Source organism: Bactrocera neohumeralis, chromosome 6, assembly GCF_024586455.1.
Source record: "Bactrocera neohumeralis isolate Rockhampton chromosome 6, APGP_CSIRO_Bneo_wtdbg2-racon-allhic-juicebox.fasta_v2, whole genome shotgun sequence".
Taxonomy (NCBI): Eukaryota; Metazoa; Arthropoda; class Insecta; order Diptera; family Tephritidae; genus Bactrocera; species Bactrocera neohumeralis.
Genome location: NC_065923.1, coordinates 33,749,431 through 33,821,519, shown reverse-complemented (window position 1 = coordinate 33,821,519; position 72,089 = coordinate 33,749,431). Strand labels below are relative to the sequence as shown.

Here is a 72,089-nt window from a genome sequence, read left to right as displayed (position 1 = left end):
ACCAACACTGTAAAAATAAAAGAAAGGAGTTTGGGTAATAACCCCGCCCACTCGCCATATAACAGTTCCGTTAACTGCTAAAGCTCGATAAGTTAGTAAATAAAAACGCTAGAGGCATTAAATTTTACATTCAGGTAAAAAAGAAGACTTTATAGGAAATAGTCGATGGAAGTTGCACCGTACACTTTATGGTAAAATCACATTTCTCAGGACCTACTCGACCAATATCGACTGGTGCGTTAAAATTTACTATTTTTATCGATTGTTCAGTGAGAATTTCATGACATTTCTTTGATTGGAAGTGAAGTTATTGCGTTTTAAGTGTCAGTATGTTTGTGTTATCGGTGCGAAAATGAGCTTCGAACAAAGATCCAACATTAAATTTTGTTTTAAAATTGGTAAAACTTTTACCGAAACGTTTCAATTGATGAAACAAGTTTATGGCGATGATATGGCAAAGTGCACTAGTAGTTTCAACGTTTTCAAAGTGGTCGTGAGGACATAAATGACGATCAACATGTGGGCCAATCAAAATCCGTGATCACGGGAAATTCCATCGAAACTGTGTGTGAATTCATCAAAAATCAACCAAAATCATCATTGAAATTCATGGAAATGGAATTGAACATCTCTAAAACATCGATTTATCACATTTTGACCGAGTCTTTTTGACCACCTGACGACCAAAAACTGCTCAGAATCCGTCTCATCGATCGAGGCATTATTGACCGATTATTTGACCAAAAATCACATTTTAACCATTAACTATCCCCGTATTCACCTGATATAAACCGTGCTGACTTTTATTCCTTTTCGGAAAAATGCATTTGCCAAGGAAAGCGTTTTGCAGACGAAGAGGCAATTCAAAAGGCTTACACCAGCGTACTGGCGGACATACCCGCCAACGAGCTAAAGCACTCTTCGATCGACATGCTTTTGGACCATGCAAAAAGCTGTATTGAAGCAGAAGGAGACTATTTTGAATAAAATAAATTGAAATCCGATAAAACTATTTGTTCTGTTTTTTTTAAGTCCTGTTTACTTTGTATATTATAGAAATTCGGAAAGAATCGTTCTTTAATAATTTTTGCTTCTATGTTAAAAATGGGTTCATCGGAACTATAGTTTTATAAATTATATTCCAGTTTAGTATACCCAATAGCGATTTTCGAACTTCCAGTCGACTTTATAACGCATATATTGGCAAATGTGTGAGTTATTAAGGGTTTAAAAAGTTGATTTTTTATTGTCTTATCAAACTCTTAACACCTCTAGAATATTTTTCTAAAGTTTCTTGTTGATCTGAGTAATAGTTTCGGAGATACAGCTTTGAGAACTTGTGCGCTCGAGGCTAGCTAGGCTAAGTGTGCCGTCTTTAAACGCGTTTTTCTCGAAACTGTGTTTTTGAAGTCGGTTGGCAAATTTTCTCGAGATCTACTAAGCCGATCTTCATAAAATTTTACACAGATCTTTGAGTTACAATTCTTAAAGACTTGGAAGAAGGATCTTTTTATCGATTACAAGTATTTGAAAAAAATGTTAAATTTTTATTAAAATTTTAAATTTTTTGTAAAAATGTCTGCCCAAAGTTCAATTTTCAGTTTTTTTCCTTCGTCCAAGTTCTAAGTTAAGGTTTTAACTATAATATATATTTTTTCACTTTAAATGATTCAGTAAGAAGTTATCCTGCCTACGAGGGCACATTTTTTTCAGGGGGGTCACCGGAATTGACGTCGCAATTGCCGAGTTAAAAATACTTTTTTCTGAAATTTTCAGAATTTGTAATTTGTAACAATAAGAAAGTCTAATAAAATATTTATTTTTTTTATATCAAAAAAAAAAAAAAAAAAAAAATGGTAGAAAAAAGGCTTTTTTACCTGAGGAAAGCCCATATAACCCCTTAATAAAACTGAGAAAGCGTGTTTTTCTAATAACAGTGCAACTTTTTTGCTTTAAATGGTTAAAATTGGGGAAAATTTGCCCTGCTCCCCATAAAACTTGCAAACCTTATTCAGCTGAAGATGTTTTTCCGGCAAGTTGCAAGAGTGTGAAATGTTTGGTTACATCCAAACTAAGTCCTGCCTTACTTGCTTTTGATACATTCATCGCGCGACCTTCAATTGAATGTTCGTTTTGCAAATAAAGAAAAGAAACTGTTTCATATTTTTTTGGTTTTTTTTTTCAATTTCAAAATTTGCTTAAAATAATTTTTAATCTTCTGAAAAGAACAACAAATTTCCATAGACCTATACGTCATTCCAGTAAATCCCCGATAATGTCACGCACTTAATGCGCAAAGTTGGCGAAGACTGCTTAACAAGTAATTGTTAAAATCCCTTAAATCCAAAGCAAAAAAGCAGCGCAACAACAAAACATACAAACATATACATATTTGTATGTACATATGTATGTTTGTATGTGCGCGCTTAAGGATCACTGCTGAAGAAGGACCACTTTTGCCTGCCATTGAATTGTCGCTGTAAATATGAACTAAGCGACGGCGCCTTGAAAAACGAAAGGAAATAAGGAAAACGTATTGGCCGCATAACGGTTCAGTGGAGAATATGTCAATCAAAAATGCAAATGTCAAACGGAAGTGACATAATCCCACTTGGGAGCTGACAAGTAGCACACAAACAAATTAACGCTCACATACACAAGCACAATTATATATATGTGTATATGTATATGTGTGTGTGTTTGTGTGTGATGCAAGCCAATGTGATTACCGGGCAGCTGTAAATCCCGCTGTGCATTAAAGTGTTCAAGTCAAAAGGGCGCACTGAAGCAGCTGATGGAGATTTGAAACCACGGACTCGGTTGCCACCCATACCAATGAGTACATATGCAGCAATGAGTACACAGCTACATATGCTGGGCATATTAAGATGTATGCATGCCTGTGTGTGTGTGCGTTTGTGTATGGCTTGGCATACCATAAGGCGCGCGCACTTGTGCCTCGGCGAGTTACCCTTCGAGCGTCGCAGGATTTATTTGCGAGTTTGGGAGAGGGTGTAGGAATTAGGGTGATCTTGCATTAGCGCTCATATAGCTGACGTAACTGCATACATATATACACACACATATATAAATAAACACGCGGTGAGGGTGTTCCCTGCGCGACAGGGTCGGGCTAAGCGGGGTTACGCGGTGTAAATGGTAAATTGCATTAAACAGCTTTGTTTTCCTCAATATTTATATCTTATTTAGATACTCTTATCACAGCGACATTATATATTAGTGCGTGTGTGTGTTTGTGTATGTATGTGTGCACTGCTCATTTCGGTAATGCGTTGTTAATGATGTTGTGTGGATTTATTTGTTTGTTTGTTGTTATTGTACTAGCGATAACACCGATACTTGGCAAACATGTGCGTACCAACATGAGTGCTTGGCTTGGGTGTGTGTGTGTGTGTATACGAGGGATTATTGGTCAAGGCTCAAATTGAGTGTGGAAAATGAAACACCTGATGATGTACCGCAAACCAAAGCACGCGGATTTACTTACGTAAGCATTTATTCGTGACAAGTTCAAGGGGATTATGTATAAATAATTTATTGACATTGCAATTGTCGCTTGTCGCAGGTCTTCAAGCATTAAGTTGTAGTTTCGTTGTAGACTTAGTCGTTGTGCTAATATTTGATTTGAAGTAAAAGCGCTGAGCATCAATAAAATTTGCAACAACTGTTGAGAAGTACACGCACTTAGTAATATCCATAATTTTTTGGAGAATAAGGAATAAAGTTTTTTCTGCACAGACTAATCTTTCGATAATTTAACTAACTTATTAGTAGACGCCGGGCCTGGATTCCACCAGCAACGAAAACAATTTTTCTTATTTACAATATCATCGAAAGTCGAACCACTCCAAGTATATTGATGATCCATTTGGAGGTTCCCTACTTTTTTAAAGAAAAAACACAGAAACTTCCAATTTAATGGGGAATTTATTGTCACTTGAAACAATATTTTTTGGAATTTATTTTTTGAAGATTATCTCTTTTAAATGTCAGCCGCGCCTACGTCTTAGATGGTTCATCCGTAGAGTCCAATTTTCGATGACTCGTTTAAGCATTTTGACTGGTAACTGGCGAATGAGACGCGTGATATTTGCTCCAAGGCCTGAATCGAAGTGACAACGTCCGCAAAGACATTAGACTTTGCATATCCCCGAGGAAAAAACCTAACGATGTGATATCACACGATTGGTGGTTAATCGACCGGCCCAAAACGTGAAATTATCTGCTCACCGATGTGTTCTCTCAAAAAATCCATCGATTGATGTGATATGTGGGAAGTGGCGCCGTCTTGTTGAAACCAAATGTCGCTTATATCACGAGCTTCAATTTCAGGCATCAAATAGTCAGTTATCATGGCGCGATAACGATCGCCATTGACGGTTACCGGCATAATTTTTGAAAAAATATGGAACGATGATTGCATCGTCCCACAAACCACACCAAACCGTTGTCTGGATGAAATGACAGCTCTTAAGTCTCATCAGGATGTTCTTCGCGCCAAATGCGGCAATTTTGCATGTTTACATACCCATTGAGCCAGAAATGAGCTTCAGCGCTGAACAAAATTTGGCTCGAAAACGTCGGATCTTCTTGGATTTTTTCAAGAGTACATGGAATGAAGTGATGTCGCTTGGGAAGATCGAGCGGTTTTAGTTCTTGCACAGATTGTGAATTTTCGTAATAAAGTTGAACGATTTGTAAGTTGTTCAGGCGTAAGTCTTTCCATGATGAAATGCCAAACAATATTGAATAACAATAACATGACAGCTTGACAGGACTCACGTGTGATTTGTGATGGCTTTTGGAAAAAGTACCTCTACTTGAATCAACCGTTACTACGAAAGTTAGCAGAGCTTTTATACAGGCCTTGAGTTCGCTGACAGTAAGTTCAAAACTAGTCAAGGAGTGCATGACTCACTAGCTATAGCATTAAACTACTTTTATACTAAACTCGTCTGGGTGCCTGTGCACAACGGAGTTATCAGTCAACTATAAAGCCGATGAGTTCGAAGGAAAGCTTACCCGTATCCAAATTCTATCAGGTTGGGAACGAGCAGGTGTTCCCTTGAATTTGTGAAGTCTCACGTTAGATCTTTAGCTCTCGCGCGAGCTCAGAAAGCGTTGGTCTACAACCAATACTTGTGGGGTTGCTAAAGCTTTCTGGCACAGAGCGAAACGTAAAAGACACTTGGAACTACCAGCTCTTAGCAAGATTTACATGGCCGCAATGATAGGTATACTAACTACAAATTGTCTCATTGGCACTCAGGTGGTGAGACTGGAGATTTTGTCAAAGTTGCAGAAAGGAAGATGAGTTGGAAATATCTAAACACTTTCTTCTTACTCTTACGCCCGACTTGAAGCATCCTCGTTGCAAAACTCGCTACGTCCCCGACAAATTGGCTGGAGTTATACTATCCAGATAAATAAGTGTGTGGCTGGTTTAGGTGCTTTGTAGACGGTCTTTTTAATCTGTATTTTGGAGTTCTTGGCATCACAACGGACAGGCGTCTCTAGCTGTCCAATTAGGGTTATTTGTGTTACACTAAAAATTAGTCTATTATTTTAACTAAGCTAATCTATCCTAGTAAAGTAAGTCAAAAAAATTCGACCGCCGCCTGCTGGTTTCCTTTTATTATAAGAAACGACTAGGCTTTCAATTCACTATCCATATGGCGGTAGTCACAAACTCAAAGCACTTTGTTCTTCTATTTATTTATTGGGCACCCCCAACCGCTTACGCGATTATAGCCGAGTTAACAACAGCGCGCCAGTCGTTTCTTCTCTTCGCTACGTGGCGCCAATTGGATATTCCAAGCGAAGCCAGGTCCTTCTCCACTTGGTCCTTCCAACGGAGTGGAGGTCTTCCTCTTCCTCTGCTTCCCCCGGCGGTTACTGCGGCGAATACTATCAGAGCTGGAGCGTTTTCATTCATTCGGACGACAAGACCTAGCCAGCGTAGCCGCCGTATTTTAATTCACTGAACTATGTCAATGTCGTCGTACACCTCATACAGCTCATCGTTCCCTCGTATGCGATATTCGCCGTGGCCAAAGCGCAAAGGACCATAAATCTTCCGCAGAACTTTTCTCTCGAAAACTCGTAACGTCGACTCATAAGATATTGTCATCGTCCATGTCCCTGCACTATATAGCAGGACGGGGATGATGAGTGACTTTACTTCTCACTTGCCTACTTACATACATAGTTTGAAGTAGCACCTGTTGGTAAGAGTTATTTTGCGTTGGATTTCGAGGCTAGCATTGTTGTTGGTGTTAATGCTGGTTCCAAGATAGACGAAATTATCTACGACTTCGAAGTTATGACTGTCAAAAGTGACGAGGTAGGCACGTTGCGAGCGCGAATTCTTGTCCTCGCTCACAATCAGACCCATACGCTTCGCTTCCTTATCCAGTTTGGAGAAAGCGGGGCGTTTGTTGAGGCCAATGCTATCAATATCATCGGCGTGCGCCAACAGCTGTACACTCTTATAGATCTGCAGTTCGAATTATTTTCTCCAGCAGTATATTGAAAAAATCACACGGTAAGGAGTCTATTTGTCTGAAACCAAATTCAGACATAGCGGCTTGGAGACAGCTTCTTTTCGTGCTGTCAAAAGCAGCTTTAAAATCGACGAAGAGATGGTGTGTGTCGACCCTCTTATCCAAGATTTGGCGCATGGCGAATATCTGGTCATATAGGAACTTGTGGTGAGAAATATTTTTTTAGTAAATTTCTTCATTATTTAATAAATTTGTTTAGCGACTTAAACTAAACTCAGTGCTTATACCATTCGTATATATAATATTTTATACGTTATAAACGTGGTGACCATAAAATTAACGACGCCATTCACCACTCTCTCGAATCATGCGATTTTTACGTGCACTTCAATGGAACTTTATTCGCCGGGTTTTTTCCAAACTTAAAATCTCTACACTTATTTAGTTACACTCACGCTTCGAAAGGTGTGTAATAAATTTTTTCATGTGCGATATAAGTACATATGTTTGTGGGTGGATTTTCTTTGAATTCACCACAATATGCGGTGGTGTGCATGTGATTACATGCTCTCTGCGGCAAGGCCAAACTTTTTACTATACATAGTATGTCTAAGATCACTATGAAGTTTATATGTATATTTTACGGCGACATAATAAAAACGAATTAACCTATAAAACGCCGCCAACGTGTGAGTGATGCGAGAAAAATGGTAAATAACTGAAATACACTAGCTGATGGCACAAAGCTAACACTGTGCTGTGGTGCTATGTGTAGTACAGCAGCAGCAGAGTAAAAAAAAAAAAATTGTGTCGCAAAGTGAAGTGCTATAGCGGAGCTAAAGTGCACAGATTAACGACATAAGTGCCGCCCTTTTCACATTTGCTTAAATTACGAAAAAAAAATCCAAAAAAAGAGCGAAGAAAATAAAAATAAAAAACTTCGCTAAGTCGAGTGGGGCTAATTCTATGCGTAAAAATTACAACAACAAAATTGCACTAAAACAAAAAAAGCAAAAAAACGTGTAAAGTTACACCACTTGGTTAACGCGATGTGGCAATGAAGGCAAGAAAAAGTGAAATGGCATTTTTTGCGCCGCAGCCGTTGTGTGTCCTGCAGCGCGCCTAAGTGTTGACTTCGATTTGTTGCATTAACCAACATGTTTTTTGAGCGCCTTGCCTTGGCTGATCAATCGCTTTGCTGCGGCTCTGTGCCAGCAGCCAGTTCTTAGTACGCAGTTCCACTAAATTACAGCCAAACCGTTGGCTGTAATGTTGCACGCACAAAACACACACACACGCATAGAGGTATATGTCACTGTCGGCAGCGCAAAATCGCCGCTTGATCACAGTCGGTTCAACGCCCGCACAAACAATCAATCAAACGTGCCACATATCGATAAATCGCAACGAACCACATGTGGTTGATGGCGTGGTGTAAATATTTGCGGCGTGACCACCCACTGTGCCACACATGGCGTTCCGCGCAGTGGCAACTCCCTTTTTTGGTATGCTACCAGCGCTGTGTCGGGCCAGAGGAACACACACACTTGTCATTGCGAAAGCCGCGCCGCTTCTGTTTAAATTCTTCGTTCGCTCAAAGCTCTTTAAACTCCTCTAACTGCTTACTACTTCACCGTAAATGTTGCAATGTTGACACGCATTTTCATTTGCCTGGCGTTGCGTTGAAAAGCTATTTTGACAATTGAACTGTCAACTGTCGGAAAGTGACACTGTCATGCGCCCATCCTTTACGCTGTCACACACACTCACACACATATACACATACAAAAGCGTCATCATAAATATTGCCTGCTTTTCGCTCTGCTTGCCTTTTCGCCCTTATTACGCTGCTCATTTTCGTTCATCATTTTCCTACGTCCCTTACCCCACCTTACGGTTGCGTGGAAATTTTTTGCCATTTATACAGCTAACTGTAAAATTGCGCAAAGGCTATGAATGCATTTAATTCAATTTCGTTGTTGTTGCTTTCTATGCTTCACCCATTTCTATTTAATCCCCCCCGTTTGTCGCCTTTTAATGTGTCAGAATTGATTTCCAACCCGCGTTTGCCGCATTCTTCACTTTGTGCGCGGCGCGTCCTTCGTCCTGCGGTTCGTCAGCCAAATGGTGCGGTCCTCTGTGCCATTTTATGCCGTTTTAATTGCAACATCTGTCGCTGCGGTTATCGCACAATGCGTGCCGCATATTTCATTGTGTTTATAGTTTTCCATATCCATTTCCATTTCCATTTCGAAATTGTTTGGAAATGAAGTGACATTAATTTTTTTGCAATGCATAATAAATATTGCATGATTGCTCGCTTTATAAGTGGCTACAATGTCAAAATATATTTCCTTTCTTGTAGGGTGGTGAAGTGATGTGAGGTAGGTAGCGATTTTCGGGTAATTATTTCGCTGATATTTTCGTAGCACTTTAAATACCGAGAAATATTGATAATTTACTCGTAATGTGATTAATGAATCGAGTTGTGCGCCAAAAAATATGCCTTGCCTTGACAGAAACACTTCATTAGTTCTTACATAGCTAGATTTTTTTCTTTTTTAATTGTTGAAGAGAGTTTCTCACAACTACAGCAAATCCTTAAAAAAGAGGCCATAAATTGTTTACCAAAGCACATTCTTATGGCTCATTGGCAGTGAAAGCATAACACCAGTAGATGTTGAACCCGATTCCCCAATCGATGACGATGGAGCGGACGTTCCATTGCCCACTATGAAGAAGTTCGAATAGCAATTACCCGTTTGAAGAACAACAAAGTGGCGGGGGCCGTTGGATTGTCTGCCGAGCCATTAAAATACGGCTGCGAAGAACTGATAAGGAGCATGGCTTCTTTGTAAAATATGGTCGGACGAAAGCATGCCCGACGATTGGAATTTAAGTGCGCTCTGTTCAATCAACATCGCATATAAGGTTATATTCAGCGTCCTGTGTGCAAGGTTAAAGCTTACCGTCAACAAAGTAATTAGGTTGTAGTTGGGCTTCTGGCCTGGAAGATCAACAACTGACCAGATATTCGCCATGTGTCAAATCTTGGAAACGGCCCATGAAAAGAGAATCGACACACACCAACTTTTCGTCGATTTCAAAGCTCTTTTTGACAGCAGGAAAAAGGTACTGTCTTTATGCAGATATGTCTGAATTTGCTATCTTCGCAAAACTAATACGGCTGTGTAAACGTGACGTTGAGCAATACCAAAAGGTCCGTCAGGATCGGGAAGCATCTCTCCGAGCCGTTCGATACCAAACGAGGTTTCAGATAAGGCGACTCCCTATCGTGCGAGTTGTTCAATCTTCTCCTGGCGAAAATAAGTTGAGATAGAGAAGGTACAATCCTCTATAAGAGTGTAAAAATTCTGGCGTACGCAGATGATATTGCGCGCCGTTAGTTCTGTTTTCTCCAGAATGGATAAGGAAGCGAAGCAAATGAATGAGGGGAAATACCTCCTGTCATCAAACAAAAAGTCATCGCACTCGCGACTAGCCCCCCGCATCACTGTTCATAACTTCGAAGCCTTCCTCTCTTTTTTTAATTCCACCGTCCTTTGCTGTGACATTCTGATGCTTTTGATTATTTCCTCTCTTTATATCTACCATACATAATGATCATTAGTCCAGTCCATGAAATTGGCATTTTCTCCATATATTAAATTTAGTTGGATTTGTTCTTTATATTAATATTTTGGACTAATGAAATTAAGTGAGTCAACGACTTAATATATTATATACACTGCTGGTCAATAGGCTAGACGCACGTTTACTTGCATTACAAATTGTTTTAATATTTATTTTTTAAGGATATTGCGTACTTAATGATACTTTAAATATAATATTCAAATGATTATTAAAACCTAACAAAATCGTGTTTTCAAACATTTTCTTAAAACTACTCAAAAAAATTGTCTTTTTTTGATCATTAGACTATACGCACTTGGGCTTTTAAATTGTTTATAATAAAAGTATTTTTTAACTTAAATTTTAAGTTCGTGTTCATATTTGATTTATTAGAAAAAATAATTATTTCAGTAATGAGTGCTGCTTCTTTTGTCAGTAATAATTAGGTCAAGGAAAACTCCAGCTCGTTTACAGCTGCAGTTAATGTTTCCTTATCTTCGTATTGCTTTCCTCCTGCGTATAAATTCCGTGTTAGCTAGCCCTAAACATTTCCAATTACGTGAAGATCTGGAGAATATGGTGGCCAGGTCATGACATTAACGTTTTGACTCGAAATAAACGACTTTACTACTCGAGAGTTATGAATAGGAGCATTGTCTGGTTGAAAAATCCAAGAAATTGGTCCAAAAGGCTCACATAATTTTGGAAATACGGACTTTTTTGAAGTGATCGCCGTTCATCTTTTGATCGATAAAATTGTTCCATAAAACGTAATGGCACCCCACACCATGACTCCACCTTCTCGGCTGTGGTGGCGACTTAAATATAGCTTATCTTTCCGCAAATCATGATAATAGTATTGAATTAATGGCTTTCAATACTATTATCATCTAAATTAAAACATTTTTCATTAGCAACGACAACTGGACGCCAAACATTTAGTCGAGTGTCAGATTGAACAGTACACGTCATGCATTCTTTCGCGAATCGAATCGCGAATTTTCTTTACGTAGTTTATTCAGAGGGTTTTTTTCTTGATTTTTGGATGCTTTAGGTATTCTGCATTTCTGATTGTACGCTGAACAGTTGAAAGGTTTGCTTTTACTCTAGCTAATTCCTTAACCTTAGCTGCAGACTTTGTCGAATTTGAGCAACTCTAACAATTTTGCGTACCGATTGTTCAGATATGTAGTGCTCGTTTCCCTTTAACCCATTTACAACCATTGTACTCGCTTGTGTACAGAAAATCAGTCAAGTTTAGGCATGTGGCGTAACTCAATGCTAAGTATTTGCACACAAATTTTTGATCATATGCGTAGTTATATTCCTAGAAACAACAAAACAAAAAAAAACTTTCGCTTCACGCGAATTCATAACGGCACTTTTTGTGGCGTCAACTTCTGTGCGGTTTTTTCATATTGTGTGATTTTGTGTCTTTAGTCATTATTTTGCTGTTGATGAGCTATTATCTGTGAATTGTTAGTTTTAAAATTGTGTGTTGTGTGAGATAAGACTAAAGAGATCAATTTTACAAAAAAAAACCATTTGAAAAACCTATTCTTATTTGAGGTATGTGCCTTTTAAAAGTTGTGTACCCGCTTAGGTACAATGGCAAAATGTGTAGGTGAAATAAAAAATTGTATCTTTTGGTATTGTATCCACTTCGTGTTTTTATGGAAAGAGATATAAACAACTTTCACAGGCTTTAGCTGACATCGCGGATGATGATGAGGCAGATGACGTCGATATCGTTATGATTCCTCCTGATGTCGATGTCAATACTGACGAAGAGGAAGGTGATGAAGATAACATAAATGAAATAAACTTGCCTGGCGACGTTGCTGGATGCGTTGAAGTATTCAATAACAGCATAAACTTTGACAGCGAAGATGAAATACCGCTTGCCCAGTTACAAAGAATGGGTGCTGAAATACGTTCTGTAAGCCCTATTTGGAACAACGAAGCATGCAACTTGACAATGGATTCGACTACTATATATATAGAAAATAAGATGAAAATGAAAATGGATTTGGATGGTAGAAGTCCCGTTGAGGTATTTGAGACACTGTTTGATAAAGCCGTAGGAGCATCGAGAGAAAATAGAACTAAAAAATGTCCTTTGAATCCAAAAAAATATTTCCAAAAACAAGCAAGAGGATATTTCAAGATCAAATACGACCACAATAATAAAATATTGTCTGCCATAAACGAATCAGGTGGATTTGCGAGCTATGTGGTGCTGCTTTGTGCGTGGAACGCGACTGTTTTAAAATAGCCCACTCATAAATATTTTATACACTTTTGACCATTGTACTCGTGTGGGTACAGCAAAATTTTCGTATATGTAAGAAAAAAAAAAAAAAAATTTTTTTTGTTCATCTCTGCGATGGTATAAATCAATAAAAAACTGAAAATTTTAAATAAACTTATTTTTTGACTCCTTGGTTGTATATGGGTTAAAGTGTTTTCCATATGCCTCTGGATCCTTAAAAATACCTATCAACGGTTCTGGAGCTTCGTTTTATCTGTTTGGCAGTGTTTCAATTTGATAGTCCCTGGAAGTGAAAAAAGTCTACTTTTTCACGTCCAATAAGTTCAGAACAGTAGCTTTTTTATTAGTTTATTTTCAATACTTTCTTAATAGAAAAAAATGTAAAGTGAGTCGATTTCAATGAGAATGTATAGTTTTTTTTCACAAATAAACCAACTACGAGCAAATGTTTTTCGGACAATATTCGAACTTTGATAAGAAAAGCATGATTATAAATATAACAATTTTTAATTTATATGGTGCGGCCTACCTAAGATGAGCAGTGTACATAAGATGTCAAATTTGATTGTAAATCATTCTGTTTCTTCGAATTGTTGTGCAACACCCTTGAACTTTGCAAGATAGACTTCGGTGACACCCGAACTTAGCCCTTAGTTACTTGGTTTAAGTTATATATGTACTACATATTCCGATTTTATAATAATATTGCATTTTGAAAGACTTTATTTATCTTCGATAAGATATTTAAGCAGTTTCATGCTTATAACAAGAATGTAGTCGTTCAAATTATGCTTAGAAACATCCCATTTAGCAAGCTTTATTTAAGAAATTAATACTAAGATCGCAATCTTCTTTGAATAAATTAATCAAAAGCATAATTGCAATATTTAATATTTTCTAAGTCATTAAATAACATTTTCATAAAATTTAACCTCAATTCAACTCAGCTGGAATAAACTAAATAAAGTTTGCTCCTTAAGTCTTTTGTTACGCATTCATAATACGCGACTTGTCTAAATGCTAATTTGTAGTCACAAAAGAATTAAATGCAACATTAAAAGTGGAGAATCAAACACCAGCACCAGAGCTGAATGAACTCTTTAACCTTGCTCGGACACTTAAGCTGTGGAATATGCATTTTTCACCAAAGCTATTTGGCCGGCGAAAATGTCCAGCGCCTGAAAAGGAGTGAAAGGCCATTTTATTGCCTTGCAAAATGGTAAATAAGCTCCGCTACTGCCGGCATACAACGCACAGCAACAAAAATGGAACGAAAAGCGGAACTCCATAGCGAAAGGGGAAAAAGTGTGAACAATGCGCTGGCGTCGTTTTGTTGCAACGCCGAGTTGTTGTGCAGGAAATATTTGCGCTTCACGGTTGGTCGAAATGAATTTACAAAAAACAAAAGGCAAACAAACGCAGCGTCAAGCTGGAAAAAACACAAGAAAAGAAAACTAACGCAACACGCCAACAACAATTGGAGCATAAACAAAGCCAACAACACTTGCGCTCAATAGACACGGCTAGCAGTTGCACCAAGGCCCAGCAATACAAAGCAAAGAGGTGTGGCTATGGCCTAGCAACACAGCGCTAGGCGTGCAACAACAGCAAAAACAGCAACAATAGCGACATGATAAGCACCAACAAAGTGCGCGCACGTTTTGTTGTTGTCATGTGAGAAATGGAAAAAATAATGGTTGTAACGCGCACGTCACGCTGTTGTTGTTGTTTTTGCTATACATTTTTCTATTTCTTTTTTGCGCTGCAACCCTATCTACCCGCTTTCGACAAGACAACTCGCACCTGAGCGTTGTAGCACCAACAACAACGCTGCAATAGCAAAGCTACGTGATTGGCTAGCTTTTTTCAATTTGAAACAACAACAAGTATGTATTTATTTTATTTCCCCAGCAGACCAGATATCAAGCAGCTAGCATGCAACAACAATGCTTGGAATGGAAACTTGTTGCCGTGGAGAATTAAGCAAACGCGCAGAAGCGAGATGCAACTATACGCACACAAATGCGTTGGAGCGAAAAGCATAATAGTTCAGAAATGAGTGGATGAGGCGGCCGCAGCTGACACATTTCCAGTGTGCGCTGTGCAATGCGCTACTCGCTGCTAGCATTGTGCTGCCAAAGCTAACGAGTAGCAAACGCGTTGCACTTACTCGCTACGTCAAAAGGTTGCAGTAGAAGTGTTGGTGCTGCTGTTCAAAATGTGGGCGGTCGCACGCTGCGCTCAACGAACTCGCTAAAAGCGCTGAGCGCTCACCTGCGTTCGTCGTTATGCACAGCGAGAGCGGCAGCGAGAGTGTATAGCAAATTGCCGTGATTATTTATCTCGCTCCAACTCAAGCAATGCTGGGCGCCAACGAAATGTGGAGCATATGCTGGCGCTTTCCCAACTAACGCCGCTCCACACACATTGCGTGCAGCGCGGCAAATGTATATGCAGTAGCAACAACAACAATTACAACAAGTGCGCGTTTCTTGTTGGACTCATTTGGCAGGTTGCGTGGCGGCAACAGCTTTGGCGCTCGACCAGCGCAACATATCCAACCAGTTCGTGTTCGAGCGTGAGTGGTGTTGCACAGTGTAAACGGATGTTGGGTTGTGAGCTCACGTGAGCCAAGCGAAGAATTGAGGAAGCTTTTCGAAAAAGTTTATTGTTTGTTTTTGCGTATGCGTCGATTTTGACGGCTATATTCTTATTTGTGTCCTCTTTTGTGCGCTTCGTGTGCGCTAATGCACAGCCGTACAAACTGTTGTGTCGTAGTCGCCGCTGTCGTCGCCGCCGTCGCCGCGTTGTGCTTGCTGTAGTGCTTCTTGCTTAGTGTTCTATCGGCGGCTTTGACGTCCTACATGTCCGTTTGACGTTAGAGTCGCATCATCAGTTTTATTGACGCTTTGCTGTGAAGGAATTTCGAACGCAGTTGTGCGCGTGTCTATACGCGCAGCTTTGTACTTGTGGCAGCCACATTTTGACAGTGCTTGCTAGCGACGGTGACAGTGCGCTTACCCACATGTGGCAGGCAGCAGGCGGGTGTAGTTTGAGCGCTGTTGGCGGATTTTCAAAAACAACTCACAATCAGTGTTAACAAGACAGAGAATTACGAAAATAATTGAAAGAAAAAATTAATAAAATAAACAGTAAAACTGCAAATGTAAAGAAATGAAAATTGAATTGTTTTAATAGTGAGAAAATTTTAATTCTTTAGAAAAAGGAAAATGCTATAAAATTGCATCGTATTGCAATAATATCATATTGAACAAACTAACTGGCTTATAACTAAAAGATAAGTGTGCATCATACAACAATACTCTCTTTGAAGCACAGCAATAAATAAAACTTACCGTGCAATAGCAGAATTGTGCAATAATAAACTTGAAAAAATAAAACCAAAAAGTTGAAAGTGTTGAAAAGTTCAAAAATAATAAAATAATGGCAGCTTATGCACAATTCGGATATGGTGGCTACCCTTCCGCATCACAGGTTAGTAAAAGCAGTCATTTTATTTATTTTTGTTTTGAATGTTTTCTGCAATTAGTAATGCAGTTAGTTGGATTACAAGTTTAAAAATTTGCAATTACTATCTGGATATTTGGAAATTGTTGCAGTTTATTAGTGTCATCAGTTTATTTTTTTTGCACTAATTTATTATAAATCATTTAATTTCAAATAAATACTGTAATAAATCAATTAAACTATTAAAAAATAAAAAATAAAAAATAAACTTTTTTAATGTACATAGATACATACATACATACATATACTATATAATATGTATGGACAGATGCGTGCAACTAATTAACAACGCTTTTAGGAAAAATCCAAATCGAATATTCTATTCCAAAGCGGAATATATTTTCATTTCCGAAAAAAATTATTAAACTATATGAGCTTTTATAAAAAAAGAGCTTTTATAAAATAAAGGCATTTTAGGACTTCAAAGTCAAAATTAGGTCGTGCAACTAATTAACAACGTTTCCTTTTTTTTTGGAAAAAATTATTTTAGTTCGAGTTTAAAGTTAATATTTGGTTGCATAGCCATTACTGTCAATCTCGGCTTGACATCTAAATGGCATTCACTCCACTAAACTTTGGCAAGATGTCCTTCGAAATATTATTCCATTTTTGTTTAACCTTTTCGTATAATTTCTAGAAATTTCCAACGTTATGGGAACGAACTCTTTTCTTTAAATGTGTCCAAATATTTTCGATTAGGTTTAAGTTCGGGATGCATGAAAGCCAGTCTACCAGAGGCGCTAATTTCTAAGAAATCTTAAGAATTCAACACGCATTGCTAATCATATGCACGACCATTTTACTCACTATTGCATAAAAGACCTCAACTATTTCAGAATAATAGAATTTTTTCAAAAAAATTTGGCAGCTAAATCTGACCATACTTTCTTAGAAGAGAATTCAAAATAAAATTATATTTTTAACCTTAAAAATTTTACAGAAATCGTCATTTCATTGATAGGGACAAGTGGTTGTTAATTAGTTGCACGCATCTGTATATAACCCTTTATTAAGAACATTTCTGAGATTAAAGCTTTTTTGCTTATTTTTTGAATTATAAAAAAACTGATTTCATACATATAATCCGATTTTAAGGACACCAGCCGTCGATATTGACCAAGACGGCTCAAGCTGAGTTGCAGCATAGATTAATTCAATCTATTTTAAAATACTTGTACGACATAGTCCATTATAGTTCAATTTGATACACTAACTTCATTTCCAGTCAGTTGGAAAGTTAGAACTACGCAATGCTGTCCTTAAGTCAATCACTATATCCTAAAAATAAAGTATTTTGCGCTGTTTTCTGTTTTAAATTACATTTTGGTCCATAACTTTTATTTCTACAATGTAGGCAAACAATAGGGGAGCCACTATTCAAGCTGGTTGTTTACCTTCGCGCCCAAATCTCGGCGTATTTTTGCTGATTTATTGCCACAAATATAAAAAATATTTTTTTTTTTCAAAACTTGGGCATTCACACGCCGTTAAAAGTAGCACAGAGACCTAAAATCAAAATTTTTTTGTTCTTAATATTATAACCTCAGTTATGACCACACAGAAGCTTTTTTGAATTAAAAAAAAATCTGATAAAATAGCAGCGAATTAAAAAGTGCATTTTTGAGCATGTTGCGCATAAGGATGAACAAAAAATCGAAAAAATTGTTCACAGAAATATAAAAATTTAAGATTACAAATTTCTTTAATATTTTTTAATAATAGTAAGATTTCATAAAATCGAAAAAATTGTTCACAGAAAAACTCTATCCTAAGCATAGCTTGATTTTTCTGAAACTACAAAAATTTTAAGATTTCAAATTTCTTTAATAATTTTGCAGAATCGTGCAAAAACTTAAGAAAACCATAATTTTGTGAAATCCAGTTTAGTCAGCGTGAGCGACGTAAATAGTTAGCGCAGCGCCGGTTTTACGTCTGGATATCTAAAAAATTAACATGTTTTCATTCAAATCCTTTTCAGTGCATGTTTTTAGTGCTGTCTATATCCGAAATATACAAAAATTTAAATCGATTTTTTTTAAATCGCGTACTTGGAAGACACCTTTAAAATTTAAAAATTATTATTTAATTTTTCTAAAACGTCTGTTTAGTAGTTCAAATGCTAACTCATGCGTCTCTTTTTACTTTTAAACCTCAAAAACAACTTTGCCAAAGCTATATTTTGTAACATTATTTAAATATTTAATATTTATATTTAATAAAAATACAAAAATGGATTTTTTCAACTACAACTTTGTTTCACTCAAGACTGTCTGAGTGACAATCTGAGGCAAATTTTTACAATACAGTACAGTAAATAATATTAGCAACATAGATTACAAACATATAATTTTAAACAGAATAAACTTTGAAGTTATTTTCGAAACGAATCGATGGACGGACTACTATGAGCAAAAATTAATAAGACTTTGTTCATAATTTTAAAAATCTTAATTTATTCTTTAAAATCTTTGTCGTGCCTCTCAAAGTAATCCTCCTTAGTCCTAATGCACTTGTGCCATTATATTCACGTGTTGATCATTAGTTGATGTTGTTGTCCTTCCTGGACGTTGTTTGTCGCCAACCATTACCATAGTCTCCTTCCGACGGAACTTCTTCCACTTTACAGGCGATACACGTATACTATAGCCCATACGTACAAAAAAATAATTTTTTAGCCGCGTTTGGTCAAATGATACACGTTATGTTATATATTATCTGCAGTAAACTCGTTTTCTTTAATATAAGATTTTGTTGAAGAGACTCAATAGTAAATAGCAGCGAACTTTACTGCATTAGAGCAAATCTCAAATGTAGATAATTTCTGAAAAAATAATTTTTGCCGAATTCTGTATAGATATATTTCAATAAAACAGTTCAAATGAAACAGTTTCCCATACAAGAACTTGTTTTTGTTCATACAGTTTGTATGGAAGTCATGGGCGATAGGGGTCTGATATGGGCGTTTTCGCCAAATAAGCTCCTTCTTGGGGAGAAGAAAACTTTCAGACCAAGATTTAAAAATCTGGAATGGAAAGAAAAATCAATGTTAAGACACGATTTTTTTATGATACTACAAAGAGCCTATTTAAGGGGTTACATTGGTTTCCTCGGTTAAAAAACAGCCTTTTTCAACAATTTTTTTCTCATAAAAAATGAAATATTTTATTAGAATTTCATATTTTTACAAACATACGCTATTAAACAAGAAATTCTGAAATTTTTGCAAAAATTTTTTAAACTCGGCCATTGCGACGCCATTTCCGTTGAGCCCTCAGAAAAACCATGCGCCCACGTTGGCAAGATAACTCTCACAGGATCTTCTAAAGTGAAAGAAAAAATACTCTCTTAAGGTTGTATCTCCGAAATATTGCTCGGATCAACTTGAAAATTGAGCACAATATACTAGAGGTGTTGTAGAATTTAATAATATAATAAAAAATCGATTTTTGAAACGCGTAAACCCATGGAACCCCTAACAATACAAAATAAATTTAAATAAATTGCTTACTTTTACGTATAAATAAAATTATTCAACAAATTGTTTGTTCTTATTTAAATTTTATGAATTTCCACTTTTTATTCGTTATTTAGACATAAATTTGTATAAGTATATTAATGTATATTATATTTTAATATAAGATAGTTTGGAAATATTTTTTTTTGCATTGTTGAATTAGTATGATTGACGTGGTAAGCACGTGATTGATTTAAAGATATAAATAGAATTGAGATTAATATAAACATGTAAATTAAATTAAGCTAATTAAATAAAATTAATTTGTTATATGATGTAGTTACATGAGGTTCATAATTAAATATATTGAGTTGGCATATGAATACAATGACTTCATATTAGCTATATTCAATATTATTAATATATAAATTATGCAGGTATAACTAATAATATAAATAATAATAAATAAAAATCAGCGGGAATTATAATTATATTTAAGGCGTAAATAAGTGCATCATCTCAAGCTTGTTGTTACTTAATTAGATATTTACAAATGAAAGAAGTTGTTATTTGGTTAGTGTTGAAGAATTGCACTTCAAAATCTTCGCCCACTTGTGCACTGACCCACTTTTAATATAATTTTGCTTTTATGACTCACTGGTGACATATGCCGCGTTAGCACTTGAATAAAGGCATAAGTACATAGGTATGTAGTATGTATTGAAGTAAATCAGCTAATGTCGAAAATAAGCCAATTTCAAAGCATTGCTCGCATACTTCAAGATCAAAGCGATATTTGCATTAAATTTATGCTTGTTAACATGCTGAGAAGATTTGTTTTAGTGGCAGCCGTGATTAGAGCGCATGATTAGTGAACTAACGTTGCAAGAATTTCTTTTGAGGGATTTGCTGTGAGGAAAGTCAAGTGATTTCGATGAGTAAAGGTAGCTGAATTTATGCCAGGAAACAAGCAGGTGTTCGGTGGTTACTATGCAATAATTTATACTAAATATAATGCTATTTATGAAGTTGAATAGTTGCATGTTGTTTTAGATGAGAGATTTAGTTTTTTAGAACAATTAGTGCGACTGATGTTTTTAAGTTTTTGATTTAATATCTTGATTGAAGTTTGATGGGTATTTTTAGTATTTTTTGTAGACAAATTTTGGTAACATGTAAGGTTTTCTGCCAATAGGTTATGACAGATTGTAAAACTATTTTTTTCGATATGGAAGTCTTAAAATGTATAGTTATATAGTTATATATATCTATATTATTAGTCACCCGAATGATATTTTATATTACTGCATATATGTATGTAGAAATATATCGGGCTATTTGTATAACTGAATTTTATTTTTATAAAATGTCTTTAGAGCGTTAGTAGAAAGTTGAAAAACTTCAAATAATGTAGAAATGCAGTGGGATCCCACACTTTTAAGGAGCTGCTTTGCAAAGATGAGAGAGTAGGGAGAGAACTGTGCCATGCCAAGTTGTTTCTGCGAGGGCATAACATCGCAAGGTTTAAGGAAATGATCAACCTCCTCCGAGACAAAATCCGGCTCTATACAGGGTACAGTAGACTCAGGAAGCACTTGTCCAACATGGGAATAGACTCTTGCGTAAACTGCCGGTTCCGCGACCTGGTACAGGAAACTCCAGAACACCTGATTCTGTATTGCCCAGCAATTTACAGCAGCAAGCTCAAGAACCTAGGTTCCATTTACATAAGCTCCTGGAATTGTTCAGGATGCCGGACCTGGTGACCATAAGTGATATAGGGGAGGGCACTATAGGCTCCAGGTCGCAGTGCAAAACCTCAATTTTACTATCTATCCTAACTAACCAAATAATTATAGATTAATAAACATTGCATTTTAGGGTTTAATAAATTTTTCTGAGGATTTTTTGCATTTTTTGTTTTTTGCATAAGTGACTGACCATTAGAGATAAACATTATGACGGTAAAGTACTTCAGAAAAGAAATTATTTTTCTTCAAGGTATAACTTTTTTAAACACTGTTCCTAAAACAAAAAAAATTTAACTTATTTTTGTCACTCGTTTTTTATTATCTCCATATAAATATAATCGTAGGAAAAATCTACTTTAGATAGTCATTAATTTTCCTTGCCATATTAACAAGCATCACTTAAAAAAATATTTTGAAAATTTTTGGTAGTCGAAAAAGTCTTTTCGTATTTTGTCAATAAGTAGATGTCGTTGCAGTCGTATATCTCCAGTGCTACCAATCACATTGCGTCATAAAAGTGAGATTTAGCCAAAAAAAAAGTAAATTCGGGGAATTTGAAAACAAGTTACAGCTGTTCAAAAATGAGTGGAAATAATGAGGAAATTCGCTATATTTTGAAATTTTTGTATAAAAAAGGGAAGAATGGCATGCAAGCCATCAATGAAATTTGTGAAGTTTACGGAGACGATGCAGTTCGTGTAGCACAACAATGGTTCGCTCGCTTCCGTTCTTGAAATCTAAAAATTTCGATTTACGCTGACCAAAATTTTACACTGATGGAATAATGTCTCTAGCGGAAAAATGGCAAAAATCATACATATTTGTTTATTTATTTATTAATAAAATATAAAAAAATAAGTTGAAGTTTGATTAGAAATACGAAAAGACTTTTTCGACTACCCAATATAATCTTAGGAAAAATAAAATTTAAGTAGTCATTAATTTTCCTTGCCTTGTAGCTGATATGACTTGAAAAATAATTGAGAAAATAAAATATTTCCTTTCAATTATTTTAAAGTATATTTCTTTTTTACCAAAAACCTTTGGAAATTTTTACAACACGCTCTCTTCATGCGAAAAGCTTCCACTTCATACTCTCATCTCCAACTAAATTAATAGGCATAAAATTATTCGAATTATGTAGTATTGAGAAATTGCTTATCATGTTTATTCATGTATAAATTAATATTAATAATATATGTTTTTTTTTTTGCTTTTCACATATGTATGCATATTTACTGTTAATACACACATAAGCTGCTACACATGCGCTTATGAGCATATCAACCAGGTGTTAAAAATAGTGAATACAAATTAAAACATACCGTTTCATTTCAATAATTCACATTAAATATGCCAGAAGGCAATAAAAATGTCAAAATTTAATTTACCCCTGCACGCCCCCTGTACGCGTACATGGCAAGCCATGAACAAGGTAAAAAATTAATCAAACATTTTTTTTTGTTTTTTTTTTTTTTAATAACCAGCGTACGAAAATGACGCTAACTAACTAATTAAAATACAAAAAATGCCAGCGCATATTAAAAATTAAAACATTTTTGTTATTTTTTTCAAGTCATTAAGCGGATTTTATTGTTTTTCGTTAGCTCTCTATTTTGCCATGCGGGCAACAAATATGAAAAATTCCGCCCATAAATGACTCACGCATTTGGATTTTGGTGAAAATAAGAAAACGAATTTTATACAAGTAAGTAAGTAAGCAAGTAGTGTGGCGCATCAAGACGTGAGTGTGTCAGTGTGTGTGTGTGGCACACAATCATTTATCAACTTTTAATTAATGAACTGACGTGCTTTTGACAGCGCGCTTTGCCACATATGAATATACCGTATACATAAGTATGTATGTATGTATAGTATATGCTTAAGGGCATGCCAACATATACACATATACTAATACATGCACATACATATATTTAAGCTTAGCATCTTTTCTCATCTACTAACTATGTTTATAAATAATTAAAGCCAGCTTCAGCAATAAGAATGTTAACAAAATGACAGAGAAAAAAAACTTACGCGGAAAAAAAATTTAATTGCCTTGTCACAATTGTGTGGGAATTCGTCAGCTTTGAGCCGAACAATTTGTTGCTATTAAAGTACCTGCAATCAGCAACTGCAGACCGATACGCATCCACATAGCCAGCGCGCTTAAAGTCTCTTTAAGGATATGCTGCGCCGGCGCGCCAACCCGCAAACAAATACATGCGCCTAGACAAAGTTGTGCGACCATTTTGTCCACTGATCATTTTTTCTCCGTTTCTGGAACGCTCTCACACACATAACGGGCGGCCGTAAAAAAGCTCAACGCTAGACGCGGCCACAACGCGACATTTATGAGCGTTATGACAAGCCATCAAGATAGGCGCAGAGTTGCGATCCTTTTATGGCCATGCCTTGCACTGCAGTCACAAGTCTCCGAGCATAATAACATCCTTAGCAGCCAGCCTGCAGCCGTGCTGTATCCTCATTTCTTGCTCGGTGCATACAAAAATATTAATAATTCATGATGCGAGCGACTTGTTTTATGCGCTCGTAGGGCGCAAGCAACTGTAAAGCCGTCGTCTACTCCCACAGCTACCGCGGCGGCGCTGCTGAGTGACCAGTGACCAGTGACCATTTGCTGGGCTATCGCAAATCGCAGATCGCAAATTAGATGCGTTGCAACGCAGTCGCTCCGGTGTTGTCGTCCGTCTTTACAGCTGTGTGTGCGCTCGGGCAGCAAGTGCCTGCGATTGGCGTGCATTACATCTATGTTCGGTACATGCGACCATATGCGCATACGCCTCGACCGCTACGGTGCGATAAGATCAGTTGTGATATTCTCAACTTCCATCTTGCCGGCAAGATCGGCTTCCGTACGCCCAGTCCATAGTTGGCAATAAGCGTGTACACATTGCAATGCGATCGTCCGCCAGCGAGACGATAACAAAAATAATAAAAACGAAGTAAGAGTTTATAAATTTGTGTAACGTCGGTAATCGTAGCGCCCATCTGCGGCGCTACACGATCGTCGCGCTACGCAATGCGTACGCGCGGACGTTGGAAAAAATCCATTCACATTTCTTGCTTCTGCTACTATTTTTTCGCATATTGCATTAACTACCTCGCTCCCTCTGTACTTGCAAAGCAGTCGGTTTGTTGTAGACTACGTAGTGCCGGTAAGCGCCACGATCACTCAGCTTCTCAGCTTGAAGCGCATCCAGCGAAATCAGTTGGCGCATATTCGGAGTGAATTTCTCTAGTCGATCTGGCTAACTGCTGCATCTAGTAAATATCTAGTAAATCATCGATCGCTGAGAAATTTAGCAGTGCATTTTTGCTATTGCACGCTTTATATGTTTTTAGTTGATTTCCACTGTGCCTCTTCAAATGCTCAACAGTTCTCCATCACGTGTTTGTGCTCTCTGCAGTCAAGGACTCGTAACTGTTTAGCTGTTTGCTTCCACATTTCGTTTTTCAATTCGACAAAGCATTCGTTGAGGTGTTTATTGCGTTCGTGGCGCATTCTGCTTTGTACTCTTGCTACCTCCTTAGCGTTCTGTCAGTTTACGCTTATTCACTTTATGATTTATGATCGTGAGTTTCGAGTTTTATTGGTTTTTGGGCGTTGCTCTGGAGTTCGTATGCGTACCGATCGACTGCAGTAGATTTGTGTTCGCGGTTTTTGTCGTCTACGGTTTGATGAATCGGTTGCTCTTATTGTATAATTGTATTCCTTTTTAATACTTGTTTATTGGGCGTTTTTTTTTGTTTGTTTTGATTCAATTGATTTCTGATTATTGCTCGTCAAGTTTTTTTTTGGGAACAGAATAAATTGATAAAGAAAATTATTAAAATTGGTAATTCGCATATATTATTTTTGAATTATAGGATAAAATTTATATGTGAGAAAGATCTGAAATACTTGAAGTTAAAGGATTTATTTTCAGAAAGGCTTAAAAATAGAATTTACATTAGTCTTCTGGGCAACAAGTTTTTGACATTTGTTATGCTCAAAATAATAGAGTTATAAAAATATTAATATATATACCAAGTCTCCTTGATTTTGAAAATTTCTCTTATTCTGTAGGTTTCTCCGAAAATATTACAAAAAAAATCGAGTTAAATATATAATATTATTCCTACGGAATGACATGGGTTTATAGGTTTTAAAAATCGATTTTTTTATTCTCTTATTAAATTCTACAACAGAATATTGTCCTAAATTTTCAAGTAGATTCGAGTAATAGTTTCGGAGATACAGCCTTGAGAACTTGTGCGTTCGAGGCTAGCTGGGCTAAGTGCGCGGTATTAAAATGCGTTTTTCTCGAAACTGTGTTTTTGGAGTCGGTTGGCAAGATTACTCGAAAACTACTCAACCGATTGTCATGCAATTTTACACTGTCCTTTGAGATACAATTCTTAAAGGCTTGGACGGAGGATTTTTTTCCATTAAAACTACTCGAAAAAAAAAAAATGTCGCGAAATTTTCACTGAAACTTTTATTTTCTTATAACAATGTCTGTTAAAAATCCAATTTTCGGTTTTGTTTTTCCTTCGTCCAAGTACTAAATTAAAGTTTTAACTAAAACACGTATGTTTTCGCTTTAGATGACTCTGTAAGGAGCTATCTTGCCAACGCGGCAAGATCTTTTTTCCGAGGGGTCACCGGAAATGGCGTCGCAATGGCCGAGTTTACAGTATTTTTTTCCAAAAATTTCAGAATTTCTTTATTAATAGTGTACGTTTGTAACAGTAGAAAATTCTAATAAAATGTCTAATTTTTTATATGAAACAAAAAAATGTAAAAAAGGCAGCTTTTTATCCGAGGAAACCAATGTAACCCCTTAAACTTTTGTGTGAACTAGTACTACAATCTTGTCTTGGACCCGTATAGCCTATACTTTTAACTTTCAGTAAAGAGTTTTAATTCGATTTTAGCTATCTTTTAAGGATCATGGTAAAAATAACGAATCAGATTTACAGAAATTGTAATACATGTCTTGAACTCGCACGTTATATTGAAAAGAAACAACATTTTTTTTATATTAATGTCGTAATTTTTAGATGAATTTTAAAAAAGGAGAAACAACATTTTTTTGCATGATACAAAACTTTCGAAAGAAAAGAATAATTGGTCCTGCTCTATTACTCACTAGTACAGTCTTTACACGGTGGGCTTTGAGGAAACAAGTGAAAGAATACGTTCAATCTTTCTCGTCAGATGTGAGATATTTAAATTTAGAGAGACTTAATAAACAGATCGCGTTAAGTTGTGTCGTCCTTGTAATATCGCCAAAGGAAATAAAAGTGTTTAAGGCAAATTAGCTTAAAGAGAAATAATGTAATGCTAAGCTTCTTCTGAAGCCGCTGATCCATTTTGTTAGGCGTTTGCTTAAGCACTGAGATGTCATAGTCTGAAGTCTTTAGCAAGCTTTGACCTTGTTTTCTTCGATAGAGTTCGATAGAGAGTTTCAAAATAGTCTCGAGAAAATTCTAATTCCATCTCATGTAACAACCGAAAGTGCTCCGAGAAATTCACACCCCAAATTAATCTCTGACTCTACCATCTAAGAGAAAATCCTCGAGTTCTAGTTCCAGTCTAGTCATCGGTTAGTTGTTTCACTACTCAGCAAAAAGAACTTTGAGGCACTCTTTCACTCAAATCAGTAAACCTTTGAAATCGATAACTCCACAACAAATTCTTTGTTTTTTAAACTGTTTTGACTTCGCTACAATTATAGTTAAAGGCGACAAAGGGTTACATGAATCACTTTCGTAGACGTCTTTGGTTTTCTTGGTAACCCAAGCATTTCTAGAGGCAGCATTTTTTTGTTTTTGGAATTCATACAGATACGAAGTTTCAGCCTTAACCGACGGACGATCAATCTATTACCAACAAAATCAAATCACTATTACTGGAAACAGACAAACAAAGCAAAGGCCATGGCAAGGGTTTTTTATGCGGCCAAGGACTATTAACTCAACAGCATTCCTCCAAAATACTTCAGGGATGTTTTCTGATCTGATTTCTGTTAATGATCTGTTATATGAAAAATACTTGAAAACACATTCCAAATTTTGTGTGACATATTTTTAATAAATCATACTAACATTTCATGAAAAAAATGACTTTTTCAAAATTTTGAAAGTTTTCTATTTTTGGAGGACCATTGTTTTTATAGAAAAATATTGAAAACGAGATGGAAATAGTATTCTTATTTAAAGCTTATTTTTCCAGACTTAATGGAAATAAATACATAAATCCAAATTTGTTGTTATTGTCATTAAGAATCAGCAGTTCCTCTTTGCTACTATTATTAAAAAAGTCTACATACACACTATGTATGTATATTTACCTTAAAAAAGACTTCATATGAGCGCAGCAATGGAATTTCTAATAACTAAATAAGATAACCCACTCGTTCCTCTCGATTCTCTTTGTATAAAATCAATGAATCGCAAATAAATACAAAATATATAAAATTCACCATTTTCTTCCGCTGACAACCGGTTATAGTCGCCACAACAAACGCTATCTGTCGAGAGCGAAACCAACAATATTTGAATATCCCGGTTTATCATTTGCCAAAATGCCATTTTCTAAACACAAAAGCATTTCGAGAATTTATTATTTCATCTGCCATAGTAAATTGCGAATTAAAATGTTAATTAATTTTATTTTATGACCGCATAAACCGGCACAACATCTGCATTACAAACCGACAACCGAAACGACCACCAACCAACAAATCAGGCAACCGAAATTTTGTGCTTACACAAACACTTATACATATGTACATATATGTAGCAATATTTGTGTGTGTGTGTGAATATGTATGGCATGCTTGAACAGCTGACTTGGCAAGTCAGAGTAGAAACCATTAGCGCTGCTAATGAAACTCTCGATATAAAACTATTAAATGTGCCAGCAAAACACTGATTCGACTAGAAAGTTTGAAATTTTTGTATTAGGTGTAAGGGAGCTACGGAAAGTATTGACCTGATAATATCCATTTTTCATACTTATGTCTTTATACCAGAAAATATGTTCTCTGAGTTGGTGAATGGGGTTTCTCTTCCGAGGCTGCTGTTTCATTTTCATTTGGTGCGATTTTATGTGGCGGGTCTCAAATCCAGCGCACAACCCTTGTGGTGTTATGGTTCGCCTTCTCACCTTAGCTTGCTTTCAAACGGATGTTGTTCGGCTACCCAGAGGATACTTGGTCTGAGACCGGAAGTCGTGAGCTGCTTGAGCCATATGTAATAGAATCGTTTCTGGTCACTCCCAAGTGAATGGCAATCGAGAACTATCCTTACTTGCGTGAACTTCGTTACGTTGGCTAGGTCATGTCGCCCGAATGTACGAAAACGCTCCAGCTCTGAAAGTATTCGACGCAGTACCCACCGCGGGAAACAGAGGAAGAGACCTCTACTCCATTGGAAAGCCCAGCTGGAAAGGACTTTTGTTCGCTTGAAAACTTCAATTGGCGCCTTATTGCGAAAAGAAGAAACTGATGGACTTGCTAAGACAGGTACTTCAGGCTCAATAATTGCGGAATGGGAACGGATAGAGGCTGCGTTCGCTTCCTAGGGTTCATTACTGGACTGTTGAGCCTCAGACCAAATCAGCAAGCACTGGTCGGTTACCAGCAGCTGTGAAGTCCCAATGTCATTCTGGCCTAGGCCTCGTAAGAGGTCCAGTGAACTCTTTGCTCTCAGTAGGGTCCACCTGTTAATGGTTGTAGAAGTTCTAACTGCCCACTGTTCGATTGTTATTCATGCTGTAAGTTTGAATATCTTTCCGTACGGGGACTGCATTAGCTGTTTGGAAGCCGATGAGTTAAAATTAGGTCAACATGTCCTGTTTGAATGTTCCGATTTTGCCATATCTTTTTATACTTTTAGGCATCCAGTTGAAATAGCGGTAATAAAAATAAAATTCTAAGCGGATTTGTGATCTGCTCAGGGCGTATTTGCTGATAGCTGATATGTAGAGAGGACTGTACAACAGAGGACTGGACAACTACAGAGGACTCTAAGTCTAAGTGTGATCCTCCGGTAATGCTGAGGGATCAGCCATTTATCCTAACCTAACCTATCTCAAAGATATTTTCGGTAGAATATTAGCCATTGGCACTGAGATCCAGATATATATTCGGTGTTTGGAGATTTCAATATTTTTGAGCCGCCGAGCATTTTTAACAGAAAAGTACCATGCCTTGAAGACACTATTAGTGAAAATTTTTATTTGATATGCTTGTAGTATGTTTTAATATATGATGTCCACATGCGAGTACAAAAACTTGCTTAAATATACAAAACAACAAACTCATAGCTCTGCAAAGAAACTGACCTTCAGCGTTTTTTATTAAAATCACGGCGAAAAGGAAATGCAGTTTGCAATCTGGACATTGTGTTAACACAGTCAGCATCTGCTACGGTAGCTACTTGCAACGGCAGATACAAGCCAACTGATGCAACCGCAAATGTTTGCCACCATTGCCAAGCAAGTGGTGAGCTGACAGCGCACAGAAGCTTCTCAGCGCGATCAAAAATGCCCAAGAGCGTCTCAGAGGCCGATCAAGCGTCGATATGGCGAACGGCGGCGGAGCAAAATTTCGACGGTTGCAAGGGTTGCCGCAGTATGGTGGCACTTCAAAAGGCAAAAGTGAGCACTACTGTCATCATATACACACTTACACATACCTGTGTACATATTCACATATTAGTATGTATAGTACATATGTATGGTAAATGTTAATATGCATTCATATCAGCGCAGCAGCATCAGCGCATAATTTTTATATGGCGGGAAGTATTTTGTTAAAATTATACGATCGTAAAATGTTGCAGTACGAGTAAGTGCAAAATGAACGAATTTTATGTCAAAATAAAGGAATATAAAAGGTATGCAGCACGGTGAGGGACAAGAAGATTACACAGGTTACCGCCTACCATGCAAGTATGAACAGCGCAAAAGCAGCTTCCGAAAAAATGGCCGCAGGAGTAATTATGCAAAATATTTAAATGCCAAAAAGAAATAAAAATTATCGCAAAATGAAAAATGAAAAGCGACCTTAATATATAAATACATTAATATATAAACATACATATATTTATATGCACACATACATACATACATATATTTATATGTGGTACATGTAAATTTCGATTGCACTCTCTAGCAGACTGTCGAAGCATATAATTAAGCGAAATTTTTTGAGTGCGTCCAAAATTTTTATAGCGTCACTAAAAAATAAAATGTTCAAAATATTTGATCGAAAGCTGTCGATTTTGTTGCGCACTAGATTTGGTGCGCAGACAATGAAATATGTTACGCATTAGGGCGTAGCCAATTCTTGCCGAAAGGCTCTTGAGCTCAGCGCTACGTAACGCCTTCGATATTTCGGCACAAGTCAAATCAATGAGAGGCAAGCCAAATGTGCGGCTTGCAACTGCTGACTGCTAACGAATATTCGCTTGAAATGCATAATTAGCGGCTTGAGGCTGGCCACTGGCTAGACTGTTGGACAATATCGTTATAATGGCTGTAATTATTATTATCTTGCTACTTTTTTCTGCTTTTTATGAATATTCAAGTCAGTATATATTTTAATTTTATAATTCTGAATATCAATATATAAAATGGAAAAATTTTAAAATTTTCGAAGGTAGCATATTCGCAAAAGTCCTAATGCTTAATGTTACAAAATGAATCCCCAGAGATATTCTCGGCCGACACCAATTAACGAAAAGCAAAAATTAAGGAGTTACATGGGTTTCTTCTTCTTCTTAATTGGCGTAGAAACCGCTTACGCGATTATAGCCGAGTTAACAACAGCGCGCCAGTCGTTTCTTCTTTTCGCTACGTGGCGCCAATTGGATATTCTAAGCGAAGCCAGGTCCTTCTCCACTTGGTCCTTCCAACGGAGTGGAGGTCTTCCTCTTCCTCTGCTTCCCCCGGCGGATACTGCGTCGAATACTTTCAGTGCTGGAGTGTTTTCATCCATCCGGACAACATGAGCTAGCCAGCGTAGCCGCTGTCTTTTAATTCGCTGAACTATGTCAATGTCGTCGTATATCTCGTACAGCTCATCGTTCCATCGAATGCGATATTCGCCGTGGCTAATGCGCAAAGGACCATAAATCTTTCGTAGAGTTACATGGGTTTCCTCGGGTAAAAAACAGCTTTTTTCAAAATTTTTTTTTTCATATAAAAAATGATGTATTTCCTTCGTCCAAGTCTTTAAGAATTGTATCTCAAAGATCTGTGTAATATTTCATGACGAACGGTTTAATATTTCTCGAGCAATCTTGCCAACCGACTTCAAAAACACAGTTTCGAGAAAAACGTGTTTAAAGACGACGCACTTAGCCTAGCTAGCCTCGAGCGCACGAGTACTCAAGGTTGTATCTCCGAAACTATTACTTGGATCAACGTGAAAACGTTTAAGACAATATTCTAGAGGTGTTGTAGAATTTAATAAGACTGGCCATTTTTCCACTCGCAATTTTTGCGCGCTGCTCTTTTGTTAAACAAATTTACATTTAAAAACAACAACAAAGTTAAGGAGCTGAATTCCAGTAAGAGAGCATGCGGATGCCTCATTAAAGTGATATAATCGCTATCCTCAAGGCTAGAAGGTTCTCTTTTGCATATGTTAGATCAGTTTTGCTATTGTGAATGGTTGCAACGACAAATCGAAATATAAATTTTCTTTTTTTCCTTGCATTTGCATAACTTAAGATTTCAAATCAATTGTAATAGTAAACATAAAACAAACTGACGGGTTACTAAAACATTTTTTTGACACAGAAAAAATAATTTCTTCACCAAAGAAAGAATCCTAGCATGCGTCACAGAACATGCTAGGTCAGGGTTGCACCACAAGTGCTGCCTGTATGTCTGAACCTATCGTATTTAGTTCAACGTTTGACGAATCGAAGATAACTAAATATCTTTTGCTTTTATTTACTTAACAACTATTTGCCATGATAAGCTAGATATTACACAAAATACTTACGTCAAATACAGAAACATAATTCCAATACTCATAAAATCATTATAAAATTTTTCGATCGCCACTTTGATTTGAATATTTTCGACATACGACATAACGCTAATTGATTTTTATAAGTGTTCACATACCAATCATTCCTTTACTAAAAGTGTGGCTTGTGAAGTATTTGCTGATAAAAACTTGATACTTAAGGAGACTCATTAATTGAAAAAATATATACATATGTATGTAATTTATATGTAATATTAAACATAACCTATAGAAATGTATGTAGGCAAGCCGACTTATCGGGCTTTGGCTCCGTGCGCTACGTTGCCAAATGCCTAAAATGTAGCTTATGGTCCAAGTTAGCTTATTATTACAAAACTTGCATACTTACATACAAAAAAAAATAGTAGAAAACATTTATTGGACAAAAGTGTAGCTGAAATATAATTTTGTACTAAATTTATATGTTCACCAAAGAACTTAAATATTACACGTATTTACTACCTTGAACAAAAAGTTTTGGAAAAGTCCTCATAACATTTAAAATTCGGGCTTATTAGCTCAGTTCGATATGACCCCTTTCAAAGCACCCCTACAAACTTTAGCCAACGCTTATCAAAATTTCAAAAAGGATTATATCAGAACAGTGCTGTGGTTGTGGGATAGTACGAGTTGTACTCAAATACGAGGAGAATTTTCATTTTTTGGAAAAAAATATTTATTCCTTCGAGTATAGTAATGATGTCTATCTTGTAAAACAATCGCTGTTGAAGGTTTTCTATATTTTTCGAAATAGAAGCCGTGCCTGGCGAATATCCAGGCTGGGGCGTCGTTACAGTATTGTTTTCGGCCAAGAACTCACGAACACATTTTTTATCAATTTCCTTTAACAAACGAAAAACGAAAGATTATGGAAACTTCGCGGCATGATGAGCTGAGTCAATTTAGTAATGTCAGTTTGTTTGTTCCTCTCTCTGTTCCCATATATGAACTAGTTCCTAAAATTTTTGAGATATCGATCTGAGGCTTTACACATATCCGTTTCTTCCCAAGAAGCTGCTGATTCTCCTGAACTAACTATATCGAACCACTATAGCACTTAGCTGCCATGCAAACTGATCGATCAAACTTAAGTCCTCGTATGGGAAATTTTTTTTTATTTTACGCGATGTCTTCAGGAAATTTGGCACAAACTATTATCCGGTATAATTTCCGAAGAAATATTCTGATTGTACTACTACTTATAGCATATATTCGCTACAAATTTACCGATTAATATCAAGATAAGGATCTTTCTATTATTATTTCTATTATGCTATAAAAATGCACCTGTAAAGGTTATAACAGCTTCGGTGAATCCAAAGTTAATGTTTTTTCTTGTTTCATCGATATTTTAATGGGGCATTGGGTGTTGCTGCTTACAATGTTATGATTTGAAGCTGCCTCTTGTCAGAGTCATTACATTGGGTCCCCGGAAGAACCTCTCCTTGGTTGAATGCAAAAGTGAGGTACAAGGCGGCGATCGGAATATACGACCATCTCAAAGCAAGTTCGGAGTTAAAATTTTGAAATGTAAATACAACCCGTTGCAAATATGGGTAAGGAAAGCTGTCAGAACGCTTCCATACCTGTGGAAAGAAGCGAAACGACTGTGACCTAATTTGAAGCCAATTTTCTTTTGATTTTTTCTTGCTCCTCAAACTGAAATTGTCGCTCCGTGAAACCCGTTTTCAGTTGATCGAAGAGATAAAACAAAATTCGCTGAAGGAGCTGAAGGCCATCCAAAAAAGTGCTTATGAAAAACGCTTTGAGAACTGATATTGACAAAATAATTGAATATTTTGTGTTTTATTTACAATTTCCGCGTAATTTTCACAAACGGATGTATGTACTATATGTACATTTCTGTCTGATAGAGTATCATCGTCGAAATGTAAACTAAATTTCATTATGAAAACACATTTTGAGCAAAATATTTTTGCATCGAACTAAGCCAGTGAAATTTAGTAAGGAACTGTTAGTATCTCATTTGAAAAACTCTATTTACCTATGGAATTGTATTGAGGGAGTCGGAATATATTACTCAATAAGTAACTACAAATTTCTATAATCAAATTCTCATGCCTCTCCCACACTCTCCTCATGAAAATTGTGACATCAAGCGCCCATTTTGTTGCTTGATTTGATATCTCCGAAGCTGATTATCAATAAGAAAAATCTCTACACAAGCACTACACAACAACATTTTGGATATATACCCAGCCACAGCAGGGGTGTACCAAGAGGTGTCTGGAATACGAGTTATGATGACGCTTTTAATTAACACGCATTAATAATGTAAACGTGTTGTTCAACGAATCGGCTGCACACAACCAATAACCGATCACTAGTTTAATGCAACGATTCGTAAAGCGATAATCGTAACTTAGCGGCTTATCAGCGTGGAAGCCATTTTAACGTGTTTACATTAGTTTTTCTCTTTTACAGGTTTTCAAGTGGACATAAATTTTACATATTTACAAAAACTAGATTTCAAACGATTTGTTTCTTCCATATAAATAAAGAGTTAATTGCGATTTGTGCTTTAACCGCTTGTCTTACAAATTTTCCATTTGTTCAAACATAAAAACATTACATTAATTTGTATTTTCAAATAACTATTTGTTAACCATATTTAATGAGTTACTTTATGCGCTTCTTCCAGCTGTTGTCCGCCAATCTCACGCAGTCACCGCAAACGGGCGACTCACCAAACACACCCAACACCTCAGCAATGGCCGGTTCTGGCGGCGCCAATGCGCCTGCGCTCAGTCCTTCGAATGTCGGTGAGTGTCGTGTGAATAGCGGCGCAGGCGGTTCGGCGGATGTGCCCAGTGGTGCAATGAGTCCGGATGGGCTTTCGCAAAACTCCAACAACACAACTGGCGGTGCTGGTGGCTTAAATAATCCTGCTGGCGGTGGCGCTCTGGATGGCAGTGTTGGCGGTGTTACTGCTGTCGGTTTGGGCGTTGCCGGTCCCGGTGCTGGTGCTGGCTCTTGCTGCGAGAACGGACGTCCCATTATGACAGACCCGGTGTCGGGCCAAACCGTATGCTCGTGTCAATATGACTCGGCGCGTTTGGCGCTCTCCAGCTACTCGCGTTTGCCGGCGGCTAGCGTTGGCGTTTATGGCACACCCTATCCGTCGACGGATCAAAATCCCTATCAGAGTATTGGTGTGGACAGTTCAGCCTTCTATTCGCCTTTGGTAAGTAGTGAAATTTGTGAATATTGTCGTCATACTGGCATTTTGCTTGAAGTTGCCAAAAGTACAAGCGTTTGCCATTTCGCCGTCGCTTGTTGTAGGCACACTTTAAAATTGTAACGCGCTGTTTTGTCGCTTATAAATGCTGTTATATTGTTCTTAACATTGTTGTTGTTGTCCTTTCCTGTATTATTATTGTTGTTGTTGTTACAACAATGGCCGACAACATGCAAACTTGTTTATGCATATGTAGAACAGCACAATAAAGCAGTAACAATAACAACAAAGTGTGGAACAACAACTACAATAACAACAACATTAAACACAAAGTGTAGTATAACGACGACAATAACAATAACAACAGCGCTGTAAACAATTGCCACCGACGTTGCCGTTCTGGACTGCGCCTTCGTCGTCTTCGACTCCTTCGTGGCTGTTGCCATTTGACTTTGGCAGCGTTTGTGCCACTTTTGTTGCTGTTGTTGTTTTAATTGTTGTTAATGTGGCGCTTTACTTCTGAAGGCTCAAAAGCTAAAATGTGCATGCAAGCGCTTAACATTTGAATTAATGTTGTTGGATGTATTGATACACTCAGAAAAAATCCTGTTAAAATTAATAACTCTCTGCTTATTACAACAACAAAAAACTAACATTAACCACGGTTGCCCTAAAACTGTAATATCTGACACAAATAAAATGTTTTCCATATAAGAATTAATTTTGTTCGGTCAGTTTGTTTGGCAGATATATGATATAATGATCCGATCTGAACAATTTGTTCGGAGAGTGTAGCGTTGCTTTGAGTAATAGTTTATGTTAAATTTCGTGAAGATATCTTGTCAAGTAAAAAAGTTTTCCATACAGAGACTGGATTTTGATAGTTCAGTTTGTATGGCAGCTATATGCTATAGTGGTCCGATCTGAACAATTTCTTCGGAAATTATAGTGTTACCTCAAGCAATAATCCTTGTCAAAATTCATTGAGAAATATTACAAAGTAAAAATGTTTTCCATACAGAGACTGGATTTTTATAGTTCAGTTTGTATGACAGCTATATCTTATAGTGGTTCGATATCGGCGGTTCCAACAAATAAGCAGTCTCTTGGTAAGCAAAGAACGTGTGCAAACTTTCAGACCGATAACTCATAAGCTCAAGGACTAGGTCGCGTATTTACAGGCAGTCAGATGGACATGGCTAAATCGACTCATTTTTGAAGATATTTTCGACGGTCTTCGACCCTTCTTTATAATTTCACAAAATTCGTGGTAAACTTAATATACCTTGCGCAAGCTATAAAGACGTAGAAGCTAAGCGAATCCGACTAATAACTCATGCACTGAAACTTCCTCATAAACAAATTTCTCTCAGTGCACATTTGTGGCAACAACTGATTTGCACATCGCCATGTTGCAGGCAATGTCATTAGAGGAAGCGGCAAGTTGTTGCCACTCGTAAATAACAGCCATTGTGGAGAGCGCCACAGTCAAAGCGACAAGCAAGCCAACCAAATAACTGCCCGGGCAGGCCATACTTCTTTTCTGTGGCTTCCTTGTGGCAGCCATGTGACTACTTCTACACTTGTGAGTAGCAGCAAGAACTAGGTGCACTCACTCCACTCCAGGGTACACTTTATGGCTAACCAATTTCACCTCAGCTTGCCGCATGCAGCACTTTGTTTGTTGGTTGTTGTTGCAACGCTGTGTGTCTCGTTGTGTCGCTGCTGCTTCCACTGTTCGTCTGCTTGTCAATATCATGTCGACCAAATCGAATTATCATTATGGCTGGCTGAAGTTCAGTTCACTCGGCGCATTTAGACGGTCGACCGCTCGCTCGGCCGCTTGCTTGGTCGCTCATCGGCTTGGGGGTCTTTTAGGGCGTCGAGCGTTGTACGAACGTGAACGTTTATTGACCGCACCGCTTGCTGCACTTTTATTGTTGTTATTATGTTTTGCATTTGCTGCTCGTCTTTGCCACACTGGCTTTGTGGCACACACACACACACACACTCACGCTTTGCTCAGCGCCAATCCAAGTTTTCAACGCTGAAATTCGATACTTTATCGCAACGATTGAGCAAAGCAAAATGATATCATTGCAAAGGGTTGAGCAGCCGACAAGCGAGCGGTTTGCATGGGCTGAATGTTGAGTCAAAAGTCAGTGGCAAGTACTGGTGAAGTTACGTTGTTTGCGCCCCGTTGCCGTTAGGCGTACACTTTGGGGGGGCAGACGAAGAAGAGATGAATGTGAAAAAGAAGAAGAGTGAAATGATGGCCTCTGGCCCGTAATTGTGTGCAAAGAGCGTATACAAGTGACTGCACTGACAACTGCAACAACAACAACAACAACAATAGCGTAATACAAAGCAAAGACAATCACCATAACAAAATTAAAAGCAACAAAGCGCAATGACAACAGTCAACAAATATAATGTCCGAGCAACACCATAACAAATATTGGCAACGACAATACCAACAACAACCAGCCAGCCAGCAACAAATCACATTGGTCAGGGGTCAGCGACAGTTGGTGGGTTGATGGGCAAACAAATACCGCTATATCCGTACAAACTTAACGACATTTTGCCAATCATGTTGCACATCCACATAAAATCCAAATTAATAATGAAGTGCACCGTTCGAGAATAGGTGGCGCGTTGGGGTTCTATGGAACTTTGAAGTTCAGCCAGCGTTATTCTTACTCGCCTGTCACTTTCTCTTTGTATGTGTGTGTGTGTGTGTGTGTGTGAGTGCTTGTCAGCTCGTTTATTTTCATTGTTTTGCATTTCATTTCGATTTTTGTTTTGCCATTTCATTGCTTGCTCTCGTTCGGCCATTTAGTTCGTGTGACGTGAAAATTCGATTTTACTTAAACATGAGCAGCAACATATGTAAGTGCAACTGCCACATTTGTGCAACCATACAGATAATATGTGTTGTACTGAAACATTGTATGTGATATGTGATTGAGCAAAGAAGCGACTTATTATTCAAGCGACAACTTTTTCAAGGCAGCAAACGATAAACAAATTGACAACAACACGTAGAATATTGCTTATTGTTGTTGTATACATAACTTGCATATAGTTTTAGTGTATACAGCGTATATATGATTATATGCGTGTATAGTGATGGCAGAAAATGGTTTACAAATATGAACTTGTAAATAAATTTAAATTAATTTCTATTGGAGATACCAAATATAGGCGGAACGTCTTACTGTTGGTCTTTATTTTGTTGAAAAATATTGGTTAAATTGCAATGTAAACAAGAAAAAACGTTAACTTTGGTTGCACCGAAGCTAGATACTCTTCACAGGTACATTTCTGTTAGTAACTATGTGTTCAGTTTGTATGGAAGCTATATGCTATAGTTAACCGATCTGATCAATTTCTTCGCAGATTACATTTCTGTTATAAATTTGGTATATATTTCACGAATATATCTTGTCAAATGTGAAAGTTGTCCATACAAGAACTTGATTCCGATCGTTCAGTTTGTATGGGAGCTATATGCTATAGTGAGTCGATCTGAACAATTTCTCCAGAGATTACTCTATACCAAATTTCATAAAAATATCTTGTCAAATGTGAAAGTTGTCCATACAAGAACTTGATTCCGATCGTTCAGTTTGTATGGCAGCTATATGCTATAGTTAACCGATCTGAACAATTTCTTCGGAGATTACATTGTTGCCTTAGAAAATAATATATACCAAATTTCGTGAATATATCTTGTCAAATGTGAAAGTTTACCATACAAGCATTTGATTCCGATCGTTCAGTTTGTATGGCAGCTATATGTTATAGTGGTCCGATATCGGCCGTTCCGACAAATGAGCAGCTTCTTGAAGAGAAAATGACGTTTGCAAAATTACAAAACGATATCTTAAAAACTGAGGGACTAGATCGTATATATACAGACAGAGGGACAGACAGACAGACGGACATGGCTAAATCGACTCAGCTCGACATACTGATCATTTATATATATACTTTATAGGGTCTCCGACGATTCCTTTTGGGTGTTCTGTTCAGGGTATAAAAAAGTTCTATGCATAAACTTCATTTTGATCGATAAGGTTGTATGACAGCTATACTCGTGTGGTGTAGTGATGATAATCATTCAGTTATGTATAGTATATAAGTATATTAGGGTGTATTTTTTTTTTTTGAACTATTAATTTTTTTCAGTCCCGTCACGAAATTTCCTTGGAAATACCCTAAAAAAAATTCCCTGAAAGTTTTAGCCCTTAATATTAACATTGAGAACTGGACCAAGGCCTGTAAAAATTTTCCATTGAAAATACACTACAATCGTGATTTTTTTATCTTTAAATTCCTACAGATCAGAGGTGTTTTATGGCATCGCTTTGACTTTAGACGCATATTTCTCAGAATTGGTCACTCTACAAAAGTGCCCAGTACAACAAAGTCGTAACTCACACCGGCGAGGTAGTACGGAGCTCTAAACCTGGTTTTTCCGCGAAATTCGCTTTTTTTTTGTTTATATCTCATAACTGATTGTCATGTTCATGACAAACTTGTAGGAAATTTTAATTGCTATTAAAAAGGCTCGAGGTCAAAATCGCTATCATTAATACTTCTCGAGATATTCGACTTTTTAAGTAAGGCTTTATAGAATTTTTATAGATGGTATGTATTAAAAAAACTATGAAAATTGCATACAGCCTTACATAAAAAGCCGAATCAAGCCAATCTTCGATACCCTGTTTTAATGTAAACCGTTTTCCAGTGAGGGTGATTTGCATCGACCGTAGCAAATGGTAGTCAGAAGGGGTAAAGTCTGGGTTATAAGAAGGATAAAGCAGAACTTTCCAGCAACTGTTTTCAAAATAGGTTTTAACCGGTCTTGCAATATGGGGCCGAGCGTTGTCATGATTATAATTAATATTGATGAGTTGTTGTCGGCAGCATTGCCAACTAATGGCTTCGCCTGGTTTTAGAAGCTCATAATCATCGGATCCCACCAAATAGAGAGCGCATTACCTCGGCGTGATAGAGGTTTGGTTTGGCCGTTGATTTAGTTGGTTGGCCAAGTTGCATATGATCTCTTGCGATTAGGGTTGTCTTAATGAATCCATTTTTCATCATCAGTCAAAATCCTATGCAAAAACCATTTCTCTTTTATAGCATTAAAGCAGCAGTTCTGACTTGCAAAATCGTCCTTCAACATCTCTAGGGATCAATTCATATGGTACCCAATTTTATTTATGTCTTTGGTTGATTTTAATCTTTTGAAATGGCTGCATGAGTGATTCTGTGAAGTTTTTTGTGGTGCCTTGTGGTAACAATTATCAACGAGTAATGTTTCCAGTTTCTTATCTTGAAACTTCTTCTTCTTCGTCTTCCGAACGAAAATCACAACTTTCAAATCGTGCAAATCTCTTTTGGTACGTTCAGTACCTTTATCATAAGCTTCCACCAAAATACACTGACTTTCGGTTTCTTCATAACTATTAAAGAAATGAGAAAAACTGAACACAAATATACTTTTTTCGACATAAGTGTTGAAAATAAATATTAAAGTTCCAGATCATTCTGCATTTCGATTGGATAATCCTTTAGACATCAAAACTAATTGGTTTCTTTAGCAGACCTGTTTTTTATTAATAGTTCAGTTTGAAGAAGCTAGTTTCATAATAAAGTTTTTTTTTCTTTATCTAAACATCTTATTCTTCTTTACTGGCGTAGACATCGCCTACGCGGTTATAGTATTCTATTCGCAAGATGGTGCCAATTGGAAATTCCGAGCAAAGCCTGGTACTCTCCACCTGGTCTCTATAACGGAGTGGAGGTCTTCCTCTTCCTCTGCGAGTACTGCGTCGAATACTCTCAAACTTGAGTGGTTTCATTCATTCGAACGACATGACCTAGCCAACGTAGCCACTATCTCTTCATTCGCTGAACTATGTCAATGTTGTCGTATATCTCGTACAGCTCATCGTTCCATCGACTTCGATATTCGCCGTTGCCAATTCGCAAAGGACCATAAATCTTCAGCAGAAACTTTCTTTCGAAAACTCGTAAGGCCGACTCATCAGATGTTGTCATCGTCCATGCCTGTGCACCATATAGCAAGGATGAAAAGTGACTTATAGAGTTTGGTTTTTGTTCGTCGAGAGAAGACTTTACATCTCTAATGCCTCCTCTGTCCGAAGTGGCAATGAGTGTTGTCAAAAGTTATCCTGCGTTGGATTTCAAGGGTGAAATAGTTGATGTTATTAATACCGTTTCCAAGATAGACGAAATTATCTACAACTTCGAAGTTATGACTGTCAGCAGTGAAGTGGGAGCCAAGTCGCGAATGCGACGACTGCTTGTTTTATGACAGGAGATATTTCGTCTTACCTTCGTTCATTATCAAATTCGTTTGCTTCGTTTTTTGAAAGTTACCCTTGATTTAATTCTACCCAAAACTCATAGTCATCAGACATAGCATTAGAATAAACGCAAAAAAGCATGTTTACAAACTCGTAAATATTAAAAATTACTACTACCATATAAAGCTAATTGAAATCCATATCCAGTCAACATAAAAAGCTTATTTCAGTGCATACACTAATGAGAGCAAACAGACATACACATACATATATGTAGCTACATACCATAGCACTACTGCACGCAATGCAAAACTTTTTCAATAACACTTTTCGAACTGCCAAACTGCAATTTTAGCGGGCTAATCTACGAAGAAACTTTCCATGCACAATATGCAGCAGAATGTGGCAAGCAACAAAACAAATGAGCGGTTCAACTTTGATGCAGTTCTAGCGCAGCAATAATGATATTTGTTTGTGGCAACACATAAGTACATGCAGACATATACATACGTATATGTATGTATGTGCTTGGTTATACATCTACAGCAAGGTTATTGAAGCTTCCCATAAAGAGAGTCATTATTAGATTAACGCACCAACTTTGACGATTATGGGGCAACAGTTAAATGAAACTCGGAAAAGCGCAGGTAGAGCGAAAGCCGCTGAAAGATTTATGAGCGCATGAAATTTAATGTTAATGAGACGAAATGAAATAAACAGAAGTGTATAAATGAGCGGTTTAAGATTTTAAGAGGCAGAAATAAGATCTGAGCTACAGTTACTTCGACTTTGTGGTGAGAAATGCAAATTAAAAGGAGAAAAAAGAAGAATGGCTATGCCAAGTGGTAATAATTTTTATTGAAAAACTTTTGGAATTTGAAAATAATAAACTAAAACGTCACTGAAAATTTGTGTAGGTCTCAATCAATGTATTTTTGGGTATGTATGTGCATACTCTTGGGAAAACTTTTCCACTTCATGTTTGTTTATAAAAAGTGTTACAACTAGCTTCATTTTCCAAAGCGAAATATTTTTCTTTCCTCCTCATTCATCTCAATGTTCTGCCTAAGGAGTAATTTTTTCGAGTTTTGAAACCGAAAAAAAGATTAAATCTTCAGAATATCGGGGCTAAGGCAGTATTATGTAGTCCAGTTCCATTAACTTGGCCGAGGCGAAGTAGCTTCATAATAGAGTAGATGCAAGGAGCCGAATACGGAGTATTGAATACTGTATCGATGAGTTCTATGACATATGATCGATGTAGATCACGCATTGTGAATCCCAGAAAATGATGGTTCTATTCATATCGCCTTCTTCAGAGCTGGTTCGTTGGGCGAAGTTCTTCATTTTGATTTATGTGTAAAACGACGTAAAAACTTACACTCTGTTTCCCATTCCAGGACAGAATGACTTATAATTGTCCAGAAATGGCTGCCACCCATGCGATCAGTAAGATGTGATCTTCTTTATTAGTGAAATCTTATTTATATTCTGAAGTCTTACTCGTCTCTTGTAGTCCACCAGTTTTTGAATCGATCTGAAATTTTGCACACATTTTTTTCTCCCAAAGAAGCTGCTCATTTGTTGGAACAGACCACTGTAACATCTAGCTGCCACATCTGCTGCTGAACAATCGAAACCAACTGTTTATATGGATAAATTTATCATATATGTATGTATCTTCTTTTGTTCAAGAAATTTGGTATGGATTATTGCCAAAGAAATTTTTCATATCGGAACACTAAAACTGGTTAATCTTTAAGACTGGGGCTTGGAGACAAAAAAATTCTTGAGAGACTGGTTTAGGCCCATCAGTCTCTCCTCCTTCTTACTAAAAATTTTTGAGAGACTGATGGAGTGGTACATGAGGAGGCGCATGCCGATGGACTATCTTTCAGGAGCGCAACATGTTTAGTGTAAAGGCAAGTCAGTGGGTACTACCCTGCATACTATCGTGTCATGGCATGAGGAAGCCATGAGGATTGAGGATATTCCTTCATATTGAGGGAGCTTTCAATATCGTCCTGCCCGAAGCAGTCGTTATTACTCTGAGCAACCTTCGGGTTGAATCAAATCTTAAATATCTCATTCTCAGTCTTCTGTGCGACAGAGGGATTGAAACGGAATGGGCAACTTGATTATCGTGGCCGCCAGGCGATTGCCTATGCAGACGATGTAACACTTATGGTTAAAAGAAAGTTCCTGAGTACCGTGTACGAGTTGAGGCAGGGGTATCTCAGTGTCGTAACAAAGTCTGCAGTCTTAAGTGGTCTCGCCATCAACCGAAGTAAAACCGAGATGGTTTTATCCCGAAAATGTGAGACATCCGTCTGCAACCGGCGGATACAATGAAATATCTAGGGCTCATGCTGGGTGGGAAGTTTTCATGGAAGCTGAATACCGAAGAGAGAGCAAACACTGCCTCGATTTCCTTGTACTACTGTAGAGAAGCCATTGACAAAAAGTGGGGTCTTTTCATACACAAATCCAGCTTCAGACTTCCTGACTATTGCAGTGTCTGCTATCATCAGATCTACTGCCCCGGAGTGCAGCCTCCTTGAGAGATAGCAGGGCGGCAATACTAGCCTTGAACTAATTAACAGTGCGTTCGAGGAGTGCCTAACTTCGCTATCAATAGACTAAAGCTTGGACAGCGCTGGGTCATCATCAGTACATGCGCTGTCGCAAAAGCCTTTTGGCACAAGATCGATCACAAGAGATCTAGTGATCTTTTTGGCCCTCAGTAAGGCTAACCTCCCCTAGTTGTGGGGAAGAAGTTGTATCGAAGAAGATGTGGTGGAAACAATTCAACACTTCCTTCTGGATTGCCCCACGTTTGGGAGGTCAAGACTTAGACCCATGGGGGAACATACCTTCAAACATTCCACCAAACTGGCGGGACTGGAAATTAAACGCCTGTGCAAATTTGTATTGTCTAATAAGCATTTTGCAAGTTTATAAGTTCGAGCACAAAAGTTCTTCCTTTCTATGACTTCACAATGGACTATATATAGCAGACTACTTGCGTTATTTGATAATCCATCTAACCTAACTAAGCCATATAGCTGCTATTCAAATTGAACCATCGGAATAAATAGTTGGTATGGAAATCTTTCTAGATCATTATACAAAACAGCGGTATAAACTCCGAAGAAATTGTTCAGTTCGGATTATTATAGCGCATAGCGGTCATACAAACCGACCGATTAATATCAAGTTAAGGGTTTTTCTATACCGTATTTATGTTATAAGAAAATCACCTGTGTAGCGTATGCTGACTTCAGGGTAGCCGAAGTTAACGCTTTTACCTTGTTCTTACACCCGTTCGCCAATGTTAGATAAATCACGGTTTCGTGTCGAACATGCTCTTAATAAATGTCAATTGATAAATACATTTAACGCCGCGTCAACAGAGGTATGAAACTGATTTTTCGAAATTAATATAATAGCTGCTTAACATCATGTTAAAGCAATTAAAAATGTTAATTATATTTTATAAATCAAATGAGCAACGAACCGCAGCCGCAACCGAAACGAAAACAAATGGAATGAAGCAATTGAAATTCTATTAAAAATATTTCAAATGAAAAACCAAAAAAGAAACACCGGACGCGGACGCTAGTGCACACATACATGCAAAACTGCTGGCTGCCTACACACAACAGCTTTGGCGGCACATCATTGGCCTTAACGGCAGCGTGTGTGCGCTGTGGCCAATAGTTTTACATATGGCTATAAATTTGTGGCGAGTTTCCAATGAAATAAATCCAACACACACGCACATATTTGCATATAAATAGTCGGATATATACATATGTGTGTGTGTGCAAGCATTTGTGACAAAAATGGACGCAACGCTGGCGCTGCGAGCGTGAGAGGCGTCAGCAGCCGTTTTGTTCGAACAAAGATGGCTAAAAATTCGAAATTTATGCAAAACGCTGGGCATGTCAACATTTTCATACGTTTTCAATACAAAACTGTGGCAAACACAAATTCGACTTTTTTCCGCAATAAATTTGTTTTATTTGGCGCTTTTCGGTATAATAAAGTAAAAATAATTAGCAGCGCGTCAACGACAATGCCACAAAGAGTGGCGAAACGAGTTTTTGTTGTTGCTGTTGTAGTTGTTGATATCAATGCCTGCTCGGCATTGGTGCGCCTCTGCAGCAATTTGTTGTATTATAAATTTTAATTTCTAATTTATTTCTGAAAAACATACATATTTATAAATATTTAGTTTATGTTGTTGCTTCTGTCAACAACAAAATGGTTTTCTTAATTTATTGTATTTTAATACAAATCGTTGTTTTTTCGAACGAAATTTGATTCAACATGCGTTTTTGTCATTTCGTAAAAACTGTGGGAAAATAATTTCGCAAACATTTAACGATTGCGTAATTATTTGTATTAGCGGCTGCTGCGGCGGCGAGCGCATTTTGTCCAGTTTTATACACACATAGACATTTATGAGCAACATTTTTGCTGGATAAACATGAATACTCGTGTATTCGTGCACTTGTCGTCTCAAACACACTTGCATGCCTTTACAGCCACACACACACACTTGGCTTTACAAACACACATACACGCACGCAGCGCGCTTTTAATGGCATATTAGCTATAAATGGCGTTAACGGCGTTGTCATTCGGTTTTTATGCGTCTCTGGTATGTGTTTTGTATTTGCTTGTATTTATTTGTTTGCTATCTCCATTACAAGTCACATCTCTATTACTCGTTTAAGCGCGCGACTTCTACATTTTACATCGTTGTAATTGATTAATTCGCCAACACCAAACGTACTTATTAAGCTAACAATCGATGTTTTAATACATTTGTTGCCATTTTCGTTATGAAATGTAATCACATGTGTACGTGTACATTTTTTCAATACTTTTATGTACATACCGCGTGGTACAATGTCAGTCTAGTATTGGCGAATTTGGCTTGTGAGAAAAATGTCAAGTTGGAAACGGTTCTAGAGGAATGTTGGCGATAAAGTGTTTTTGTACATTGCAACAATAAAGCTGATCAATAATTTTTTCTAAGTACATAGTTTAATATCATTATCTCAAAATACTCTTTGCAGGTAATCCTTATTTACATAAACCAATACCAAGTGCAGATCAGCAACTAAGTGAATTCTAGTTATGGAAAAGTTAAGCTAAAAATCTCAAAAGTTTAAAGAAATTCCTAATATATTTGGGATTTGTGTATGCTAGACTATATCATAAAATCCAAAGCAAATATTGAGAGACTGGATTTTAAAAAATTTCTTTTGCAGAAGTATATAAACATCCGAAGTGGCCTCATTTATGGCTTGTTAATATAATGGTTACTAGAAGAATTATGAGATAGACATTATTTTTCTTTTTTATTGGCGTAGACTCCGGTTACGTGGTTATAGCCGAGTTTGCAGCAGTGCGTCTGTCGTTCTTCCTTTTCGCTCTTTCGCGCCAATTGGAGATTCCAAGTGGTCCTTCTCCACATGGCCTTTCCAACTGAGGGGAGGTCTTCTCTTCGTGTGCTTCCCCCTTCAGGTACTGCGTCGAATACTTTCATAGCAGCATCGCATTGAAGCAGCTCTTAAGTGGATAGACTAGTTCAGAGTTCTAAAAAAGGTCTAACTTTGACAATTTATTTTGGGTGTAAGAAAATATTTTTTTAAATTTCTGGATTGTGAGTTCCAATAACGAGCAGCCATACAAACCTCAGTATTTTTCCAATAGATTCTGATTGGAGATGTCATGAAGCCAACAAATCCTTGAGATTTTCGTAAACACGCGATCGCAAAAGACTGCATTTTCCGTATTAATATTTTTGTTACTGTTTCAAGATGGTGTTAAGGATACGAGATTTAGTGCTGACTGAGTAATATGGACGGGTAGATTACCAGCTGATTTTTAACTGTTGGTTATTTGTGCGGTTGCCAATGTTTTCAGCAGAATATCCAGTGGTGGTAATTTTATTAGCAAAATTGCAGAAATTTGTTAACGCGATATCTCTTGGTCGTATACAGCAAATCGTACAGATTCGGTGTCATTTTTGCTAAAGCTGAATTTAGTTTTATTCACGTTAATGTTTCGGTCACCCTTGCTAGCACACTCGTCAAGCTTATTTAGATTTCTCTACAAGTGTGTTCTTGTGTTCTAGCAGGAGAGCAATATCTGCTGCGTAAGAGAGTTCTTCGAGATGTTTCATAAAGTTCTAAGGCACATCGTGTTTGTCTATTATCGCCTTGCTCAATACATCCTCCAAAATAATAAAAAAGACCTGCGGTGACATAAGACAGCTTAGTATTATGCCAGTTTTCGGATAAATTAAGTCTCATAGATGTTTGTTGTAAAAGACTTTGCAGTTAAGGTAGTAGTAAGTTTTTACTTCATTTGAAAGTACAATGTCTTAAGAATATACTGTGAAAAGAAGAAAGCTCGGGAGTTATAACGATTTCCTAGAGCGTCTGTCCTCTCTCTCGGAGTTGTTGAATTTTAAACGCGTTTTTTCAAAACATGGTTCCTAACTTTTTTCTACTGAACCGATTGCTTTCAAATTTTAACAGGCTGTTCTACACACTTATTGTTCTCGTCGGTACTAGCGAGAATTTTTTTCACCACTAACCTTTTTTTTTTACAACCCTTTTTTGCCAAAATAAAACGAATTTTTTTTTCAACGTCCGCCATTTTGTTATTTACTCTTGAAATTTGACATCAGTAGTTCCGACCAGAATGACATGTCTATAGATTAAGAATAATCAAGAATATTTGATTTCAGATAACATCAAGAGCCTCGCATTTTTTTGAGGTTTCGGGTGACAATAATAATAGTAATAAAGTATTAAATTTTTTTCAAATAAATTTGTTTTTGTATTTAGTAATATGTAAATAAAAACACTTTAAATATTCAAGATAATTCATTTTTATTTTCCAATAAAAAACCACCCGCCAAAGAAGTCATGAAAATAGGCATAAGTTACCAGACTACTACCTTAAATATAGTTAGTTTTGAAGGAAAGGAGCGCTCATAGTTTCTTGGTATACCTTTTGAATATAGTGTAGCGGAATCCTGCTATGAAAACGTTCTATACTATCAAAAATAGTGCTGAAGTTCACAAAACAGTTGTGGATATTCGTTTGCCACTCTTTTATTTGCTCCAGTATAATGCAGAGCAGTGGCGTAGCTATAACTTCGGGCGCCCGGGGCCAAGGATGTTTTGCCGCCCCCCTTCAGTTTCATTACGTGCTTCGAACAAAAGTGAATTTTTACAAAATATTCTTCGATATTAATAAAAATTTAGAACTGGAAGCCACGCAAACTCTGAAGTTCCAAAATTCTCACAATACGGTTTTTAGCTTTTATATACAGCCATATATCTTGTACACTTTTGCCAGAAATTTTTGCCCGAATTGGAGTTTTTTAATAACATTTTTGAAAATTTGGAGAAATAAAAATTTGTTCAAAAGCGTTAAATATCGCTTGTTCTATCAGAAAGTAAGCCAAAAAGATTACAAATCAAAGACTGAAGAGTATTCGAGTAAAAAAAATAATATTTTTCTTTGTTATTCGATTTACATTGTAGTACAACTCTTTATCTTTTATAATAAATTTTGTAAAAAAAATTGCTGAAGTTTTTTTCTGAATATTAAAAAACAGCGAAGATCGTTTTGCCGCCCCCAAGACGTTTCGCCCGGGGCGACGGCCCCCTTCAATCTTTGATCTCTTTGTGGGAAACCCTGCTTGTTGCTTCCTTAAAAACCTTCAAGATGGGCTTGTGTTCGGTTTTGAAGAAGTTTGGTGATAATTTGCACGAAGACTGGTCAGTCTTTCGCTTGTGTATTCTTCAGCTAGTTTTATTTTACGCTAAGAAACGCTTTTCAAGCAGAAACTTGTCTAGCTAATGATAGTTGGCCGCTCAGAAACAAACCTATTTTCCTCCATACACTTATGATCAAAGAAAATTCTTCGGTGTCTATTATTTTTTTTTTTTAATTTTATAATATAATCTACAATCATGCATGGTTTTTCCTAACTCCTACATATTTATTTGATCTATATTGAGTTGGCGACTGAAAGAATATCACAACTCATGTGTTGATTAGATTTGGTTCGCCTCATGTTCATAAATGAGTGAATATGATCACTATATAATTTGCACAAAAAATAAACTTATTTGATTTAATATTCGTTTGTTTATTTTTAAATTATGAACAAATCAAATCTGTACAGACTTTCTTGTTTGCTTAGGTATATTTATATATACATACATACTTACATACATACATTATACAAAACTCTCAAAAAGTTCAAAAATAGCTTTATATTTTTAAATTTGTAATAATTTATTTTCAGAGCAATCCATATGCACTGAAAGATTCAGCAACTGGCACAGAAATGACTGCTTGGACATCGGCTGGGCTGCAGCCAACCACCGGATATTACTCATACGACCCGATGTCCGCTTATGGGTGAGTACAGAAAAGCAAACAAAAGATTTTTTTTCATATAAGAGCAACTGATTGGGGTTTTAATGAGTGTTAGGATAAAAATATAAGAAATAATTGAAAATAAAATATTTTGAAAGTGTTTTTTAGTATATTTGCTTGAAAATAAAATATTTTCGAAATATTTTTTTAGTATTTTTAGTATTATTTTTTGCAAATTTGTTGACAATATACATATATTGAAAATTTGTAGTAAACAATAATTATTATTACAAATTAAAACCACTAAATCACAACCCTACAACTTCAATCATCCATCAGCGTATTATTTAATTCAAATTGTGTGGCAATAAAACTTTAAACTCATCACTTACCGCGTAACACGAATAAATCACCGGCAATCGCGCGCAATGAATGCGAAAATTATAATAAATTGAGCACAATTAACTGCAAATTACTAACAAAAATAAATGAATGGCAAAGTCTGACACTTTGACGGTCATTAGTGAGCGGCAGCAGCCAGCAGGCGCACACTCATTAAATACAAAACACAAAAAAAAAAAAAAATAATAAAACAATTGAAATGCGACAAAGTTTTGGAGCGGTGGCACACAAACAACTAACAAGCGGCCCTAACGGCCCATAATTAATTGCAAAAGATTTGCGTAGCACTTAAAATTGATTTGAATTTAATTGTTGAGTGCAGCGCGGCGGCGCAATTCAACATTGCTGGGTCACCGTAGATGGATGACATAAAAAGCGCACATTCACATATGCAAATATATACATTCATACAAATATACACATTTATACAAATTTACATATTTATACAAATATACAGATTTGTATTTGTATGGGGATACACGAGGAACTTTCAATTGTTTTGCTGTGTGCGGCGCAAAATTATTTATTTATGATTGCGGCGGAAATAATCGCATTTAATTGCATACAAAAGCCTGTGCGCTCCGGCAACAGCAACAACAACAACTAAATAAACATTTACATGTGTATAAACAAATAAACAAAATGCAGGCAAGTTGGCCAAGCCCAGTTGGCATGATGGGCGAGCGAAATGTGAATGTGATGGCGAAGTCTGCGCGCGGAGTGTGCGAGTGTGGAGCAAGCGAAGCGCTGCACTTTGGTTGCGTGTGTGTCAGAGGAAAAGGTTCCGATTCGCTGGGCTTGCGTGCAAAAGCGGAAATTCAACTGACATACATAACCATATCTATGAGTGTATGTGTGTACTTGTAGCTGTATGTATGTTGGTGCGTGCTTGTGCGCCATATTTTCCTCCATATTTTGTGACAAACCGCACTGCAATAAAATTACAACAATAGACCATTAAATCAGCAATTAAACGCTTTGAAAAAGTGCAGATAAAATATAGAGCTCTAATTTGCGACAGTGTTTCACATGGAATCAGAAAGTAAGACATTATTATTTTATTGAAATATTAGAAAGAAAGAACAAAAAGTGAAAGATGAAATAATATAAATTTTGCATTTTCACAATTCTTTTCTGCACATAACGGGTAATCCAAGTAGAGGTACTTTTTCCAAAAGCCTTTTGTTGACATTTTATCACCCGAGACGTAGCTGCCGTCGACATTAAGCATGAAATGTCAAAAAATGTTCTTCCGAATGATAATAAACATTCCCCATTATGTTTGAAGGTTCTGTGTTTTTTCTTTAAAAAAGTAGGAATCGTTGAAATGTATCACCCTTTTTATCGAATGTATACATATTTGAGAATATTCTCGAAAAATTCAAAGCATTTTTTACTGTACTTGTTACTGTAATCGGCTCCCAAAACTGAAAAGTGTTTTTCTCGTCACCGATCGACCTGAAATTTTCCTTTGGTCTTCTTAGATATATTTGTCAGATAAACATGGATTAAATAGAATACCGCTTCAAAAGAAAAAGTAAAATAAAAATTTTCCTGACTTCTTCAAGTGAATATAACTCTTTAAAAAAGTTAGAAGGCCGAAATAGCGAATTTTCTAGATTTTTTTCTGAGAAAACTATTAAATTTTTTGATCCAAAAGGTTGTACACATTTTTCGGTATCTCTTAACTGTATTTTAAGGTTTAGTATTAGTAAAAATATTTATTTCAAAGTAACTACAGTTGAACTCCGGGAGCTTTTTTCAAAAAAACGTTTTGCGGTGACCACTATATCTCTGAACTGGATCCTCTAAAATTAAAAGACCAAACAGATTTCGTTAAAACAATGTCAGATCTTGTAATTAATCGAAGGAATAAGCAAAATACAATTTTTTGCCCAAATGTCGGTTTCTCAAAAAAAAAAAAAAATCGATTTTTGAACAAAATTTCGGCATTAAATTATTTATTTAAAAAATTTTATCGGTGAGAAAGGATCTTCTTGTAATTAATTATAATATCTAAGAAGCTCGTGTTAAAATTTGAGACTAATCAATTTAACAGTTTTCGAGTAACGTTGTTAGAAAAATGCGTTTAAAGTTTGACCTTGTACTTCCAAGTGCTCTAAAACGCCTTTTCAAATTTGCATGTAACTTTGAAAATATTTACCGAAACGATATGAAATTTTTCTGTGCGCGTTCTGAAATACATGTACATTAAGAAAATAAAATAAGAAAAGTCGATTTTTAGAAGATTCTAACTGTATATAAACCCTTAGGAAATAAAATTTTACAGCATTTCGAAACGGTTACAAGGAAAATCTCTCAAAACAACAACAACAAACAGAATTGATTTTAATTTTCATTAGAGAAATTCTATTTGCATTGTAGCTTTGCTTCGTCACTCGCTTCAAAATTATACACAGGATTACTGTAAAGATCAATTATTGAACATCAGAGTGCCCAGTTTTCTTCTTCTATTTATTTTGTTGTTATTGTTATTCTACTTTGCTTTGCGTATTTCGGTTAGTTTCTTTAATTAACGAAATAATTGAAATTTCAAGCACTTGTGGAACAGGTCAGATCTCAGAGATAAACACTAAAAACTGTGCTTAGCTCAAACAAAGAGGGTAATAAACTCAGCCAGGTTTTTAGTAACGCTAAGTATTGATCATCTTTATTTTATATGAAGTAAGCTAATAAAGTTTTAACTTTACTTTAACTTTATTGAAGTATAAAATTTTTCAAAGTGTTATAGTCTTTGTACAAGTAGCCTTGGAATCAGAAAATGATACTTAAAACTTCTAACGGGCCTATTACGTATAAGCAGAGCATTCAGAATTTAAAAGCATGTAATTAAAAATTCTGAAAGTAATATATCACTTAAGAAATTTTATTTATAAACTCATATCTAAAGGTCGCGAAAGAAAAAGGGGAACACAAATTGCCAAAAACTGAATTCGCAATTATATTTTTCGATTCCTGAAAGTTATCACCTTATTGCGGGACTGATACATAATGAGCTTGAGATGCCGTCCCACAGTTCCCTTATAACGAGCTGCTGATGAGTGCTCTCAGAGAGCAGGAGTGCAAACTGAGTAGAAAATCGTGCGGCTGTCTGCTGTGAATGCAGCTTCTCGACGTCGAACCTTCCTTGTGTTTGTTGACGTGCGTTTTTTGCTGTAACAAGATAGTGGTTTGAGTCAAAGTAGAGACCTCGGAGCGTACGCACGTCTAAAACACTGGAGACATGTCTTTCGTCTATCACAACATGATCGATCTAGTTGGTGGTGTTTCAATGCGGAGATAGCCAGGTAGAAGTCGATCAACTTCAACCCATTTGGGGATGTTTCCGCGTGGAGGCTGAATTTACCGACTGTTGTGCCAAAGATACCGTCTTTGCCCACCCTGGCGTTAAAGTTGCCAAGCACAATGTTGATATCGTGGCCGGGGCAGCTCTCATTGGTGCGCTCCAAGCGCTCATAGAAGGCAGCTTTGGTTTGGTCTTTCTTCGCTTTGGTGCGGATTGTGGCTTGACGTTCATCCACCGAGGTGAATGACAGTACTCGGTGACGGAGTTTATCTCTTTATATGGCCACTGTGGTAAATGCCACAAGGACATACTCGCCCCAGTCCTTATCCCGTCCATCTCATTTCTTGGATGGGGGTGATGTCAGTCTTTACTCTAACGAGGACATCAACCAGTTGGGCAGCGGCACCTTCCCAATTGAGGGATCGCAGGCGTCGTCATCAAAAGAGGAGTCTCTCATCCGAAGCAGTTATCTTCTTCTCACTGGTAGTGCTTCTCGCTTTAGCTCGCCTTCAAACGGATGTTTTTTGGATGTTTGGTCTAAGACCGGATATCGTGAGCTGCTTGAGCCACTTGTAAAAGAATCGCTTCTGACCGCTCCCAAGTGAATGGCGCTCAGAGAACTTCCTTCACTTGCATGAACTTCTCTACATGACTCTATTCTCTAGGAATGAGGCGATCAATCGGCCGAATATCGTTTCAAAGATGAGCCGAAGTCGAATAAACTGCGTCGAAGCAGTTCAAAAATCAAGGGACTAGTTCGAGTATATACATTAGGGCAGACTAACCCAACTGGCTATATCAATTCAGCTCGTCCTACGAGTATTCTTTATATGGTCTCCGACATTTCCTTCTGGCTGCTACATTTAAGACTTTGGAATTTATTAATTTTCTTAGTATTTTCTGAAATATATTTATTTCTTACCAATAAAGATCATTCTAATCACACTCATTCAAAATAAAACACTGTACATTCACAAAGCGATAGCGAACACGCGACTTCGGCGATGTTTATTTTGGCCTGACGACCGCTATGACAGCTAAAACTCGTTGACAAAATGGCAAAAGTGGGTTGTAGCCAGGCAGGCACACAGGCAGCCATTATCAGCGGCGTGGCGAGCCAATGTGCACCGCTTTGCGGGTTTCGCGTGTGCAACTTTATTTGCGCAAAAATATTTTCGTATGCGTTGTAAATTATTGGGCGCAGATAATAATTGTTTGTAGTCGTCGAGAAAGCAAAGTGCATTAGCAATAAAAACAAACGCTAATAATTATTGCGCCTCCCAACCGGCTCCGACACCGACACCGGTACCGCTGCTCAGCGGAGGCAATTTCGTTGCAAGCGCAACATTTTTAAACGCGTCAAAAAAGCGCAAAATAATAGCTTCGATTGATAATTAGAGCGCATGCCTGGGCGCGTTGTGGCTGCGTGACGCGGTGGACACTTTTAGGTGGCGTGCGCGCGCTGAAGGCTGGCCAATTGGCTGCTTTAGCACGGCTTACCGCCTTGTAGTTGCTTTAATTGCAGCGCTTGTTGTCATTATTAGTTAGAGATGTTTTTCTGTTGTTGTTGTTGTTGCTGCTGATGTTGTTATCGTGGCTTTACTACATTTTTAACGGCACTTTTTTATGCGGTTGCGCTTTTGCGCTTTTTTGTGCGCACACAGTTCTTGTTTTCTGCACAATTATTGTTTTTGTTGGCGCTGTTGTGTGAACAAGAATTTGATTTGTTTACAAGATTACAAGTTTTGTTCGATATTTGTATTTTTACTGTTACCCGCTGGTGGCAACATAGTTGCAAGCTTTTCTATATACTTACATACATACATACATATATTTGTTGCTGTTGTTTTTAGACTCGTCTAGCGCGCTGATTTTCTATTTGCTATAATTAAAAGCCAAACAAATACAAGCCCAACAAACACAAAAACAAATCGTCGACAATATGCACATATGTATGTGTGTGTGTGGGAGCGCACGCATTCAACCTCACTCGGCCAATATAATGGAACCACACATTTTCGGCCAATTTTACACGCTTAAAGCGCATGTTTTGTGCGGCCATGGCGGTGAATGCAGAATTCATGTTTCAAAATTACCACACTTTGAGGTTCGTTCGTTATGTAAACGCTTGTGTTTAGCTGTGTGTGTTTGTCAGTTTGTCGTTTGTGGGCGGTGAATTCGTGGTAATGCGGACAAATGTTGGTAAAAGCCTAAGGCGTTGAGGCGCGTCAACGCTACATTTGTTTATCAATTTTGTGAATTAACTGTACTTTCGTTGTAGCATTGTCACAATTACGACACACAAGCATTTAGTTTTGTTCAAATTTAGACAAAACGTGGACGAAGTGTGTTATTTTGGCAAAGGCGTACATAATTGCACGAAAGGTATATTTTATATATTGGTTTGGGCAATATTATTGGAAGTATTTGACAAAAATTAACTTTAAGTTTACGCTGTTAGTGTTGATTAGATCCCAAGAGCCATGAATGAATTTTTTTTAAGCCAAACAACTTTTAGATGGTGCCTCAAAACATATAGGTAGGTAAATTTAACACCACAGGAGGAGTTTTTAGTAACAAAAATTATTTTTGAAATATAAAATAAACATATTTATTAAATTTCTATGCACGAAAGAAGCTAAAAAATTTAACTTGATTTTGACTCTGGTCAATTATAAAAATTTTCAAAGCCTTCTAGTCATCACAAAACTAGGCTTAATACTAACAATGGTCCTAAAACGTAGAATTCATAATTGCAACGAGTATATGCGGACTTAAAACTTATATTTATAATTAAATATAAAATTCCCTATACGTTATAAAGCTGAGTTAAAACATAGGAATCTTCATGCACATTTATTTCATAAGCTTATGTACCATTTAACCAATACTGAAACGAACTACGATTTCTGGTATTTTAATCTTCTTCTTTATTGGCGTAGATACCGCTTACGCGGTTATAGCCGAGTTTATAACAGCGCGCCAGTCAATCTTCCTTTTATATGTTTGGCGCCAATTAGAGATTTAAAGAGTAGCCAAATTCTTCTTACCTGATCCTTCCAACGGAGTAGAGGTCTTCCTCTTCCGCTTCCTCCGATGGGTACTGCGTCGAATACTTTCAGAGCTGGAGTATTTTCATCCGTTCGGACGACATGATCTAGCCAGCGTGGCCGCTGTCGCTTAATTCGCTATGTCAATGTCGTCGTATATCTCGTACATCTCATCTCTATTTAGTTCTGCAGCTCGAATTATTTTCTCCATGAGTAGATTGAAGAAGTCGGACGAAACGGAGTAACCTTGTCTAAAATCTCGTTTGGTATCGAACGGCTCGGAGAGGTCCTTCCCGATTCTGACGGAGCTTTTGGTATCGCGGCATAAAGGCAGCTCCTTTTCATGCTGTCAAAAACAGCTTTAAGATTTAAGGTCTTTTCCAAGATTTGGCGCATGAATTGGTGAATATATGGTCAGTTGCTGATTTTCCAGGCCTGAAACCACACTGATAAGGTTCAATCAGTTTGTTGACGGTGTGCTTTAATTTTTCACACAATATGCTCGATAGAACCTCATATGCCTTCGTCCGAGCATATTCTATAAAGAAGCTGATGATCTTTATCATTTCGTCGCCGCCGTGTTCGAATAGCTCGGTCAGCAATACATCGGCACCTGCCGCTTTGTTGTTCTTCAGACGGGTTATTGCTATTCGAACTTCTTTATGCTCGAGCAATAGAACATCCGCTCCATCCTCATTGATTTCACTGCCATTCAGCAGGTTGGATAAGTGTTCCCTCTATAATTTCAGTGTGCTCTGGGAATCAGTCTTTGGATCATCTCTGGGGGTTCCACAAGATTATGCTCCGGTCTTGAAAACTTCTGTTAGTCGCTGCATCTTTTCGTAGAATTTTCGAGCATTACCTCTGTTAGCCAGCTTATCAAGCTTTTCGTATTAACGCATTTCGGCCTCTATATTTTCTTGTCTGCAAATGCGTATTGCTTCCCTATTCAACTCTCGGTATGTATTCCATCCCGCACGTGTTGTGGTCGATCGATTTAGTAATGAGACAGTAAATTGAGCCATACTTGAGATATCGATTATAAGGTATTTAGTAGCTCACTCCTAAAGCTTTGGTATAAACTGAATATTAGGCATTCCGAGTTTAATGCTTGCCAAAAATTGAAATTTTTATAAAAAATGTTTTATAGAATTTGACTTATATGTATTCCAACATTAAACATAATCCATAGAAAAAAATGTTACTTTGTAGTTCCTTACAAGGATACATGGATGGATCCATTCTGCTTCATATACCTTTGGATGTAAATATTCGCTTATGAAATGGTTGAAGGGCTTGGATACAAAATTCCTTATGAATTTAATGAGTCTTGTGGAATTTTCTATGTAACCACATTATTTAATTTCAAAAATCTCTGAAGATCTTTTTGACATAACCTTAAAGCAAATAATTCGGAATAAAAAATTCATTTTAAAATTGCATTGTTCAACGGAAACGCACAAAGCTGATAAGCAGTAGTAGCTTTGGAGAAATTGTACTTCAACATTAAATAGCGTAAAATAATGAAGTAACGGTAAAAATAAAATGCTGTAAATGTAATAAAAGTACTAAACCAAACCAAAAGCAAAGCGAGTACATAAGTTCATGGTTAGTATGCAAGTAAAATCAGGAGCGGGAAATGTTGCTTTAACGAAATCAGCAAATAAACTAAACTAACTAAATGTAAAACTTTCACAGCTGTATGCATTTGACCAATATCCTGCCGTAAAAATATTCAACACTAGGAAAAAAATGTAAAAATGTGTAAACCATTATTGCAAAATAGTAAAAAGAAAATACCAAGCGAAAAAATGCATAGAGACCGAGGCTTCATAAGTCGAGTGCAACAACAACCACACTAGCTGTAGCTAAAAGTGGCATTGAGTAGTACTCACCGAACGAGCCCTCAACGGGATTTACCAAGAGGCAGACAGTGCAAGCAAACGCCAACAGCAAATATAAAAATCAAAGCTTTTTTTACAACAATAAAAGCAAAGAAAAAACAACACGCCGCCTCATAAAAAAGAAAGTATGCGAGCGGTGGCGAAAAAATGGTGCATCCGCCGACGTAAATACATGGCACATGGCTCGCAGCAGCCTTGGCTGCCGGCCAGTGGCTATGAAGCGGCTAACCGTTGGACGCAAAACAGTTGCACGAGCTGCGTCTGAAGTGGTACTTTCGAGTAGTTGGTTGTAAAATTCACCGCACAAGCTGTTGATTCTTGCGGCACCATAAAAATCCCACAAAAATAAAAACAAAAAAACACAACGAAGATATAAAAATATATGCTTGCTAAGGCAGTGAAAGCCGCGCACGCTGAAAGATAGAAAAAATCACGTTAACCAACGTGCTATTGTGGCATGGTGGCACGTTGCATGCCGCGCATGCCACAGCGCTGCACGTTACAAGGTGCCGCATGCATACGAAATATGCAACAATACGCGCTACCCTAGCAAAGTCTAGCTACACTTGGTACGCGCCGATAATCCATTGCGAAAAGCGGTGAATATGTGGCAGGCTGCAACAGTGCGGCGCTAAGTAAAGCACTGTGTGTAGTCTTGGTGTAGCTTCAACATGTTGAACTACACTCCACTTTCCTTGATTCTTTTTTAAGTTTTCTGTTGCTGTGGCGTTGCATGCTTGGCTTTGGTGCTGTCGTCGGTGTTGCCACCACTTGACGCAGCGTTTGGTGCGTGCGCAGCGTGCTAAAGGACGCCTGAACGCGGTTGTAAGTGTGTGTTTTCTTGTAACACCCTCTCTCCATTATTGCTGCGTTTACTGCGCGCGGATTAAAGGATATGTTGGCGCTTTACTTCGCTGTTGGAACATCTACTCGTTCTCTCGTTTTCCTTGGTTTAAATCGTTTTCCCTTTACGTCGATAGTTGAGTTTTTTCCTTTTTTGGCCGCAGGATATTTTTTCGCACTTTGCAGACATAAGTTCGTAATTTCGCTGTGTAAGCGAAAAGCTTTTTTTCGCTCGCGATTTTACTGCAGCGTGGGAAATTAATTAGCCAAGCGTTGGTGCGAGACTTTAATTAGACAATGTGAAGGAAGGAAAATGTTTATTACCAACATTAAATATTATATTTTTGTGGCAAATGTGAATATTATTAATAATAATAAATGTAGTGATAATAAAGGATTTTTAAAAATTTCCATAACTTTGTTTTGGCGGCTTGATATCGGCTGACAAAATTGCTTTCAAAAAATAGACTACACGATTTCATTCGCAGTTATTAACCACGAACAAAGTACTTTCCACTTGATGATTAGCCTCACTAATAAAACATAATTCTCAGTGACCTTTGTTCTTAATTTTTAAAAAAATATGTCCTCTTGATCAATTGATTAGCTGGTCTTTAGGCTATAAAGCTACTCAGTTATTGTTGTTGTAAATGATAGTTAATATCTATATTTGTTTTTAGAATAAGCAGGAGGAAGAGCTATATGCAGTTAAGTCAGCAGAGTTTCTAGAAAAAGCTTATATATACAGGTCTTTAAAAGTGAGAACCTAATCTGAATTCACAATGTAGTTGAGAAAGGTTTGACGGATCGCACATCTTCTCCATTTCTCTCAGGTATTCATGACTTTGTTCATGGAAAACCAAGAGGAGATGACGAGAACCAGACAACCATGTCGTCGTAAGATAGTTCATATTGTATTATCCCCAAATTCTTAAAGAGGCAAGCTACTCGAGGATTTAGTAACTATTTATCACTCTAGTGCAGGCAGCAAACCTCTGAAGAGTGTGGAGTGTGTGTAAAGTAATACCGAGATTTATCGGAAAAATATGGTTTCAATAATATGTATGCAAGTATATACTTGTATGAGTGTGACAAAAAAGTACCCGATAATGGCAAATAATTCACAAAATATTTAGTTATTCATCAATATTTGCTTATGCCAACGATTTTTCCAGTTCTCGAAACACTTTTTATAAGCACTTTTGGGATGACCTTCAGCTCCTTTAGCTAATTTTGTTTTATCTCTTCGATCGACTGAAAACGGGTTCCACGAAGCGGCAATTTCAGTTTGGGAACAAGAAAAAATCACACGGAGCCAAATCTGGTGAATACGGTGGTTGATCGATGTTATTCATTGCGTTTTTGCCTTTAAATTCGGTCACAGTTTTGTAAAATCCATGAAATTTTCAACAATTCCGACAATTTTCGACGAATATTCTCACGTAAAAGCCTCAATTCGGCCAAATAAAACTCCTTACTGACCGTCTGTCCCTTCGAAACAAATTCATGATGCACCAAACCACTAATATTGCTAAATACAATTAGCATCACCTTGAATTTTGAACGGCTTTGGCGTGCTTTTTTGGTTTCGGTTTTTACCTCCATTCCGATTGTTGACTTTTTTGCATGTCAAACTCATAAACCAATGCCTCATCGGCAGTTATAATGGTCTCCATGAATGTGGGATCAGAATTCGCACGATCAAGCATGTCCAAAGAGACCTATTTACGGTATTATTTTTGAAAAAAAAAAATCAGATTTAACGGAACGAGTCGAGCAAGAACGCGTTTCATACCAAAAATATCCACCAAAATCATTCAACGAACTCGCGAGAGATGTCGAGCTCTCTTGCTATGTCAATTTGTCGGTCTGTCACGATTTAGTCCCGCAATTTTCGAGATATCGCTCTGAAAATTTTTACAAGACCTCTTCTTTTCAAGAAACTGCTCATTTGTCGGAACCACCGATATCGGACCACTGTAGCTTATATCTACCATACGAACTGAGCAATTGGAATCAAGTGCTTGTATCGAATACTGATTCATTTTACACGATATCTCCAACAAATTTGGCTTGAGTTATTGTCTAAGGTAATGGTGCAATCTCAGAAGAAATTGTTCAGATCGGACCGCTATAGTATATACGTTAGGTTTGGTTAAAAGGTCGACCCAATAAGGATCTCACTTGGGTAGATCTACCGTTCCGTAGTGGTACTTAGAATCTCCAAAAAAACTGAATCATAAGACCCTTACAGATCAACCAAGTGCTTTGAGATTGCCACCAATTTGTTGAGACGGCTAACGATCCGAGTCAAGTACTTGTCAGCAATTTTATATAAAAGTATCTTGTTTTATTATTTTTTGTAAAATCATCATTTTTTATTTCAAATTTATTAAAGATCTATATGTGTATTTTTCGTATTTTAGTTATGGTCCTAGTTACGATCTGGCTGCACGTCGTAAAAATGCCACACGTGAGTCTACAGCCACACTCAAGGCTTGGCTCAATGAACACAAGAAGAATCCCTACCCAACCAAAGGGGAGAAGATTATGTTGGCCATCATTACAAAGATGACGCTGACACAGGTCTCCACATGGTTTGCGAACGCCCGACGACGTCTTAAGAAGGAAAATAAGATGACTTGGGAGCCAAAGAATCGCACAGACGACGATGATGAAGCGATGGTTTCTGATGAAGAGAAGGAGAAGGATGAATTGGAAAGTGAGAAGATATCACATGGCATGCATAGTGGCAGTATTGGCGGCGGACAGCGAAAAGGTAGGGAAAGATAAAGAATAATTAAGTAGACATTGTATTTATCATTAACACAGGTGCCTGCGAAGTTTCAGTAAACACTTTAAGTTGTTAGTTGATTGAACCATAAGCTTTCAGAAAGCTAATTTTTACTTTACCTTATTTCTAACTCCCCTAGAGCTTGAAAAAGACGACGATGAACTGCAGGATGATGAGTCCAAGTCCTTAGGTTCACACACGAATGAACTTCGTAATCAAGGCATCGGTTTTGCGGCTGCCAGCGTTGGTAGTGCTTCGAGCGGTGTCTACCATGGTTCCGATGGCACATCAAACCATCCACACAGCTACCATCCCTACCATCACCAACACCCCGCTTACTATCAGCATCAGCAAGCACTACTGGCAGCTAGCGGCTATCCGACCGGTGGCATGCCCAGCAGCAATAATAACAATAACATAAACAAACATGATGGTAGTGATCCAAAAAACCAGCTGAGCCGGGACTGTGGCGTGCCGATTCCAGCAAGCAAGCCCAAAATCTGGAGTTTGGCCGACACAGTCGCCTGCAAGACACCACCGCCAGCACAAGCGGCAGCATATATGGGCCAGAGCAGCAGCAGCAGCAGCATCAGCATCAGCAGCAACAACAGCTTCAACATCCAATGCAGCAGGCACACATGAACAGCAGCGGTATGGGCAACCATATGGGATTGTCACAGCAGCCGCAGCAGCAGCAGCTGCCGCCGCCGCCATCGCATCAACAACAGATGCAACAGCCATCAGCGCTGGGGGCACCACCACCGGCAACACATATGATGATGAGCAATTACGGCGCCGGCACAGCCTTCTCGCGGGCGCCGCCTACCACAGCTTACGGGGGTTTTCTAGGGGCTACAATGCAGCAGCTACATACTACGAACAGTACCCCATACAACAACAACAACAGCAGCAACAACAACAACTCCAATCTGCCACACAACAGCAGCAACATTATCAACGGCAGCAGCAGCAACAACAACAACGGTACCAATATCATCCCTATCAGCACGCGTATCACGGCAAATACTACGGCCCAGTCGGCGGCAGCATCGGCAGCGTCGCATCCAGCGCCAACACACATGCGCCCGAACCACAACAACACCAGCGCACCACACCATCCGTACGGAGCGGCTCAGCGGGGGATGGGGTTTCCCGAAGCCCAACCCGATACTCCACCCCAAACTCCGCCGAATATGAAGCTGCAGAGCGTGGCAGCGAACCTTTTGCTTACCGCTTCGCAAATCCCTACGATCGCTACTTGTCGCAGTAATGGCAATGCCGGTGGCAATGGTGTAGGCATGATCGCGGGTTCAGCGTACGGTTCAGCTAATGGCATGCATGGTTATGCCATGAACTATTCGACGCGTTTCGATGAGTACTCGCCACGCGATGACAGCTCGAGCGGTTCGAGCAGTTGCAGCTCAACAGATTCACCACGTTCGCAGCCGCACGATTCGCCATACAAGGCGGCATATAAAAGGTGGGTGTTGGGGTTCAAAGTGAGCCAGAATTTTTTGCCATCTTGACTAAAGCTGTAAATACATTTATTTGTTCTCTTTCGGCAGCCAACAACTCGCTGGCTTTGTATCGCCTGTTTAAGCGCCGTCAAATTCGGAAGACAAATCATAGCATGACTCTTGAGATTTGCTAACAGCAAGGTAAATGTTAACAGCTTATTATAAAAAGTTATAAAATATTCTAATAAAAAAAAAAAATCATTTTATAATTTTTGTTTTTCTTTTATGTTTCTCTCTTCTTGCAGACTTTTCCTCCTCTACTAACATCTGGGACATTGTGCAAATATAATTCAACTGAAAAGTATATAAAAAATTCAGTAAAAATTATTTAAATTTACTCAGATCTATTATTAAACTGTTATAATTTTGAGCATATGAAATTTATAAAAATAAATTACTAATCGAGTTACATTTAGTAAGTCATAAGTGTAAAGCTAGTTAAGCTCCTAAATCATGCAAACATTTAACAGCAAATTGAAAAGTGAAAAATATAAACATTATCCTTGCATTAATAAATTTCGAAATAAATAAATATGTAAGCGTTAAGTAAAATTTTCGACTGTGATAAACTACTGACAACTTGTTAGTTTACTTTTTGAGTGTAATCTGTATTGTACTAGTACATACACCCACACACATTGTGCAAATATACATTACAAATACATACATACACACGTAACAATATTTAATAACAATTTAACTTAATTTAATATTTAATACATTATAATAAAATCCATTGGAAATAAAACTATGAAAATATAAGAAATGTTTTCTTTCATTTAGAATGCTTAGTAATGAAGCGGTGAGTATTGAATTACAAACAATCAACAAGAATTCTGTCACTGCAAAGGATACAGCAGTTATCACTGTTATTTTCGTCTTTAAAATGAAGTGAAGGTTAATAATTACTTATTGGAGCGATAATAAAGCTGCTAGTCTGAGCTTTTTCGAAAATGGTTTCAGATACGAATGATATTTTGAGAAGCAATCGTTTCTACTACAATGAGCAATAATTAGTAAGACTTTTAAAATTCTTAATTTATTCTTTAAAATCTATGCCGTATCCCCTGAAAGTAATAACCCTTGGCCGCAATACACTTGGGCCAATTTTTTTTTCAAACCTGGAAGCAATAGTTAAAGTTAATTTCCGGAATATCCTTCAATGCGTAGCGATTCATGTTCAGTATCTTCAGGTAACTCAAAATGGTTTCCCCGGAGCAATCATTTAAGTTTGCCGAATATCCAGAAATCACACAGAGCGAAATCAGGCGAATGCGGTGGTTGCAGCATGATATTGGTTGAAAATTTGACGAAAAGGTCACGAAGGATCAATGGAGTATGCGACGGTGCATAATCGTGGTGCAAAAACCAAGAGTAGAAGGCCCATAATTCCTCCTCTTTTTACGAATAACTTCGCGAAAACGATTCTATAACACTCAAATCGTATTCCGGTCCGAAAGATTTTTGAGTGCACCACACCTCCGTAATCGAAGAAAACAATTAACACAACCTTGCGTTGTCGCGGGTTTTTCAGCTTCAGCTGTTTCCAGGTCTAAGGCTCAGTGCCAGTAACAATACGTTTCACAACATCTTGGTAGTCAGAAAGCATTGTTTTACAGACATTGACGCTACGCAAGTTTTCGAAAAATGTGAATGATTTTGGAACAATCGTACTTTCATTTTTCTTATTCCAATGATACCAGTAAGATCTCTGACTGTTAATCGTCGATTCTCAAGCACCAATTCCTTTATTTTATTGACTTGTTGATCATCTGTTAATGTTGATGGTCGTCCTGGACGTGGGTCCTCGAGTCCCTTTGAATCCTTTGAACATTTGTTCGCAATAAACAATTATCACTGAAGACCTTTTCCAAGGTTCTCAACGTTCAGTAGTCTGAGCTTTTTCGGTTCAGTACCAGAAATTTGATTCCGCACACACAATTTAATGGAACTTCTTTGTTGCATAATTTCACTCATCATAAAATTGGCCGAATGCATTTTATGTACTTCAGAAAGTCAGGCGTATACTAAACACTAATCATTAATTTGATGTGAAATTTGGCGCAGATGTCATTGATAGTTGTACCAAACTAGAAACAATTTTGCGGGACGGATTTACCCAATAGCGGCTTCGGTGCGAACTAAATGGCGTCTATGAAGATACACAATAGCCTTCAGAGTGAACGAAACCATCAACAGCTGCCAACTCCGAAAAAAGTGTGATTGTTTGTTCTCTATATACCATATAGTAGTTTTCAGTCCACGGATATTTTAAATATTTGTTTAAGCATCTTTTTTGCGTGTAAATCAAATCAATGGCTTGCGACGAACAATGTGAAATTTTGTAATGAAAGACACAACGCCCATTAAGTTTCTTAGAGGAATATATTTGTATATTATAGATATCTTGGTTATAACCGAGTTTACAACAACGCGCCAGTCGTTCTTCCTTTTCGCTGTTTGGCGCGAATTGAATATAGATCTTTCGCAGAATCTTTCACTCGGCAACTCGTAACGTCGACTCATCAGATGTTATCATCGTCCATGCCGCTGCACCATGTAGCAAAGTAAAGTAAAGTTTGGTTTTTGTTCGTCGCCTTGACTGAAACCTCGTTAGGTATCGAACGGCTCAGAGAAGTCCTTCCCTATCCTGACGAAGGTTTTAGTAGTAGTATTTAATTACTTTTGCCAAGATTTCCAAATAACGGTTAACTTTGCTCCATATGATTGGTGGTTATATGAGAGGTCTCTTGATGAAACCCAGGAATATTTTTTTAGTATTAGGCTTGATAATAGTTAATAGATAACAATTTCCATTTTTCTAAACGTTTTCGTTTTTCTGACAAATCGAATTTGTCGGTCAGTGTATGACTTATAATATATAGGTTAAACGTTTATTAAACTTGCTTAGATTCTGATCCTCTGGTTGACATTTTACATCTTAAGGCATACCCTTGGCCTTGATTCTTGCAAGTGGCAAGAGTACATAATGTTCGGTTGCACCCGATTTTAGCTCTTTCTTACTTGTTTAGATATGTGGTTTTCAAGAAGAAATAAAACGCATATAATTTGTTATGGCCAAACATTTTCCACTATGCTTAAAAAATGATTTCAGACAAGTGAATGTCGCGGCTAACTCTAACTAATAATTTCCAGCTGAGAGGCCTAATGTTTGACCTTTTTTTGCAGCAATTAGAACAGTAAGTCAGCAAAACGCACCGAATATTATTTGCGCAGAAAAGCGCCTTCACATAACTCCACAAAAATAATGCAGAGGTTTTAAATTAAACAATCTTGGAGACCCCGCCACAGGCTCCCGAGATAATGTGTTCACCAAAAATTTCTCTCAATGAATTGATTTTTTAATTGGTTATATGACAAGCAGTGCTGTCTTATTGGAACCAAAGGATGTCCACATCAACATCGACCGATTCAGGCAGGTCAAAGTCATTAATCATGGCTCTATAACGTTTCCCATTGACTATAACATTAGGACTGATTCATTTTTGATAATATATATTGAGAAATGATTCCTTCTGCTCATAAAGCACCAAACAGTGGCCAAATATTACAAACAAAAGTGAACTTTCTCACAAAATTTTTTTGTAAAAATCGGGATAGGTCCGTTGACTGAACGTGCGACGCGTTTGCTGTTCGTTCCGTTTTAATTCTTGCAGTAGTTGGATTTTGTAAGTCAACAAACCAAGATCTTTAGTCTGTCTGTAAATACACAAACTAGTCTCATGCTTTTTTTGAGATGTCGATGTGCAATTTTGCACACGTCCTTTTCTCCTCAAGGCATTGCTCATACAAACTCAAGGAATTTGGCATGTTTTATTTTTCAAGACAACGCTGAAACCTCCGAGCATATTGTGTTCAAATCAGACCACTGAGCATATTGCTGCCATTAATACTGACTAATCAAAATCAAGATAAAGATCTTCAAAGACTTTTTGCCTTATTAAATAACCTTCAACTTGAAAATTTTTCATATCAAAAAAATTGGCTAGAAAGAACAAGCCCAACCTTTTCCCTTGGGTGTAAATTGTTGGCCGGTTACGTTTTCATATTTAGTTATATAATGTATATGTAGCAACTATTTTATATTTGCTATAGTATCATTAGAAGGGAATTATAAAGTTTTCAACTAGCTTTGTCGCCTTTGCAATAATTTTAAAAGATACCTAAGAGAAGTAGGTTTTGTTTACTATTGGCTTTTCGGAAGTAATGTTGTCAATCAATTTCGATAAGATATTAGGTACACATGTTTATTATTTAAGAAAGCCTTATTAGTTTTTCGAAGTCTGACAACATTATTCCCAGCTAGGCTGAAAAGTAAGTAGCTTCTCTATCCATAGGTTTCATAGTTAGACCTAATCTTGAAAATAAACGAATTGGATTTTGAGGGCCGCAACTTTTGATATTTCGAAAAGAGGTGAGTAAAAATGAAATAAACTCGTTTTTTAATGAAAAACTTTTGTGTCAAAAAAAAAAAAATGGTGGTTGCGAAAAAGGTAGAAAATATGAGTACCGAGTACGATTTTTACAGTGGACGATGAAAATGGAATAATACTGCAGAAAACAGTATTCAAGACAGCTGTCAGTCAAAGTTATCAAGGTGGCAGGGTGGGTATATCGTCCGTGAATATTTAATTATATGTAAGTCCTATCTATATTTGGGGCAGATAGAAAAATTATATGAATTCAATACACTTCCTCATCCACTGGACCTTTTACAGTCCTTAGAGCCCAAACAACGTTCGTTAAAAGGAAATTTAAGGACTAATTGGTTTGACTGGGCTCTATTTAGAAGTATATCCGTGAGACTAGTAGTAGAAGAAAAGCGGTATCGGAATGTTGGTAGGTTGTTACAAACAGTGTTTTTCTTTAAAATAATATGACATGTTATAAAACTTTATATATTTTTGATTGACTCACCGTTAAAAACCACAAGTCCACACATTTGCAATAGCAACGACCTAACCCAATTTTTCTTTGAAATATGTGGCATACACTTAAATTAAAAAATTAATAATACATTAATGAATAAGACGACGTTTTCAGTATATATAGTACATTGAAGAATCTTTAATCAATTATTTGCAAAACAAGTATGAGTATATTATTCTTTTTCATTATTTTAGCACAACCTTAATTACTGAAGGCCTATAAATAAACTGAAACCACTCAATAAATACTTGTCTGAAATCTCTTTGACTTTGAAGCGTGTTATAAATCACACGAGTCGTTAATCAACAAATCAGAAACTCTTATATAAATATTATTAAATTAATTTTATGCAAACACAATTTATCTGCTCGCTTTGCTGGCTACTGAAATTTATCCGTACGAGCTAAGTAAATAACACCTAATCGCTATTTTATGAACCCAAAACTTGTTCGGCACAAATTTGCATTAGAGTTGCTTGGGAGCCACACCTAAGACAGCAATTCAAAGGCTTTGCGATCAAACAAAACTACTTAGAGACTACAAATATTTACTGCATAGAGGATTATGAATGTTGCTGTACTTATGCAAGCATACACATTTGCTCAATAAGACGCATGTACGAAATACTTTGGAGCCGATAAATATCAGAAATCAACATAATCCGAACGGCTTAACTAGCGGTACAATGAATTGCCTTGAGCAGCATTAAATCACCTCGAAAATACTTTAAAGCTCAAAATTCAAGCAATCAAATCGAATAACAGAGATATTTTGCACACACACAGGCAGTTACATTTACATGTATGTATGTATGTAAATGTAGAATGTAGAGTAGAAGTGCAGTTGCGTCGTATATGTGTGTATGGTGGTGTTTGTATGCTGAGCGGGTGTAGAGTTTGGTGTAACGGAAATGACATTGACAATGGCGGCGGTGACAGCAATGACAGTAACAATGGTGTAATTTATATATGTTTATCGCTACATACATACATATACATATATTTGCTTACAATGTACATGTATGTATGTATGTAAGACGTGTTTGTATGAGTATATACTATACTTATAAATTCAGCTACCAATGTCTTCGCTTGGAAGGAAGCAGCTTTGCTGTAGCACGTGAGCAAATAATAGCCATGCGAAGGCGCAAGATTATGCGATAGTTAGTCGACTCTGGTCCATATTTATATATACAGGTACACACATATATGCATTTGCGGACCTTAGATATACATATGATAAAATATATAGTATCTGCAACTGGTTTAAGACAGACACACATTGCTCATGCAAACATATTTATATTGCGACACATAACATATTAATTGCTAAAGTTGGCGAAATGTATCTGCGTGGTTGACAACGTCAAGTCTGATATATACATACATATATGCATACATATGTATATAAAATATATAGTTGGTTTTTGTTTATATTACACATTAAATTGTAGTTGTTTTAAACTGCCTACAAGGCAATACTTGGAATATGTGTGGCTAACGCCATTGTCTCAAGCAAACAGCTCAACTGCCAAAGACATAAAGTTAGCCAAAGGATTTGTGTAATAGTAACACAAGATACTCATCCATGACAGACAGTGATTGCAACAGCAATAGCAACAATAACAAACTCTATTCTGAAGCAATAGAAGCCAGGTTGCTTTGCATGAAAAGGAATAAGTTGCAAGAAAGGACAAAGTGAAGCTGTTTTCCTGACAGAACATTCGAAATTGAAGTGTGTAAGTTTGAAGACTAGTAAACATGTATGTACATGTGCATGTATGTTTGATATGCGTTCAATGGCGTAGGCAGTGGGGTAACTACTATAACTTGTAAATTTTTAAAGGGAAGGAACAACGTCGAGAAACTATTATCCCAGCTGACAGCGAAACGGGTTTCTACTCGACTTGCACTACTGCACTCTGAGAGCATTCATCAGTAACTCGGTTTAAGGGAACTGTGGGGCGGCATTTCAAGCTCCATACGTACAGCTGCAAGCGAAACCAATGTTGTTCAAAAGTACAGCAGGTACGATAAGGACTGAGTTGTCGAAGTGGAGAGAAAGTAGACAGTCTACCTCCCATTTTGCGATCGACCACAACACGAGCGGAGTGGGATAGATGCTGAAAGTTGAAGAGGGTACCGCGACGCATATACAGCCAAAAAAGAAATATATAGAAATGAGTGAGTATGACGAGCTTGAGAAGCTGGATGACAGCGAAAATGCTCGAAAATTCTTCGCAAAAAGGCAGCGACTAACGGAATGTTTTAAGACCGGAGCATACTTTTGTAGGACTCAAAATGATAATCTAGAGGCTGATCTTCCGAGCTTAGTAAAGTAATAAAGGGAACATTTCTCCAGCCTGCGGAATGGCAGTAAAAGTGGAACATTTAGAGATGGCGACCTCGAATTCCCAATCGATGACGATGGAATAGATGTTCCATTGCCCGACTATGATCAGGTTCGAATAGCAATTACCCGTCTGAAGGACCACAAACAAACAAACCTTATCAGAGCGGCTTTGGACCTGGAAAATATACTATTGACCAGATTTTCACCAAGCGCCAAATCTTGGAAAAACCCTTGAAACGAAGGTCGACACACACCACTTCTAGTAAAGTAGATAGCGGCCTTCCACTGCACCAAAAGATACTATCTTTATGCAGCTATGCCTGAACTTGGTATCCCCGTAAAGCTAATAAGGATGTGTAAGCTAATGCTGACCAAAAGCTCCGTCAGAGTGTACAGCTGCCGGCATATGCCGATTATATTGATATCATTGGCCTCAACAACTACACTCTTAGTTCTGCTTTCTTCAGACTGAATAACGAACACGAGAACAAGACAGAATATCACCTGTCATCAAAAAATCGTCATCGCATCTTGACTCGGCTCGCACGTCACCATTGACAGTCATAACTTTAAAGTCGTAGATAATTTCGTCTATCTTGGAACCGGCATCAATACCAACAACAATATCAGTCTTGAATTCCGACGTGAAATCACTCTTGCCATTAGATGCAAATTTGAACTGAGTGAGACAATTAATATGTAAAGTCCTCTCCTGATGAAGAATGACCAAATTCTACAAGTCCTTCAACATCCTCGTCCTGCTGTGGTGAAGAGTTGTGGACGATGACAACAT

At 37.3% G+C, this 72,089-nt stretch overlaps 1 protein-coding gene across 1 annotated transcript; it reads left to right on the top strand.

Annotated features, from left to right (window-relative positions):
* The first annotated feature begins 15,012 nt into the window (after window positions 1-15,012).
* Window positions 15,013-64,753, top strand: LOC126762106 (homeobox protein araucan). Its single transcript, XM_050478622.1, is given in 8 exon segments — window positions 15,013-15,924; window positions 34,879-35,421; window positions 50,104-50,219; window positions 62,110-62,462; window positions 62,617-62,919; window positions 62,922-63,957; window positions 64,043-64,135; window positions 64,240-64,753. Coding segments are annotated over 7 exon segments (2,436 nt in total). The 5' UTR covers window positions 15,013-15,873; the 3' UTR covers window positions 64,077-64,135; window positions 64,240-64,753.
* The last annotated feature ends 7,336 nt before the right edge of the window (window positions 64,754-72,089 follow it).